This window comes from Lycium barbarum, chromosome 11, assembly GCF_019175385.1.
Source record: "Lycium barbarum isolate Lr01 chromosome 11, ASM1917538v2, whole genome shotgun sequence".
Taxonomy (NCBI): Eukaryota; Viridiplantae; Streptophyta; class Magnoliopsida; order Solanales; family Solanaceae; genus Lycium; species Lycium barbarum.
Window position 1 is genome coordinate 29,053,139 of NC_083347.1, and position 72,089 is coordinate 29,125,227.

At 35.4% G+C, this 72,089-nt stretch overlaps 1 protein-coding gene and 1 long non-coding RNA gene across 5 annotated transcripts; both read left to right on the top strand.

Annotated features, from left to right (window-relative positions):
• Nucleotides 1-11,192: 11,192 nt before the first annotated feature.
• On the top strand, nucleotides 11,193-37,110 carry LOC132619282 (uncharacterized). Of its 4 annotated transcripts, none has more exons than XM_060334231.1 (3): nucleotides 11,193-11,316; nucleotides 33,779-33,849; nucleotides 35,466-37,110. In XM_060334231.1, the coding sequence occupies exon 3, from the start codon at nucleotides 35,636-35,638 to the stop codon at nucleotides 36,392-36,394; it is 759 nt and encodes a 252-aa protein (XP_060190214.1). In that variant the 5' UTR covers nucleotides 11,193-11,316; nucleotides 33,779-33,849; nucleotides 35,466-35,635; the 3' UTR covers nucleotides 36,395-37,110. The 4 variants fall into 4 exon arrangements, with proteins under 4 accessions (XP_060190214.1, XP_060190213.1, XP_060190215.1 ...); XM_060334230.1 differs by having other exon boundaries at nucleotides 33,779-33,844; XM_060334232.1 differs by lacking the exon at nucleotides 33,779-33,849 and having other exon boundaries at nucleotides 11,194-11,316.
• A 9,994-nt stretch (nucleotides 37,111-47,104) lies between these two features.
• On the top strand, nucleotides 47,105-49,985 carry LOC132619065 (uncharacterized). Its single transcript, XR_009574495.1, has 3 exons — nucleotides 47,105-47,439; nucleotides 48,625-48,675; nucleotides 49,739-49,985. It is a non-coding gene; the product is annotated as an uncharacterized LOC132619065 (long non-coding RNA).
• The last annotated feature ends 22,104 nt before the right edge of the window (nucleotides 49,986-72,089 follow it).

Consider the following 72,089-nt stretch of genomic DNA (forward strand, 5'->3'; position numbering starts at 1 on the left):
TATTCTCCCCTCTAAAATCTTAGCATATAAGACACCCACTCAGAATTTTTATCAAAAGAATCCATCCTACTCTCATCTCCGAGTTTTTGGTTGTCTATGCTTTCCTCTCTTTCCATCCACACAAATTCATAAGCTTCATTCTAGGTCCACTCCGTGTGTTTTCCTGGGGTATCCTTCTAATCATCGGGGATACAAATGCTATGATCCATCGAGCCGAAAAATAATCATAGCTCGGCATATGTGGTTTGATGAAAACTCTTTTCCATTTTCACAAATAAATAGTCCATCTTCTACCTCATATGAGTTTTTGGGTGATGATAATTCTCCATTGAGAATCCATTTGTTGCATGACCAGGCCGCTGCTCCTCCCTCGTCGCCTGTCCCGCAAATACCTCCCACCACTCCAGCTGCCCGCCAACTCCCGTCACTGCGAGCAGTCAAGTCACTGCCAGCCTCTCCATCTCCCTCGCTGCCAGCCCCTCACTCGCTGCCATCCCCCCACCATGGCAGCAGCCCCACCCCTGCCAGCCCCTTACCCGCTCCTCGCATGACTACACGTAGTTAATATGGGATATTTAAGCCAAACTTGAAATACCATAATCAAGCCTTAAGTGTCACCAACAATTCCATCTCCCCTATTCCCCGGAATCCAGTTGGTGCGCTTAATGGCCCGAATTGGAAAAATGCTATGCAAGATTAATATAATGCTCTTATTGATAGTAATACTTGGGAGTTGGTCCCTCGTCCCTCAAATGCTAATATTATTCGGTATTTATGGATTTTTCGGCATAAAAAGAAATCTGATGGTTCTTTTGAGAGGTATAAAGCCCGTCTTGTAGGTGATGGCAGGTCTCAACGGGAAGGTGTTGATTGTGACGAGACTTTCAGTCCGGTCGTCAAACCGGCAACTATCCGTGTGGTACTTACTATTGCTTTATCTCACTCTTGGCCCATTCACCAACTTGATGTAAAGAATGCTTTCTTGCATGGCAACTTGAATGAGACCGTCTATATGTATCAGCCCCTGCGATTCCGAGATCCGGCTCGTCCCGATTATGTTTGTCTCTTGCGTAAGTCTCTTTATGGCTTGAAACAGGCACCCCGGGTATGGTATCAGCGTTTTGCTGATTTTGTGGCAACCATTGGTTTCTCACATAGTACGTCTGACAACTCTCTCTTCACTTATTGTCGTGGACAGGATACTGCTTACATTCTGTTATATGTGGATGATATTATTCTAACTGCATCTTCAGACTCTCTCAGACTCAGAATTATGTCCAAGTTAGCTACAGAATTTGCAATGAAAGACTTGGGTCCGTTGAGCTATTTTTTGGGGATTGCCGTCTCCCGGGACAAAAATAGCCTATTCATGTCTCAGAGTTCTTATGCAAAGGATATTCTTGACAGGGCAGGCATGTCACAATGTAAGCCTTTCCCCACACCAGTTGATACAAAAGGGAAACTCAGCGTCAATTCGAGCACCCCATATGAAGATCCTACGAAGTACCGTCGGCTGGCAGGTGATTTGCAATACTTGACATTTACTCGGCCAGACATATCGTTCGCAGTCCAACAGGTTTGCTTGTTTATGCATGATCCCAAAGTCGAGCATATCGAAGCATTAAAACGCATCTTGCGTTACATTCGAGGTACGATTGATTTTGGTACACATTTATACAAAACCTCTCTACAGTCACTACTGTCATATACAGATGCTGATTGGGGTGGATGTCCAGACACTCGACGCTCCACATCGGGTTATTGTGTATATCTTGGGGATAACTTGATTTCTTGGTCTTCAAAGCGCCAACCCGCTCTATCTAAGTCTAGTGCTGAAGCTGAATACAGAGGGGTTGCTAATGTTGTCTCTGAATCTTGTTGGATTCGTAATCTGTTGCTTCAACTCAATTGTCCTATTCGTAAAGCAACTTTGGTCTATTGTGACAATGTGAGTGCCATTTATTTGTTTGGAAATCCGGTACAACATCAATGTACCAAGCATATTGAAATGGACATTCATTTTGTTCGTGAAAAGGTTAGACGTGGAGAGGTTCGTGTCCTACATGTTCCGTCCCGTTATCAGATTGCCGACATTTTCACCAAAGGTCTTCCGCGCGTACTATTTGATGATTTTCGGGACAGTCTATCCGTTCGTAAACCTACCGCTTTGACTGCGGGGGTGTGTTAGACTATGTAAATATTTAGTCAAATATATTTTGTAATCTTCTATTTTAGGATAGTGTATGTTAGAATTATATTAGTCAAATTAGTTCCTAATTTGTAGCCTACAATTATGTTGTAAATGTTGTATATTAACCAATTCAAGGAATGAGAATGATCACGGAAAATATTCTCTTACAACATCCAATCCTTTTAACCTCGACAAACAACATCATACGATCCACATTGATCATTCACGGGAACATTACTTTTTTCTTTCATGTATACTTACATTTTTTGAAGTTTTATTTTAATATTATCGATATTATTTTACAATACTGAATACCACAAAACTCGATACACGTGCAACGGAGGTGCCGATAGACTAGTATTATAAAAATAGAATTGTCGCGTATTCTACTGAAAATTAAAACACATGAAAAACTACAAAAAATAAAAATAAAATAAGATATAAATACCAAAAGTAAAAGAAATAGATGATAAATTTTGAATATCTTTCTCAATTGGTGTTAAAATATCACAATTACCACAACAATAAAAGGATATTATTCGCAATAACTGATTTAGAACTCTCGCATGTTCATACCGTTGCACTTTATAAGTCCTTCTCGTCTTTATTTGACAAATAATAAATTTGAATTGCCGAATTTGAAAAAATTTAGTTTTCAAGGAACAGCCCAGTAACCAAGTGTGCACTCACTATAAGACGCGAGATACTGACTGGTTCGCTTCTTCATTTTGATTTCAAGTTTTCAAGGAAATATCTAAGCGGCCAAGAGGAGACCTTTGAACCAATATAAGAGAAAGGCAATACTATTTTGCTTCTTCACTTAATTCAAGTTTTTAAAGGAATAGATCAACGATTAAGCGGAGACATATAAACAAGACTGAGACGATATCGATTTCCTTCTTCATTTTATGATTGTTATTTTGATTCTATCTAATAAATTGTGCCCACTAAGCATGAATACCACAAAAGAACTGTCTGGACCAACAGTATTCTCCTAGCATAACAAAATTGTATGGCTGTCCAACAAGAGACTTTGGCTATCATTTTATCAATCAATGGTTACCATCACATTATGGACAAGTTTACTTACGTATTTAGATAATGTTAAATCTTTCGAATGATGCTCATATCTTATTAAATCTAACATTAATTCGTTAAAAACAATAAGTGCTTAATTATTTCAGTGAGCCACCTTACTGAATGATAAATATGTGAAAATTTTATCTATATCTTTTTTTGTAATTTGATACTTAAAAGTATTTTTTTGAAAATATTGACCAAGCATACGATACTGACAAAGAAATTTTTGATAAAAAATACTTCTCAAAATTAATTAATTTTGATAATTAACCTAGCCAAACAGATCAGTTATAGCACTTTAATTCTCCTAAATGTCCTTGTCAGCATATCAAACGCACATATTCTTTTGTCTTTTAACAAAATGCTCCACTATTAAACCCTACATTTATTGCTTCATTCTACGTTCCAAAGGAATTTATCAAAAATTAGCACACTCTTGTCTAGCTCCATCCATTTCATTACTTCAATTTATCTCAAAAATTGTTTTTATCATCTATTGTCATGGAGGTAAGAATTTAGAATTCTAGCACTCTTCATAGATTTGTTGATTTCATAAGGATGTAATATATTTTTCTCTTTAAATTTCTTGATTCAAAGCATAAAAACAAAACTAACAATAATCATATGCTAAAGCATAAATAAGAAATTTTTACTTTGTAATTGTCAAAATAAACACAACTCAAAAAATGTAACAAATGAGAGATGAACAGAATTGGGAAAGAATGTTTGCAAATTTGGAATGGAGGTGCATTTTAGGGAAGAAATGGGATCTGATCTATATGTTTGTGTAATATACATTTCCGCCGTATAGGGTTCTAATCTTAGTAAGAGCGCAGCTTGTGATGTGTGGTTAAGGAGCATTAATGAGTGATTCCGATCTTAGTAAGAGTGCGTGCGGCTTGTGATGTGCGGGTTAGGTGCATTAATGAATTCCAAGTCATGTTTACACAATTATGTGAGTTTTTTGACATTTTTCAAGTGACATATTTATTAAATCAACTGTATGAATTTGCATTATAGTTGAGAGTCATTCATAGCTCTTATACGCCCAAATTACACCTTTAAAATAGGAGTAAGCGGTCGTTGTCAAATATAGAACCCAACGAGATTAGGGTCGAATCCCACAGAGAATACAATGAAGAAATAAACTTGTTAAGTGTAATGCTTGACTAATAGTCTATATTTCTAGAGACGGGAATGTACAAAATTTTGGTTTTAATATTTGTCATGACCATTGGTAAGAGAATTCTTGATTTTTTATTAACAATTACTAAAGGCACTAAGGTTGTGGTTCCAATGAAAAGTAATGCAACTGGGTATTGATCCAACTCCTTTATATGTGTGGATGCAATTAAATATGGGACACAAGAGTTTATCAAAATTTTCTCAACCAAATTGATAAAATATCATTACTAAGCTTTCTCAAGCGTTAGAATGTGGAAAATATGAACACCCATTTTATCTCAAGTAACTTTCCAATCTCTAGCTCAAGTTATTAGATGAGGCTTATAAGCCTCAAATCCTTGTTATTTACTCTTTTCCTAACTTTCCTTTTCTTTCTCAAGCAAAGGAAAAGCAACTAGGCACAAATAATGTTGTACATCACTAAATGACATTAAAGGTTGAAGAGTAAATAGAAGAGCATCTTTACACATAAATGGAGGATGAATACAAAACTCAATCATATAACTAACACATTTGGTCCCACAATCTTAGCTAAATGGTTTAGCTATTCATACTCATTAAATAAAAAGTAGTAGCAAAGAGAATATTCATGAGCTTACAATAATGTTAATGGAGATGATGACAAAAAGATGAGAATCTTCTCAAAAGCTTCCACAATAAATGATATTCAAAACTCTCTCTATGCTAAAAGACAACTGAAAAGTGAAAAGTGAGGAATATTCAATAATGTGCACAGAGCAGTAGGTACAAGTATTTATAGAGGGAGGACAAAAAGTCAAATTTCGGGAAAATTTACGACTTGCGACCCAAGTTTGCGGCCGCAACATGAGTTTGCAACCGCAAAACAATCAGCATTTCTTCTCAATCCTTCTTAAGATGCGGCCACAACATGAGTTTGCGGTGCCACATCTGCTTCACAAATTAAGGCATGTAGCTTGGCTCACTGGGTGTTCGGGCCTCCAAGATGTGGCCGCAACTCCGAAGATGCGGCCGCAACTCCGAAGATGCAGCCGCAACTCCGAAGTTGCGGTGCCGCATTCTCATTGCACGTTGAGGATCTTTGTTCAGCGCACTGTCATTTCTCTGGGCAAAAGATGCGGCCGCAAGTCCAACTTGCGGTGCCGCATGTTTGCCACAACTTTATGCTCTTTTGCTCTTTTTGTTCCATTTTGTCCCTCTTTTGTCCTCGACTCACAAAATTTGTAAACACATGAAACACACGAAAACACAAACAAATACTTGAAAAGACTATTCAAAAAGTATAAGTAGTGGATGTAAAAAGTCCTAAAATCCACGACTTATCAAGCTCAACAGCCAAGAGTGCATATATAAGATGTGAGGCTGCTTCGCTTCTTCATTTTAATTTCAAGTTTTCAAGTAAATATCTAAGCAGCCAAGAGGAGACATTTGAACCAATATAAGCAATAGGCGATGCTTTTGCTTCTTCACATAATTCAGGTTTTTATGGGAATAGATCAGCGGCCAAGAGGTTACATATAAATGCGACTTAGACGATATCGACTTGCTTCTTCGTTTTATTCAATTCATTTTTACTCGTTAAGTCTATTACAATGAAGGACTCGGACTGGGTGATGATGAATTTGATTCTATCAAAATCTCACTTTTTTATTTAATTTTATTTCCCCTCTTTTAAATTATATCGCTGAAATATCTAAAAAGAAGAAAAGAAACCAATCAAGCTGAATATATATATTAAAAGATCCGCTATTGTTTGAGCATTATTTTGTTGCATTGAGTTTTATCTTCAGCACAATATATATATATATATATATATATATATATAGTTTCTGGAAACGTGCGTTGCATGTGTGTCCCAATTCAATTAGCATAGATTATAGAATTTATAGAATGATATAAATAATATTATAACATGCGTTTAATATTGAGTAATTGAAAATTTGAAGAAACTACAAGCTGAATTTGCTAAGAATTTTTTATAACAAAATGGATCATATTATAACATGCATGTAATGAGTAATTGAAAATGTGAAAGAAAGAAAGTACACGCTGAATTTGATAAACATTTAGCGGCTTGATTGTTCAATGCAAAATACTATGAATCGTCTAAACCTGCAATGTTGAACTTAGATTTAGTTAGGTAGTTGTGATGTGTAATGAAATAAATTTTGACATAATTAAGTGTCGACATATGATATGATTGTTCCTAACCTAATACTCCCTTATAACAAAATGGATCATATTATAACATGCATGTAATGAGTAATTGAAAATGTGAAAGAAAGAAAGTACACGCTGAATTTGATAAACATTTAGCGGCTTGATTGTTCAATGCAAAATACTATGAATCGTCTAAACCTGCAATGTTGAACTTAGATTTAGTTAGGTAGTTGTGATGTGTAATGAAATAAATTTTGACATAATTAAGTGTCGACATATGATATGATTGTTCCTAACCTAATACTCCCTTATAGACAACACTAGTTATGTGAGGCCCGTGCTAAGCCCGGGCCCAAACTCAAGATATAAAAGTAGATATTTTAATTAAAGAAATATAATTTGTGTTAGTACAAGTGTACAACAACAACAACAACAACAACAACCATATACCCATTGTAATCCCACAAGTGGGTAGTTAGATGAAAAAAAAAAATTCATTCCACTCCTTTAATATTTTAACTTCCATTTTGATGAAATTATTTACTTCAAATCAAATGTGGAGCCAGAATTTGACATTTATAACTTATGTATCCTAATTTTCTGAAGTTATTTAGTTCTAAATAAATAATCTATACATAGTTAATGAACTGTTAAGACAAATACATAATTTAACTTGTGCAGCGGATGTAGCTGCTCCTCTCTTAATTAGGAATTAGGGGTTCGGCCCGGGCCCAAACTCAAGATATAAAAGTAGATATTTTAACTAAAGAAATATAATTTGTGTTAGTATAAGTGTACAACAACAATCATATACCCATTGTAGTCCCACAAGTGGGTAGTTATATGAAAGCAAAATTTTCATTCCACTCCTTTAATATTTTAACTTCCATTTTGATGAAATTATTTACTTCAAATAAAATGTGAAGCCAGAATTTGACATTTATAACTTATGTATCCTAATTTTCTGAAGTTATTTAGTTCTAAATAAATAATCTATACATAATTAATGAACTTTTAAGACAAATACATAATTTAACTTGTGCAGCGGATGGAGCTGCTCCTCTCTTAATTAGGGATTAGGGGTTCGAACATGGATATGGAAAAAATCTTTGGAGGAAGCGCTCCCCCCGAATAGGCGCGATACAGTGCGAATTATCTGGATTAATTGGGCTCAAATGCGGATATCGAGCACCAACCAGAAAACCAAAGAACATGAAAAATGAGGTAAGAGGTTCGATAGCTTTTCAAAAGTAGACCTTAAAAACAAAAATAAAAAAAATTGACTTAAATAAATAAGATTAGGACCTAAAAGTAATTAATTAAATAATTTTACAAAATTTTGGAAATTATTGTGAGGACTACAAAAGTCCCCAGATTCGATAGCTTTTGAAAAGTAGACCTTAAAAACAAAAAACAAAAAACAAAAAACAAAAAAAAAATTGACTTAAATAAATAAGATTAGGACCTAAAAGTAATTAATTAAAATTTTTTTAAAAAATTGGAAAATTATTGTGAGGACTACAAAAGTCCCCACATTTGCTCATATATATAATAGTAATGTGTTATGTATGTTCCACCCCAACGTTCACGAAAGTAAGAGACATGCAGATAGAAACTTCCTTACCTCTGTATTTTCCTACAAAATAATAAAAATATATTCATCCTTTTGTTATTTGTGACAGCAAAAATAGGAAACATACAATTCAAATATACCTAAAATTATTTATGTGTGTTAGATGTAATTGCGTACCTACTGTTCCGCCTTCATTCATTTTTGTGTGTGAGATTTTATTATGTTCCATCAAAAATTCATTTGAAAGTTTGAGCAGACATGAATTAACTGTGATTTTTTATTATTTAATTAACAATGTTTTTTAATTTTTATCTTGTTGTTGATCTTAAAAGATGATAAGTTTATTGTTTACCCCGAATTTGGTAAATCAATTGAATTTGTACGCGGGTATAGGATATGTATTTGAATCTCGATATATTTGATGGATACAAGATTCGTATGGTTAAGATGTGAAGAAAACGATGATGCTTAGAGGACCACTGTGGATTTATACATCTACTAACATATAAGTATTATTTGTTTGAACAAGTAATAGAGATGAACACAATGATTCCGGATCAAAATCTAATATTGAGAGAGAGATTTTTATATATCTTCTAGTACAAAAATGTTGTTGATCCCAGGGAGTCAGCCCTTACAAAGGAGGGGGATGTGCTCTATTTATAGTGTGACCTCCATGGGTCTCATATGATGTGAGCTAATAAAATAATAGCAATAAGGACAACTCTGCACGGATTTGGTGGGATTAGACTGACGACGCCGTCTGACACATGCATGGTGGGTAGTTGACCAGGACAGGACGTTACTGGCGCTTGACCCGCGTGCAACGGCCACCCGGACCAACGGCTACTCGGACCAACGGCCACACGGACCAACGGCCACACGGACCAACGGCTACTCGGACCAACGGCCGCACGGACCAACGGCTGCGAATGCTCGGGTCACCGGGCTTGGTCGTTCCAATGACGAAGAAGGCAGATCAGTCGCCCCCTCGCTCCACCGGTTGCTTTATGCTACTATTTTGGTTTTTTAATAAATGATGGCTGAGCAAATACAATTGGGTCAAGATATACCTCTAACAACATCTTTGATAGGTCAAAATTCTCAATACCATTGATGTGCAAAGGATTATTCCAACTGCAAAGTCCAAAAAAAATTATCAAAACTTTTTATATTACAAAATAACAATATTTGCTCAGTTATTGAACATTAGAGCAGATGAACAAATTAAGCAGATAGTGTAGTATTATTAATCAGATTCCAAAATGAACTTACAGAAAATTATGAGATCTATTTCAAAAGAATGAAATACAACAAAAATGATGGAAAGGAAGCATACCAATATTGTTCCTGACAAAGAAGGGGAAAATGGGCAAAGTGATTAAGGTGATTTGACACTAAGGGGAAAATGGGCAAACTGATTAAGGTGATTTGACACTTTGATGTCATGTTTTATAGGTTATGAATAATCGGTAGAAGCTTAAAGGACTAAACCAATAAAAGTTTGGATATGAAGAGGTTGTATTCGAAGTAGTGGCGGAGTCAGAGTTCTAGCTAAAGGTATTCAAGCTTATAAAGTAATTTTTTTTCAATGAGTGAGTACACCAAAAAACAAAACAAAAAATTGCATTGTAATTTGTCCTTAACGCATAATCCAATCACTAGTTTAAAATATAATTTGTATTTTCGCTGAATATTTCAGTCGAGCAAAGAAAATCACTCCAGAGAGCCCAATAAAAAATTTACTGAGTAGTAATAACTACATGGATGACTTACTAGCTGGCACCATACCATGCTCTTCCGGAAACAAAATCCTATCATCAAAAACATGGTAGTATACCAATTTTACATCCGCAGATAATTCCAACACTCCGTGACGACCCTTGTTAGACTCAGCGATGCTATGCACCTGCCTCATTGTACTTTCCACTATAGCATCACATTGATCTTGATACGCTGCGTTCCAATTCCCAAATAGTCTTGAAATGTCAGGGTAGAATTTATCGCCGGACATGAGAACAGAAGGGGTGAGATAGATAAGATTCAATAGGGTTCTCACTCGATGACAGTGGAGTACTTGTGGTTGTGTTAAACTATATGAAGATGGTATATACCAAGCACCATGTTGAATGTATACAATTTTAAAAGGGGTAAAGAAGAAGATGATTCCTGAGCATTCTCTGATGAATTTTTTGGTGAAAGTTGGTTAACAATGCAGGATAAAACAAATTATGAGAAGTGTAGGTTTACAATGGAAGTACAATGTGCTTCATACAGTAGCGGAGCCAGGATTCCAGCTAAAGGTGTTCAAACTTATAAAGTAATCTTTTTTCAATGAGTGGGTGCACAAAAAAAAAATTAAATCAAAATGACATAATATTTAGCTTTACCATTTTACATTGTAGTTTGTCCTTAACGCATAATCCGATCACTAGTTTGAAATATATGTTGTATTTTCGCTGAATATTTCAGTCGAGCAAAGAAAATCACTCCAGAAAGCCCAATTAAAAAAATCATTAAATACAAATAAAGAGAAAATTTTGAAAGGCAAAAAAAGAGAATTAAAAAAAAAAGAAACAGAAAGTAACGAACCAAGCAATCATCTTTGGTAGTGTCTGATGGGTGGAGACAACGAAGTTTTAAATAGATTTTTGAAGTAACTAATAAAAGTAAATGGAACAGACTTTTTTTAAAATTAAAATTAGTAAAAGCATCAGCTTTGCACGATGAGACATTGATATATATATATATATATAACGGAAAAGGGCCAAAATTACCCCTGAACTTTGAAAAATAGTTCATTCATGCCCTTCGTTATATTTTAGGGCCAATTATACCCTTACCGTTATACTTTGGGCCAAATATACCCTTGAGTATAACGGCGTGCCACGTGTCGGTCTCTCAGTAGCCAACTTATTTCCCCTCTTATTTTTTATCATACGGATCCGACCCAATCCATTTAGTATCCGACCCGTCAATAACATATCATACCCAAATAAACCTAAACCTAACAGATCTAACGTTGCTCTCTCTCTCTCTCTAAAAAAAACGCAGACCTCTATCATCTTCAACCTCCATAGCTGACTTCTCTATTGGAAACCCTAGGTTTTTCATGTTCCGAATTCAGTCCATTTAAAGGCTCAAGAAGGTAGTGATTGTACATATATGTGTTCAACTGGTGCTTGTTATACCCCATTTTACACGGGTTAAATTAGAGTACAACATATTGGAGATTTCTATTTGTTTATTTTAAGGAGTGTTGACACCCAATTTTGTCCCGCCTCTCCTCCGAAATACCTATTTTGCGCTTCTAATATTTTTGGAAAAAATAAAAATATATATATTATGTTTACTATAATTATTAGCCTCTTATCAATACCGCTATTGCATTATTCTATTAATTATTCTTATTACTATTACCGCATTTTATTATTATTATTAGTATTATTATTATTATCATTATTATTTATTACTATTATTATAAATTCATAATTTTTTATCATTTCGGCATTTTACCAGCTTACGCGCACGCATCGCATTTATCTTTGTATAATTAAATAATAGTATTTATCTTACTGTGGATTTTCGGAATATTATTACACGGCTATTACAACGCCATTTTTTATCTGAGCATTAATGTTTGCGCATTTCATGTCGATCAATATTTTAACACAAGTTATTTAAATAGGTCTCTTATTCAAATTTAGAAGCCGAACTATTTCTTGCACTCAGTTCGTGATTTGACTTACCGGACCCCAAATCAAAGTCCGATTAATCTCTAATATTTTTGGACTAGTCCACACCTCTTATCTCAATTTTTAGAATAATTCGTGTTTTAATTTATTAGCCTATTCTCTTAATACCCGGTCTAAAAAGAATTAACCCAGTTCATTTATGGACTGGGTCTGACCCATTTCGCACAAAATAAGGGTTTCCCCTAACTTCTCATCTTCTTCCGCCTCTTCGTTTCCTCTTCTTCCTTCCGCCTCTCTTCCTCTTCCCCCCAAAAAACCCTAGCGCCGCCCCTCCTTTTCCCTCTTCCATCACCGCCATCTACACCATCACACCCCACTACACCCATACCGCTATTTCTTTCTCCAACTCCACCACATCTGTCACCCCACTTCACTGTTCGCACCCATACCTCTGACACCTCCACTACACCACGCTCCTCCACCCCACGCGTCTGACACCTCCACTACCCCACGCCTCTCCCATACCGCTGCCATTTCCACTCACCTTGTCCCCCACCACATCACACCCCCACGCTCCTCTGTCACCCTCACGCCTCTGTCACCCCGCTCCTCTCTTTCCTTCTTCAATACAAAAACCATAAGGACCCTATAAATAGTGGGGGAGTGGAATGGAAAAGGGGAGGATTTTTGGATTCAGGAAACCCCCCAAGGATTGAAACCTTAAAATCGAGAAAACCCCCAAAAGAACGAAATCCTTGATTCTGAAAGTTTCCTCAATAACTGATTTTCGGTTCAAGGAATCCTTTGCAAAGTAATTTCTTTTAGCTGTCACAATATCCCGAAAACATCGAATCAAAAATATTTAAACATTTTTTTTCTACTCTGCGTTTGTCGCGAATTCGAGTCTCGCGACATCGAATTTGAAGTGTTCGAGCATGAATCGAAGGCCCCGTACCCACTTCGCTGCACCCGAAGAAGGTAATACACCTTTTATTTAGTTAATTTTTTAGTTCTGTTTGATCTTTGCCTGTTGTCCTGCTAAGGTTTAGTTGGCTAGTTAATATTAGTAGTGCGAGTAGGATTAGGGTGCATTTAGGAATCGTTTGGTAGTTAAATTAAGTCAGTATGATCACACTTATGTTGTTTAGTTAAAATTACTGCTGAATGTCTATCCAAGATAAGTTTTTGTCTATTAGTAGTGGCTTAAATGTGATAAATGAGCATTTAGTTGCCTTTACTAGTTAATTTCCGAATTGATAATTGCTTAAGCCTGCTCAAATGTGCATCATTTTGTTTAGTTATGATTACTCAGGCCATGTTTAATTATGATTAAGTATGTTGGGTGCTTTGCTAATTGAAATCTGATTCTTAATAACTTAGTATGTGAGTAAGTTTCACTAGTTATCTTATTGAATTAAAAGTAAATTATTGGAGTTTGAAATCAACTTGCTGATCTGATACAATGTTGACTTAATTTGATAACAATATGTGTCTTATTTGCTAACTCAGTCATGTCATTAGTAGTTGTGTGTCCTGTTGACCATGTCAAAAGAGACATTGAATCACCTGTTTGTATTATTTTGAGGCTGCTGTTTGGTACTTGGACAATGATAAAAGCCTATCTTGCATTCTAATGTGTCATCTGTCTTGATCAGTGTTTCTCCTGAGAATGTATATTTCTTGAGTGTATTTTCTCCTTTTGTTCCCTAATGCCCAGTTAAACCTCTTTTCTTTCCAGTTTCAGTTCTGTCCGCGAGAAAAAGATAGAAATGAGGTCAATTTAAAATTGTAAACATAGGCTAGCTAGTCAACTTAACTTGTGCACTAATTACTTGGTTGAATGGGTTCATGTCAAAGGTGTATGTTGAAGTTTGTCTGATATAATCCACCTGAATATCAGTCATGATTAATCACTATTGACCTTGAGAATTCTGTGCATCTACTCCTCTGCACATGGTATGACCTCATTTTCATCATGATTTGGGGTACTTGGTTAATATATATGTCTTCCTTTTGCTTCACTGCATACATGCATTAAATGCTTTCGTATCTGTTTTGTATCCCCATGCCATGCCTTGACTTCACTAGCCTATTTGAGCCCTCATGGTACCTGAAATGTTGTGCCTACTTCTTTTCTATTGTCTGTTGCATTGTATGAATTTCCATGCTATCCTGGGCTCCTATTTTTTTATTTAGATTCCTTTCATATGCTCATTGGCCTAAGTATAATAATAATGTTGGTTTGTTTCAGTATGTTTATCTTCTCCTCTAATTCTTTATTTAAACATCAGTCTCATCTAGTCTCCAATCCCTCTATTGTTGACACTCAGCTAGGACTAGATTATCGCTTGCATGGTTTTGCCTCACTGCTACTGTTGTGGTTGCTGAATCTGAAGATTCTGTCTGCGTTTTAATTACTATCTCAACATAATCATTTATAATCTGGAAAGATTCAACTAGTTTACCATACATCATGGCTGTTTGTTGTTTATTCTGTTAATATTTTGACAAGACAAACACTACACTTTAAAGAGAATTAGTTGCCTACTGGTTGGTTCCTTAAAGAATAGATATTACACCTGAGAGGCCTGCATTACTTATGGATAAAATGGCTGTTATGTTTGGTATGTGCCTGCTGCCCCTATATAATCTGAACAAAACATTCGACACCCTTAACCTGCTTATATATGGTTTCCTTGAGCGTGCTATATATCGGCATCTATTCATCTTCATGTGCTAAGTGTACTTGTATCGATTGTATATATGCGTGTACATAACTGGTATACTTTAGCCTATGCATCTTTATAAATGTATACACCTGGGATACACCAAAATATACATAGTATATACATAATCCCCTGAACTGCTTTAAATCTACATTGTACATGTTCAGTCGTAGTTGTTTGATTTAATACTAATCCCTTTTTTTGTTTTATGCATGATCATCGTATACGAGTCCGAGGGACTCGTTTTCCTCCACATTTGGTTGGGCTAAAAGCCCAACACAACTCAGCTCTCGAGTCAACTCTCTGCCCAGCCCAATCTACAGCAAAAAAAAAAAAAAAAAAATAGAAAACACAAATGCTGGGCCAAAGGCCCAACAAGCAGGAACAGTGCGCAAAAGTGTACAAATGGGCTGAGCCCAACTGCAGCTGTGGATCACAGTGGCCCAAAACGGGCAGGCCCATTTGATATTAGTTGGCCTTTTTATATATTTTTATGCCTTTAACTTGTATTATGTGACTAACTTTATATTTTATTTTATTTTCTTAATTTAGGTGAACCTTAGCAAGTTTAGTGGATTAGTCTTAGTTATGGGTAGTTAACTTAAGAGAGAACTAACAATTAATTTCATAAATTATTCTCTTCTCTCCAAGCTTTTATTTGACATAATCAATTTGCAAAAAATGACGTGAATATATATTTTGCGTAAAAGGAGTCACATTTTATCATAAAACGTTTCAAAACGCCACTAATACGCAATTATAAGTATAATTTATAGATAACCCTCCAGGTTCGAATCAATCATGCATTTAATTAAACATAGTCAACAAAAAATAATTAAAAGAAAACTCACTGTCCTTTTGCTTTCTATTTAAAGAATAGTCTAGAGTTTTCTACATAGTCATATTTATATCACACTATTTTATTCAAAGTTTCAATTTGCGAAATCTTCTCATATGTAAATTATCTTTTACAAGTTTTATTTTAAAATAGTATTAGTATTTAAAATTATATCAACATATTTTTAAGTATTACTCAGCATTTCAAACCTTCTTTGCTGAACGGCATTTAAAATTTTCTTTCTATATAAATTATCATATTTTCTATTCGTCTTATGCTAGCTAATATTTCTCATTTAAAACTTTAGTAATATCTATAAGCATTATTTTAAATAGAATTATTATATTTGTATCCTTTTAAAACCTTAGTAATAATTTACAAAATTATATCCTTAAATATTATTTTCGCATTTAAACTAAATTAATTAACCTAAGTTTGGTCGGATAACCGTAAGTTAACGGATTCTAAAGGATGCCTAACCCCTTCCCTTTAGGATGATATAGAGCCCTTACCTAGAATCACGCTGGTTAAGCAGACTATTAACGGAGGTTTAGTTTTAACTTTACCTTAGCTAATATCTAGGTGTCCTAATTCACCGTTAAATTAATTAGGTGGCGACTCCTTAACACAAATAAACAGGAATCACCAATACGTCATACTCCATAAATCAACCCGGTTAAAAAGGGGTGTGACAGCTTGGCGACTCCGCTGGGGATTTTAGGCTCTTAACCATAACAACTTAGGTTAATAAATCATTTGTTGGATGCTTTGTTTATTTTGCTTTATTTTGTCTATATTGTTGCTTTATATGCTTTTAAGTATTTTTATTCCTTATATGTATTTTCTGTGTAATATGTTATTACTGCTTTCCTTAAACTGGCATTCCGTTCATATTTCCTCCACTTTTGGAAAATTCACACTATCACACGTACACGCGAGGTGTGCTTAGCGCACCCGCAAATTTCTTCGTAGAATCCAAATTTTAAGGGAGTTGGCGCATGCGCGGGGGTGCCCGAATAACGGGGACCGCGTAGCCTTCTCACTCGAGCAGTCCGCTTGGGAACTTTGCGTCTAGTAAACCCATTCTTAGTCTACTTAGGGTAGAGCGAAGCCAAAACCTTGTAAGGACATGCATCATTCTAAACCTAGGAGGCTTAATACCCTTGGTGTATTAAGTTCATTAGTCAACCTTACCAAATGTCCAAAAGAGTCTATGACTCTAAGTGACACTACTCACTATCTATGTGCATTATTTGAAGGACAAATATGTGGAATATGTAGACCTAGTACTCTATAGATAAGTATTTCAAGAAAAACTGACCTTTTGTTGCAGGTTGACGTGGAGCATCTAAATTAATGCTGGAGGTTGAAGACAACCAAAAGAAATTAGTGGAGTTGAAGTATTAGATATCTTAGTTTAACTTTGAGATGTATTATTTATTGGCATGTAATAAATTTTATTTTATTGTAAATTAGTTGTAAGAAGAGTTATGGAATGATACATAAAAGACATGTTTGTCCTTCAATGTTCGTTAGGCCTACCTCTGGCATAAAGAGGTCCCTTGCATTATAAAACGCGATGTATTATGTGCAATAATGTGTTTATATGCAATAATATTATCCTTACCGTATACTGACTCATTTTCCTTTTCTTTTTCTTGTTTTTATCTTTTTTCTTTTTAAACCTATTTTCAAAACGAAGAAGGTTGACTTGTGCTAAAAGGGAACTGGCGGAGCATCCATATTTCACACGGTCTAAAGCCAAGAAATCAGATTCTGACTCATCACTAATCACCTGGTTAACTAAAAGGACTCGTTCTAAAATGGAGCAAAGTTTGATCAATGCAACCACTTCATCTGAGCCATCTCTTAGTTTACCAATCACGAGTGATCCCACATCCTCTAATGAACCAGAAACACATTTGGAGACCATTGCTCGTCTGGAGCGACGAGTTGCCGAACTAAGTCATATGGTACTTCATAACCGGTCATTTTCTCAAACACCGCCACATATGACTCCGTCCCAGGGAGTTCGTCAAACTTTGCCTGTGCCACATCCATTCCCAAATTTGGACGAATTTAACCAAGCAAATTATTTCACCACTTCTCAGCCAGTTCGTTCCGAACACCTCACTCAAAATGCTCCCTTTTTATTTACAACCACCTCTTCAAAAGCTCAATTCATACCGCCAGCACATGACACACATCAAGTTCCGCCGGTGTATACTTATACCACAGCTCCACCCATGACACAGATTCAAGGACAATGTCGCACAGATGTTGATCATTATGTCGAAGTTGAAAATGAGGCACGGTCAGTTAATGATGAAATGATAAATAGAAAGCTCAAAAGTTTGGAAGATGCCATGAGAAGTTTGCGTGGACTTGGTAGTAACCAAAGCGTGAGATATGAAGAATTATGTGCATTTCCTGAGGTAGAATTGCCACCAGGTTACAAGATTCCAAAATTTGAGAAGTTTGATGGGTCGGGGAACCCTTTCTTCCATTTGAAGGTCTATTGTGAAAAGTTGATTGGTGTGGGGAAGAATGAAGGGATAAGAGTCAAACTATTCAATCAGAGTTTGAGTGGAAAAGCCTTGGAGTGGTATTCTAAGCAAGATACAACCAAATGGCGTACTTGGGATGATTTGGCAAATGCTTTTGTGGATCACTACAAGTTTCATGTTGAGATCGCTCCTGACAGAATCTCAATTACAAAGTTGAAGAAGAAGTTCACCGAATCATTTCGAGAATATGCTATACGGTGGAGGGAAGAAGCATCTAGGGTACACCCACCCATGGAGGAGACAGAAATGGTTACTTTCTTCATTCAAGCACTAGAACCGGAATACTATGAACGTTTGGTGACAATGAGTGGAAAAACTTTTGCAGAAGTGATCAAAGCTGGGGACATGATCGAAGATGGCATTAAGACAGGGAGAATAACAAGTCTAGCAGCTTTGCAGTCTACCAGTAGGGCTATACAAACTGGTACTCTCGGAAATGGAAAGAAAAAAGAGAAAGAAGCAGCATCGGTGATGGCCTTGGGAAACACATCATACCGCCATCAACGACCACCGCGATACCAGCCTAACGCTCACCACTCACAATATTTCCAATATTCTCCACATCCCTACGACCAAGCTTTGTCATCTTACCAACCTCAATCACCACAAATATCCTACCCTGTTTACAACACACAACCAGCATATCGAGCTCCACGACCACCAACATATCCAGCTCCACCATCACAACCTCATCATCCAAACAATGCATCCGCACCTCGCCCAAATAAACCGTTTCGCAATTTCACACCATTGGGAGAACCACTGAGCGTTGTTTTCGAAAGACTGCAAGCTTCAGGCTTAGTATATCCCGTGGAAGGTAGAATTCCAGATCCATTACCCAGAAGCTTTGATCCCACTAAAACATGTGCATATCATTCGGGGGTAAAAGGCCATTCCACTGATCGTTGTTACGCATTGAAGCATAAGGTTGAGGATCTTATTGAAGCAAAACAGATCACGGTCAAACCACCAACACCAAATGTGGTTAACAATCCACTCCCGACCCATGATGGGGCCACGATAAATATGATTGGAATAGATGAAAATGTTGACGACCCAGCCGAATTTATAGTGCCTGTGGATCGTGTGGAGGATCATGATTTTGTAGCCGTTGCTTCTCCGGCTGTAGTGATAAGGGGTTGTGTGCCTGTCGAGATATTAGGAGCTTCATCAACGCCTGTGGAAGTAGTTCAAGCACCAAATCAGTTACCAGTGCTCGATACAAAAGCCGTACCCTGGAATTATCAACAAACTGTGATGGAATGTCGAGGAAAGGACACGATCACTGACAAGGTTAAGACATCAGGAATGACAAGGTCTGGAAGATGCTATTCTCCAGAAGAGCTAGTTAGATTGGGGCAAGTTAAGGAAGCCAATGTACCTCCCAAAAGGGTCGTGACTGAAACCGAAGCAGAAGAATTTTTGAGGAAGATCAAGGCTAGTGAGTACTCAGTTGTGGATCAGTTGAAAAAGACCAATGCTCAAATTCCTATTCTCTCTTTGCTTTTGAGTTCAGATATGCACAGGAATGCACTGTTGAGGATTTTGAATGAAGCATATGTTCCAAGCGAAACAACTAGTGAGGCGTTAGCTGGGATGATTGAGCGCGTGCTTGACAGTCATCGAATCAGCTTCGATAATGAAGAATTGCCGCCGGAAGGATGCATGCATAACAAAGCACTCCATATAACTGTCAAGTGTCGTAACATGTTTGTGGCTAAGGTATTAGTTGATGGGGGTTCTGGACTCAACATCTGTCCATTAACAAGTCTGAAGAAGATCGGATATAATGTTAGCGAGCTCAAGACCAGTGATATGAATATTCGAGCATTTGATGGGGCTCCAAGGCGTCCTATTGGGGAAATAGAGTTGAAAGTGTTGATTGGCCCTGTTGAATTCATTATGGACTTTCAAGTACTTGATATTTCCACGTCATACAATATGCTGTTAGGTAGGCCGTGGATTCATCTGGCTGGGGCTGTACCATCTACTTTGCACCAAACTGTCAAATTCGAGTGGGATCAACAACAAATATGTATACATGGAGAAGGAGACACGTCTTTCTATATAGAGCAATCCACTCCATTCATCGAGGCAGAAGGAGGTTTCGACGGAGCAGCTTACCACGCTTGGGAGGTTGTGAATGTCACTAACGAGAGTGAAGTATGTCAAACTCAAGAGTTCAAAAGATCATGCGCCGCAATTATGGTTGCAAAAGAAATGGTGAGAAATGGGTACCAACCTGGATTTGGGCTAGGGAAAACACTAAATGGGCGAGTTGAGCCAGTCGTTCTCCCTACGCAACAGTTTACATTCGGTTTGGGATATGAGCCAACTGAGGAAGAAGTGAAGAAAGCACGAAAGAATAAAAGGAAGGAGTTTGCATTGCCAAAACCTATTCCTACCATTGATCAAACTTTCTCAAAACCTTCAGATCTGATTGTTGAAGTTGCCTATGATGATATCGTGGAGGGAGTCAAGAACCTGTTCGTGGAAGATGAAGATGATCATGCTATGATAATCAAAGACTTTGCTGAAATATTGACTTTATAGGCTGCTGAGCCAGGACCTGAGTTGCAAAATTGAACTTCTATCTTAGCCCCGGTTCGCCGGGAGTTTCAGTATTTTAAGTTTAAATTTCCTTTTGTAGTAGGCCGGAGGCATCAACTAGAACATTTAGTTCCTTTTGTCATGTTGCCTCTATGTTTTGTTACGGCCTTTTTAAATTAAGATTTCTGTCATTTTGTTTGTAACGAACTACGTTTGGCCTGACTTCCTGTTGGATACGTAGGCAGCCCACATCGGGTTCGGCCACTTTTTCAAAATATTTCAGTGTTTTGTTGTATGGGTGGAACTACGTGTGGCCTGATTTCCTTTTGGATACGTAGGCAACCCATATCGGGTTCGGCCCCCCCTTTATTAAAAAACAAAACAAACTCAAAAATCTTTATGTTCATCACGAACTACGTCTGGCCTGATTCCTTTGGGATACGTAGGCAACCCGAGGCGGGTTCGGCCCTTCTATCTTAAAATTTTTATCTTCAGTTTGTTCAAACATTTTGGTTCCTATAAAATATATAAGGATTTTTATACAAAACTTGGTCTTCCCCACCGCTTAAATTCATGTGTCTTAGTATCTTGAAACTGAGACAAATTTTTGAAATCGGTCAAATCACTTTCAAAATTTTCATTACAATTTTCTCACTTTTCGATCGTTTAGAACCAAGCGTTTCCAGGACTTGAAACTGGGACAAATTTCGAAGTCGGTCAAATCACTTTCGAAAACTTTCATTATAAGTTCTTATTTTTCAATTGTCCAGAATCAAGCATCTCTAAGACTGAAACTGTGATAAATTTTTAGAAGTAGCATAAAAGTGGTCTTAAACAAAAGTCCATCCATATTTCTAAAATGTGAATAAATTCAAAAATCGAGTCTTCTTAGTCATGTTACATATTAGAGCCACTAAGTATTTCCTTTCAAAGTCATCCAAATCTCATTACTTTTATTTTCAAAATACATTTTTTTTTATAACTGAAACTCCCCGGCAAAGCAAGATATGTGGTGAGACATCGAAGAACGTGGACGCGACCGAGACAAAGGTCAATTCAAGGGCCAAGTTCCCCGACATGCACAAGTCAACCAATTTTCTTTTAAACTCACAATTTTTCTTTGTTGAGACAGGTCCAATTAACATGAACACGGTGCATGTATTAAATTATGGGCGTGATCAAAAAGTTAACTTTATTCAAAATGCAAACACTCTTCAGCGTGGATGCAAAGGTAGCTTATGCCGAACGGTGGGCGTCGTTCCACTCATCACGAAATTTCAATTGCAACAGTGGACACAAGTTCATCTTCTCAACCAAGGGCTGTAAGTATAATTCTTTCAGACCCAACTATTTATTCTTATCACTAACAATTGTTTTAGCTCGTGACATTCATCGATGGATCGAATACATATAATCATGGACACTGACCTTGATCACCTGTTATCGGTTACAATTCCTCAATTTCGACATCATTTCATACATATTCAAATCATTATCAAATTCTTTTAAAATGAGGTATTTTAATAAGATAGCAAGATCTAAATATTGCATCGTATATCAAATTGTGGGGTTAATTATAGATTTAATTTCCGTCACAACGGGACAGGGATTAAGATGTGGATATCTTTTTACAATACTATTTCTAAAGTGGACGTGGATTTACATTTACATTGTGGATGCGAGCATGGAAGTGAAAATAGAATTATATTACGGAAAATATACCTACAATTGTAGAAAGTGGATAAAGATTTACGTTTTCGAAAGTAAAGTGGATTTATTTTTGCGCCGTATAATACGGATGTGAAAGTAGATATAGGTTTGTTTTGCACCGTATAATACAGGCGTGAAAGTCGACGTGGATTTATATTTTGTACCGTGAAAAATGGGCATGGATTTACATTTTTGCACCATAGGAAGTGGACATGATTAGGCGCCCACCTTAGAATGCGGGTATGTCAATTTTCAATATAGGCGCCCACCTTAGAATGCGGGTATTTCGATTTTTAATTTAGGCGCCCACCTTAGAATGCGGGTATTTCGATTTTTAATTTAGGCACCCACCTTAGAATGCGGGTATTTCAAAATTTAATTTAGGCACCCACCTTAGAATGCGGGTATGTCAATTTTCAATTCAGGCACCCACCTTAGAATGCGGGTATTTCAATGTTCAATTCAGGCACCCACCTTAGAATGCGGGTATTTCAATGTTCAAATTAGGCGCCCACCTTAGAATGCGGGTATGTCAATTTCAATCTAGGCGCCCACCTTAGAATGCGGGTATGTCAATTTCAATCAAGGCACCCACCTTAGAATGCGGGTATGTCAATTTCAATCCAGGCACCCACCTTAGAATGCGGGTATTTCAATGTTCAATTCAGGCACCCACCTTAGAATGCGGGTATTCCAATGTTCAATTCAGGCACCCACCTTAGAATGCGGGTATTTCAATGTTCAAATCAGGCACCCACCTCCGAATGCGGGTATCTTATATTTTAGTTCAGGCACCCACCTCCGAATGCGGGTATTTTATATTTCAGTTCAGGCGCCCACCTCCGAATGCGGGTATTTTATATTCAAGTTCAGGCACCCACCTCCGAATGCGGGTATCTTATATTTCAGTTCAGGCGCCACCTCCGAATGCGGTTATCTTATATTTCAAGTTCAGGCACCCACCTCCGAATGCGGGTATCTTATATTTCAAGTTCAGGCACCCACCTCCGAATGCGGGTATCTTATATTTCAAGTTCAGGCGCCCACCTCCGAATGCGGGTATCTTATATTTCAAGTTCAGGCACCCACCTCCGAATGCGGGTATCTTATATTTCAGTTCAAGCATCCACCTCCGAATGCGGATATCTTACATTTCATTCAGGCACCCACCTCCGAATATGGATTCAACTTTCGAAACAGGGGCTGCAAGTGTAACTTCTCCAACCCTGCCTTATTTACATATATTTCTTTATTGCTAACACTTGGTTTTAGCTGATGGCTTTTGACAATATCAAAGTTGGCATCACACATCAAATCGTGGAACTATTTCTTCGGCAGCGAACTGGGGCAAGTTGTCGGGAAGGATAATCAGACTTCCCGACACGGGTCAAAGATCTACCTCGAACACTCGTCTCTAATTACAAGTATTCTCTTGCGTTCCAACAATTCAATTTTCAGAATTCTCAAGTTTCTATCACAATACCCAGTGTTATCATAATTCAGCACTGAGACAATATTTTGCAAGTTTCGCGCCAATTGGGGTTCAAGTGTCGTAATTGTCCCAGAACTACACTCGACCTGATTCTCGTACAGCCCGAGATATGTAGGCAACTCAGAGACCGGAGTTCGGTCATAACTTTCTCAAGCTTCCTTTAGCCGGGACAAAATAGGCTATCGAGTCAACGTCTTTGCCCGACAACTCTTTTCATCATTACCGGGCAAAGAGGGACAAGTTGTTGACACCCAATTTTGTCCCGCCTCTCCTCCGAAATACCTATTTTGCGCTTCTAATATTTTTGGAAAAAATAAAAATATATATATTATGTTTACTATAATTATTAGCCTCTTATCAATACCGCTATTGCATTATTCTATTAATTATTCTTATTACTATTACCGCATTTTATTATTATTATTAGTATTATTATTATTATCATTATTATTTATTACTATTATTATAAATTCATAATTTTTTATCATTTCGGCATTTTACCAGCTTACGCGCACGCATCGCATTTATCTTTGTATAATTAAATAATAGTATTTATCTTACTGTGGATTTTCGGAATATTATTACACGGCTATTACAACGCCATTTTTTATCTGAGCATTAATGTTTGCGCATTTCATGTCGATCAATATTTTAACACAAGTTATTTAAATAGGTCTCTTATTCAAATTTATAAGCCGAACTATTTCTTGCACTCAGTTCGTGATTTGACTTACCGGACCCCAAATCAAAGTCCGATTAATCTCTAATATTTTTGGACTAGTCCACACCTCTTATCTCAATTTTTAGAATAATTCGTGTTTTAATTTATTAGTCTATTCTCTTAATACCCGGTCTAAAAAGAATTAACCCAGTCCATTTATGGACTGGGTCTGACCCATTTCGCACAAAATAAGGGTTTCCCCTAACTTCTCATCTTCTTCCGCCTCTTCGTTTCCTCTTCTTCCTTCCGCCTCTCTTCCTCTTCCCCCCAAAAAACCCTAGCGCCGCCCCTCCTTTTCCCTCTTCCATCACCGCCATCTACACCATCACACCCCACTACACCCATACCGCTATTTCTTTCTCCAACTCCACCACATCTGTCACCCCACTTCACTGTTCGCACCCATACCTCTGACACCTCCACTACACCACGCTCCTCCACCCCACGCGTCTGACACCTCCACTACCCCACGCCTCTCCCATACCGCTGCCATTTCCACTCACCTTGTCCCCCACCACATCACACCCCCACGCTCCTCTGTCACCCTCACGCCTCTGTCACCCCGCTCCTCTCTTTCCTTCTTCAATACAAAAACCATAAGGACCCTATAAATAGTGGGGGAGTGGAATGGAAAAGGGGAGGATTTTTGGATTCAGGAAACCCCCCAAGGATTGAAACCTTAAAATCGAGAAAACCCCCAAAAGAACGAAATCCTTGATTCTGAAAGTTTCCTCAATAACTGATTTTCGGTTCAAGGAATCCTTTGCAAAGTAATTTCTTTTAGCTGTCACAATATCCCGAAAACATCGAATCAAAAATATTTAAACATTTTTTTTTCTACTCTGCGTTTGTCGCGAATTCGAGTCTCGCGACATCGAATTTGAAGTGTTCGAGCATGAATCGAAGGCCCCGTACCCACTTCGCTGCACCCGAAGAAGGTAATACACCTTTTATTTAGTTAATTTTTAGTTCTGTTTGATCTTTGCCTGTTGTCCTGCTAAGGTTTAGTTGGCTAGTTAATATTAGTAGTGCGAGTAGGATTAGGGTGCATTTAGGAATCGTTTGGTAGTTAAATTAAGTCAGTATGATCACACTTATGTTGTTTAGTTAAAATTACTGCTGAATGTCTATCCAAGATAAGTTTCTGTCTATTAGTAGTGGCTTAAATGTGATAAATGAGCATTTAGTTGCCTTTACTAGTTAATTTCCGAATTGATAATTGCTTAAGCCTGCTCAAATGTGCATCATTTTGTTTAGTTATGATTACTCAGGCCATGTTTAATTATGATTAAGTATGTTGGGTGCTTTGCTAATTGAAATCTGATTCTTAATAACTTAGTATGTGAGTAAGTTTCACTAGTTATCTTATTGAATTAAAAGTAAATTATTGGAGTTTGAAATCAACTTGCTGATCTGATACAATGTTGACTTAATTTGATAACAATATGTGTCTTATTTGCTAACTCAGTCATGTCATTAGTAGTTGTGTGTCCTGTTGACCATGTCAAAAGAGACATTGAATCACCTGTTTGTATTATTTTGAGGCTGCTGTTTGGTACTTGGACAATGATAAAAGCCTATCTTGCATTCTAATGTGTCATCTGTCTTGATCAGTGTTTCTCCTGAGAATGTATATTTCTTGAGTGTATTTTCTCCTTTTGTTCCCTAATGCCCAGTTAAACCTCTTTTCTTTCCAGTTTCAGTTCTGTCCGCGAGAAAAAGATAGAAATGAGGTCAATTTAAAATTGTAAACATAGGCTAGCTAGTCAACTTAACTTGTGCACTAATTACTTGGTTGAATGGGTTCATGTCAAAGGTGTATGTTGAAGTTTGTCTGATATAATCCACCTGAATATCAGTCATGATTAATCACTATTGACCTTGAGAATTCTGTGCATCTACTCCTCTGCACATGGTATGACCTCATTTTCATCATGATTTGGGGTACTTGGTTAATATATATGTCTTCCTTTTGCTTCACTGCATACATGCATTAAATGCTTTCGTATCTGTTTTGTATCCCCATGCCATGCCTTGACTTCACTAGCCTATTTGAGCCCTCATGGTACCTGAAATGTTGTGCCTACTTCTTTTCTATTGTCTGTTGCATTGTATGAATTTCCATGCTATCCTGGGCTCCTATTTTTTTATTTAGATTCCTTTCATATGCTCATTGGCCTAAGTATAATAATAATGTTGGTTTGTTTCAGTATGTTTATCTTCTCCTCTAATTCTTTATTTAAACATCAGTCTCATCTAGTCTCCAATCCCTCTATTGTTGACACTCAGCTAGGACTAGATTATCGCTTGCATGGTTTTGCCTCACTGCTACTGTTGTGGTTGCTGAATCTGAAGATTCTGTCTGCGTTTTAATTACTATCTCAACATAATCATTTATAATCTGGAAAGATTCAACTAGTTTACCATACATCATGGCTGTTTGTTGTTTATTCTGTTAATATTTTGACAAGACAAACACTACACTTTAAAGAGAATTAGTTGCCTACTGGTTGGTTCCTTAAAGAATAGATATTACACCTGAGAGGCCTGCATTACTTATGGATAAAATGGCTGTTATGTTTGGTATGTGCCTGCTGCCCCTATATAATCTGAACAAAACATTCGACACCCTTAACCTGCTTATATATGGTTTCCTTGAGCGTGCTATATATCGGCATCTATTCATCTTCATGTGCTAAGTGTACTTGTATCGATTGTATATATGCGTGTACATAACTGGTATACTTTAGCCTATGCATCTTTATAAATGTATACACCTGGGATACACCAAAATATACATAGTATATACATAATCCCCTGAACTGCTTTAAATCTACATTGTACATGTTCAGTCGTAGTTGTTTGATTTAATACTAATCCCTTTTTTTGTTTTATGCATGATCATCGTATACGAGTCCGAGGGACTCGTTTTCCTCCACATTTGGTTGGGCTAAAAGCCCAACACAACTCAGCTCTCGAGTCAACTCTCTGCCCAGCCCAATCTACAGCAAAAAAAAAAAAAAAAAATAGAAAACACAAATGCTGGGCCAAAGGCCCAACAAGCAGGAACAGTGCGCAAAAGTGTACAAATGGGCTGAGCCCAACTGCAGCTGTGGATCACAGTGGCCCAAAACGGGCAGGCCCATTTGATATTAGTTGGCCTTTTTATATATTTTTATGCCTTTAACTTGTATTATGTGACTAACTTTATATTTTATTTTATTTTCTTAATTTAGGTGAACCTTAGCAAGTTTAGTGGATTAGTCTTAGTTATGGGTAGTTAACTTAAGAGAGAACTAACAATTAATTTCATAAATTATTCTCTTCTCTCCAAGCTTTTATTTGACATAATCAATTTGCAAAAAATGACGTGAATATATATTTTGCGTAAAAGGAGTCACATTTTATCATAAAACGTTTCAAAACGCCACTAATACGCAATTATAAGTATAATTTATAGATAACCCTCCAGGTTCGAATCAATCATGCATTTAATTAAACATAGTCAACAAAAAATAATTAAAAGAAAACTCACTGTCCTTTTGCTTTCTATTTAAAGAATAGTCTAGAGTTTTCTACATAGTCATATTTATATCACACTATTTTATTCAAAGTTCCAATTTGCGAAATCTTCTCATATGTAAATTATCTTTTACAAGTTTTATTTTAAAATAGTATTAGTATTTAAAATTATATCAACATATTTTTAAGTATTACTCAGCATTTCAAACCTTCTTTGCTGAACGGCATTTAAAATTTTCTTTCTATATAAATTATCATATTTTCTATTCGTCTTATGCTAGCTAATATTTCTCATTTAAAACTTTAGTAATATCTATAAGCATTATTTTAAATAGAATTATTATATTTGTATCCTTTTAAAACCTTAGTAATAATTTACAAAATTATATCCTTAAATATTATTTTCGCATTTAAACTAAATTAATTAACCTAAGTTTGGTCGGATAACCGTAAGTTAACGGATTCTAAAGGATGCCTAACCCCTTCCCTTTAGGATGATATAGAGCCCTTACCTAGAATCACGCTGGTTAAGCAGACTATTAACGGAGGTTTAGTTTTAACTTTACCTTAGCTAATATCTAGGTGTCCTAATTCACCGTTAAATTAATTAGGTGGCGACTCCTTAACACAAATAAACAGGAATCACCAATACGTCATACTCCATAAATCAACCCGGTTAAAAAGGGGTGTGACAAGGAGTCGCCACCTAATTAATTTAATGGTGAATTAGGACACCTAATTTATTAACTAAGGCAAAGTTAAACCAAACCTCCGTTAATTGTCTACTTAATTTAGTGATTCTAGGTAAGGGTTCTAATTATCCTAAAGGGAAGGGGTTAGGCATCCTTTAGAATCCGTTAACTACGGTTTACCAGCCAAACTTAGGTTAATTAATTAAGGTTAAATATAGTGCTTAAATTTTAAGAAAATATCTTGTACATATTACTAAGGTTTTAAAGGAAATATAATAATGCCATTTAAACTAACTTGTAGAGAAAATATAGTAATTTGCATAAAGGAAACGCTTTTAAAAATGAGATTTATAAATGCTGTTAAAACTTTGAATGAAAATAGTAATATTACCTTAAAATAATACTTATAGAAAATATAATAATTTGTATGAAAGAAGGCTTTAGATAAAACTTATAAATGTTGCTAAGCTTTAAATAATAATGTTATTTTAAAAATGAGACTTGCAAAATATAATGATTTGCATATAAATAGAAGCTTTTTAAGAGAAAACCTAGCCAATTTAAACTTGGGATAAAATGACATTATATGAGTATAGTGGTGTAGGAAATCTAGACTTGTTATAAATAGAATGCAAAAAGGTTTAAAATAATGTAAATGTAGCTTTAAAATTCAATTGGTTAGATATGCTTACTTAATCTAAACTATTTTATAAATAGAATGCAAAAGGTGATGGACATTCTTTCTCTTTCTTATTAACTTTATTTAACTATGTTTGGCTAAATATATATATCATCGGATTAATCTAAAATGTTCATGAAATGCACTGGGATTAATATTTGCATATTAGGGCGTTTTGAAATTTTAAGGTAGTAGGTATAAATCATGATTCCCTTTAGCTTAAATATATAATTATGCTATTTTGTAAATCAATTATTCTAAGAAAGATAAACATTATAGGTATTATAAATAATTTTAACGTAGAATAAAAGGGAATGAAACTTGGAGAATTAATTGTTAGTCTTCCTAACTACCCATCACTAAAACTGAACCTACTAATTCATCTAAGGTTCATCTAAATTAAGAAAATAAAACAAAATAAAGAGTTAGTCATGCAATACAAATTAAATGCACAAAAAATAAAATAGAAGGGTAATAAGCTAAATGGGCTCAGCCCATTTTTAAGGATTGCTGCTGCTGTTTTTTTTATTGGGTTTTGACCCAGAACTTCATTTTTCTATTCCCTTGGCTGCGGACAGAACTGGACAGAGGAGGAATAATATCTTCGTTGGGCCTTGGCCCAACACCGAATGCGGAAGACGAGTCCCTCGGACTCGTATGCGAAGGTCATGCATAAAAATGAAAGGAAAAGAATTAGTATCTAATCGATGAATAAGGTTAAACATGTGGAATATAAATTCAAAACAGATCAATAGATTGTGTATATTCTGAGTATACCTGGTATACCTGAAAGGTATACGCTAATATACGACCCTTGTATACATCGGGTGCACACTAAGGTTTATATACCATGTATACTTTGAGGTATACCATACCACAAAAATCAGGTAGGGAGGGGACAAGCCCACATGAGCAGATTCGAAAATGCAGAAAGAGGGAAGGAAATTCATGGGCATCTCATATATTCCAAACCACAACAAACATACCAAAGCAAGCCCAAGGCACAGTTACATACATAACCAGTACCCAGGTATCTTAACATGGTTCAGATAGGTAATCAAGTGAACATGCATATTTGGCATTCCCATTCTAACATATTAACCAGACGCAGCAGTTTCACCACTCATACGGGTTTACACGAATATGTCCTAAGGATATATACTCATATGATTCATACAATGCTCACTAGTAAGCTTAAATAGATTCAACTCAGTAGGGAATGATCGTATAGCACACAGTTGGCATGTTTTATCAATAGGGAACCTCAAATACACTTTCAGAATTCAGCAGAGCCCCAACATATATTTAAAGATACCGAAGCCGAATCCAAAATGTTGTTCAACCATATTTAGAGAAAAGAAACAAACATAGAAGACATATGACATGGAAAACTCATACATTTTATCCTAATCTAAGCATGAACTTGATTTTAACTCAGTCACGGAACTGGACAGAACTTAATTTTAGCACCGAATCAATCTATTACAGCAATAGGGAAATAAACTAGAACTCGATATTTAGTAACTACTTGAAAACAAATAAGCAATGCATACGCCCAGAATTATTTGAACTAGAGTAAGATTTGGAGAGCTAACGTTGAACCATTTTGGACCATAACCACAGAGAATCTCCTTGCGACACTGAAGACTGAAGATGAGAATAGATTCAAACTGAAAACTGGAATGTAAAACTAAAACACATATGCATCCGAAGATTAAATCACATTATCCAACAGCCCATACTCTGAGTATCTTCTTAAGCTAAATCATTTTTGAACAGATGGAAAGAATACTAAAAGCTGTAAATGATTCATACTTCTCAATTCGCATACCAAAACTACGTAATACTAAGATTCTTATGAAATCAAATCAACCAAGCCATATTGAACTTTAAACAAGTAGCAAACAAAGCTAAAAAAAATTAATTGAAACTGTCAAGATAGCAACAGAACTGGAAAACAGGCAAGAAATGCAAAACACTACACCAGAATAGGGTTGAACATGCTTAATTCAACCAGATAACTACAAAAAAAAACTAAAATACAACTAAGCAAGCAAATCGCATAAACGGTTTCAAACGCTCAAACAAATACTAAAATAACTTAAAGGAAGGAAATTTACCTTCTTCGGGTGCAGCGAATCTGAGGTGCGGGGGTTCTCGGATCTATACTCGTAACACCACAAATCCCGAATTCGCACACACTCGGACTTGAAATAATTCCGGAGACAAAACGAAAACAAAAAAAAAAAACTGAGAATCTTTTCGATATCAAGAAAGAATCGTGACTGCCAAATAATATTTCTTAGGGGGGGATTTTTTGGGGTTTCCAACTTGTCAATTTTCAGGCGGCTCCAAAACTTGTCCTTGAACGACTCAACTAGCGACTATTTATAGGGTTTAGATTAGGGTTTGGGGGATGGAATTTGAAATCTTGGGCGGGTTTTTCGATCAACGACGTTCAAATTTTTCGTAGGTATCCCAACCCACTAAATCAGAAAAAAAAAAAAAGGGAAATGGACAAAACCCATTAAAACCTTATGCCCGAAAATAAAAGAGCTGATAGAAAAAGATTTCAACTTTCACAAAATGGACGAAATCCATTAAAACAATTTCAGATCGACAGAAGAGAAAGAAGGAAGAAGACAAGGATCGAGAGGAGAGGGGCAGGGGAGGATATGGAGGAGCGGAAGAGAGAGAAGGGGGGGGGGGGGGAGAGGATCTGTTTTCCTTAGGGTTAGGTTGGGTGAAATAAGGGAGTTGGGCCGGGTCGGTTAGCGGGTCGTGGGCTGGGTTGGTTCGGGTCAGTAGGCTTTGGTAGTGGGCTGAATAATATGTGGGCTGGTTGAATGAATTGGCCTCATAAGGATTGGACTGATGAATTAAAATATGGGCTGAATGAAAGAAATAATTTAGGCTTCTAATTTTAAATAAAAGACCTATTTTAATTAACTATATGCTAACGTGTGCCAAAATATTACCTAGTATAAAAGTACGTATTTATTAATGCTCAGATAAAAATAGGAATTACGTCGCAATAGCCATGCAATAATATTTTGAAAGTCAATAGTAAATAAACGCTATTATTTAATTATGCGAAGATAAATGCGATGCGCGTGCATAAGCTGGTAAAAAATGCTGAAGTGATAATAATGCGAATTATGATAATACTGGTAATGATAACAACAACAATAATAATAATAATAATATAAATAATAGTAATAATAATAATAATAAGGATAAGGATAAGTAACAAAAATAATAGCTAGTGACTACAATGGAATAATGAAACGTCGGTAAAATCTAACAATTATAGTAAAATATAAATAGTTATTTCTTAAGTTGCCAAAAATAGATATTTTGAAGGAGAGGCAGGATAAAATTGGGTGTCAACAGTGCTGTTGTTATTGTTTCCCATTTTAAATTCGGGTCCATTTCTTGGTTTGTTTGTTGATTAATATATTCCGATTTCAACTTTTTCGTTAGATTCCTTTTTGTCTTAGTTATTTTTTTGTCTTTGATGTGTTTCCATGTGTTTCCCTTTTGTTGGGTTATACGGAAAGTGCAATAGAATCTTATAAGCATAGTTCTTCTCTGTTGGGTTAGAGTCCCTATGTTTTTTTTAGCTTTACTTTTTTCTGGAAAGGTGTCCTGGCAGTTATTACAAACATAAAGTTTGGTCTTACTTGCTTTTTAGTGAAAATGGTGGACTCCCATAGTTACTTTATACCTCTGTGGTGGACTCACATGTTATAATTATTGTTTTCTTTTGGGGTTTTGTTTTTAGTGGTTTTAGGGTTCTTGTCTGGTCCTGATATTAATGTGGGGTTGGTGGTATAATGAAAGGTGGTACTGCTTTAGGATTTTTATTTTTTTAAAATATTCTTTAGGGTTTGGTCTGTAGAATTTTATATTGCTTAGTTTGGTTCTGTTGTTTATTAGTTTATGGGCTGATTTATGAAAAACAAAATGCTGTCAATGTTGGGGAATTTAGTCAATAAACAATGCCATGTCAAGTGTGTGTTTTGGGATAAACAATTTCATGTTTTTATACTTTCTTCAGAATTTTATACTGGTTAGTGTGATAAACAATTCCATTTGATATATGTTTGGTTGTGTGGTGTCTTGTAGTCTTGTTGTCTCTTAGTATATTAGCTAGTTTTCCCTTATTTTAACTCATTTAGTATTTGCTTTTCTATTTTGGTAATTAGTTTTACATTTATGAAGGGGTCCCCTATTGTTAGATCTTAGATGTGTGGTCCCCGAAGTAGTTGAAATCTTTTTTTCATTTTTATACTATTGTGTCTTGGTTTCAGTTTGTGGTCCCTTATTTTAACTAATTTACTATTTACTTTTCTGTTTTGCTAAATGGTATTTTGTCTACTCATTTACATTAACTTTTACTTACTAATTAATTGCAGCTTATTAAGATGATAAAAGTCAACTTATTCTTCCATCATGGTGGTGATTGGATTCGAGAACCACATGTATTGTATGAAAAGAAATGGGTTCACTATTGGAGAGAGTATGATCCTGATCTCTTATCTTATATTGACATTGTAAATGAGTACACTTTCCAGTTAGGATTTGTAGGTGTCCAACAATTAATTGTTGCTGGACCATCTGGAAAGTACTTTGAATTAGAAGGTGATGAAGGTATTAGGAAATTATTATCATTTGTCTCCGAAGAATACCATGTCATTCATTTCTTTGCTACTGATGAATGTGAAATAATTGTGCATGTTCCAAATATTCTACAAAGTGATGAATCATTTTTCTTAGTGCCTAATTTTGTTAATGAAGTTGGGACAGATGTGCATGTTCCAAATGTTCTACAAAATGATGAATCACTTTTCTTAGTACCTAATTTTGTTACTGAAGTTGGGACAGATTGTAGTGACACTGAGGATGATAATGGTATGGCATTTGATTGTCCAGAATATGATAGTGAGGAATTAGAGAGACTTGCTACCCACAAGAGAAGGGCTATCACTGAAAATTTGAATGATTTTAGGGAGTTAGTTAAGGGTATGACCTTCAAGGACATACCAGAAGCAAGGAATTTCTGTAGACTTTATGCACTGGCAAACAAGAAAGAGTTGGTTGTTGAAAAAGTGATATGCATAGGGTGAGATATTCATGTGATGCTGTAGGATGCCCATTTATATGCCACATATCTGATGATGACACTACTGTTGGGGTGACTGTTAAGACTTTAATTCCTCATAGTGATTGTGGTGTAGTGTATGCTAACCCACTGATCAACTCTAGTATCATAGCTCAATATTTCAAGGGAAAGTTACAAGATGACCCAAAATACAAGGTAAAAGATATGAGGGCTGACTTACATAGAGTTTTTGATTTAAATGTAAGTGAAGGAAAATGTAAAAGAGCCAAAAGAGAGGTCCTGGAAACTCTGGAAGGTTGTTTTACAGATAATTACAAAAAACTAGAGGCCTATGCAAATGAATTGAGAGAATCAAATCCAGGACGTGATGTTGTGATTAATTTGTCCAAGGAGGCGCTAGCTCAAGGTAAAAGGAAATTTCTAAGAATGTATATTTGTTTCAAGGCATTGAAAATGGGTTTTAAGGAAGGGTTAAGACCATTTATTGGGTTAGATGGTACATTCCTTAAAGGAAAAGCCAAGGGTCAAGTATTGGTTGCTATTGGTCAAGACAGTATGAACCAATTTTACCCTCCAGCATGGGCAGTGGTTGATAAAGAGACCAAGAGGACTTGGAGCTGGTTCTTACAGCAGTTGCAACACTCACTTGAACTCCATAATGGCAAAGGAATAACCTTCATATCAGATATGCAGAAGGTAAACTACACTGTTTTTTATCTGTTTTTTAAATCTGTTTTTTTATTAAAACCTGATTTTTTAAAATCTGTTTTTTGATTCTGTTTTTTTTTAAATCTGTTTTTTTATCTATTTTTTAAATCTGTTTTTTGAATCTATTTTTTTTAAATCTATTTTTTTATCTATTTTTTAAATCTGTTTTTTAAATCTGTTTTTTTTTAAATCTATTTTTTTATCTGTTTTTTAAATCTGTTTTATTTTTAAATCTGTGTAAATATTGAGCATTGTTTGTTTCTTATATGTAGGGACTGCTTGATGCAGTAAAGAATGTATTGCTGAAGCACATCAGAGATTTTGTGTAAAGCACATTGAGGCAAATTGGTGCAAAAGGTGGAGTAAAGGTGAGTTGAAGAAGCTTCTGTGGTGGGGTGCATGGTCCTCCTATGCTGAGGAGTTTGGAGACCAACTTGAACAGATGAAGCAGTTGGATGAACCTGCTGCAAAGGACTTAATCAGCAGGTATCCTCCAGAAACATGGTGTAGAGCTTATCTTGATACAGTCTGTAAGAATCAAGGAGTGGACAACAATTTTACTGAGTCATTCAACTCTTGGATACTTGAGGCAAGGTATAAGCCCATCATTGGGATGTTGGATGACATAAGGATTAAGGTGATGAATATGTTGAGAGAAAATGATGAGTTTGTGAATAAGTGGTATAGTTTGGTCAGTCCTAATACAATGAAGTTGTATAATGAATATTTGAAAATAGCCCAAGTGTGCAAGGTCAATGGCAATGAAGACAATGGATATGAGGCAACAGAAGGACATGATAGACATGTGGTGAATTTGAGGCAAAAGCGGTGTACTTGTAGGACATGGGACCTTACTAGAATCCCATGTCCACATGCAATCAAGGCCATGATTCACAAGAAAGTTGACCCTATTTCTGAGATACATTGGTATCATAGCAAAGAGGCATTCAAGCTAGCATACAAACACAAGTTGCAGCCAGTTAGGGGCGTACAGTTTTGGAATGTTGACCCTTCTCAGGCCATGGAACCACCAGCTTTGGTCAAACTTGCCAGCAGACCTAGGATTAAGAGGGATAGAGGGAAAGATGAGGCCCTTAAGAGGCAAGGTGAATGGAAGCTTTCAAGGAAAGGTAGAGTGATGACTTGTAGCAACTGTGGAGAGCCAAATCATAATGTTAGGGGCTGTGGCAAGGTAAATTAACACATCTATTAACTGTTGTGTATATAATATTAGTATAATTAACTGTTTTCTAATGATTTTTTTTTTTTTTTGCCTTTTTGTAGCCAAAGAAAGGCAAGCAACAAGCTAAGAAAAAGCAGCCTGCTAGGGGCAAAAAGAGGCAGACTCGGGGCTTAGTTAATGAAGATGAAAATTCCCAAGTTGAAGAAGAAATCAACTTAACAGCCCCCCAACCAACCCAAGACAGTCAGCCCATGCCTTGTGACTTCATGCCTACTCCAGTGCAGTACGGGCATCCTTCAGTTGAGGAAGATGATGAAGACCCTTTTCTAAGGCCCATAGTGATTTCTGAATTTTCCACAAGACTTCAAATGAGGCAGAAAGCACAAGAACCAACAGGTAGAAGGGCAATAAGCTTTAGAGGTGACCACAATGGTGTTAGTGAGGCAACCAATCTTCCAGTCTCATTAACAAGCTTAACTTGGCAAGGAAATGATGCAGTTACTACCAGCCAGTTGGAGGCTAAAGCTCAAGAGAGGATTGGGAAGTTGAATCCAAGAAGGGGACCTAACAATTGATTTAGCTTTATGAAATGTTATTGTTTTTTGTGAATTATGGTGATGTATTTACTGCTTAAGACAGTACTCTTAATTTGCTAATTATGTAATAGTCAAACTAAATGGATGCCACATTATGACTTGGGGTGTATTAGTTTTTGGGGTTATAGTGTGGCATCCATACAACTATTAGCTTATTTTGTGTTGTGAAATGTGCAGAAACTGTGTTGGTTATGTGCAGAAACTATGTTGAAATGTGCAGAAACTATGTTGAAATGTGCAGAAACTGTGTTGAAATGTGCAAAACTGTGTTGAAATGTGCAGAAACTGTGTTGAAATGTGCAGAAACTGTGTTGGTTATGTGCAGAAACTGTGTTGAAATGTGCAGAAACCGTGTTTTGATCAGCTTCTTTTCTCATTGAGGTAGTGTTTTGTCATAATTCACAAGTCCACAGTAAAGCCAGATTGCAAAACAAGTTTTGTATGAGCCAGATTGCAAAACATATTTAAACACGAGGCAATTACTCATATCTTGATGGCTATGTAAGGATAATATGGTATCCATGCAGTGCTATTACAATGCCTCCCAACAGTTATATGCTGTTATTGTTCAGCAGGTCTGTAAAAACATGGCCATTGTTTTAAATATCCAATTTGCCAAAATCCAATTGCCTTTATCCTGGAAGTTGATGGGTAATGCAGTGGAGAAGGCAAAACAAACAACCAGTAGTCACCTGGTTAAATGGAATAAACCTGAGTTTGGTTGGCTAAAACTAACATTGATGACTGTTGTATAGGGGATCGGGCAAGCTCTGGAGGATGTTGTATCATTAGAGGCAACCTTGGCTACATTGATGGCTGCTCTTTTACAGGGTATGAAACTGTGTGTTAGCATAAGTTCCTTTTATGTGATAGTGGAATCTAATCCCCAGCTGATTATTAACATGATTAACAACAAATCCAACATGTCATTGATCAGATTATTCGCTATAAAAATATGGAAAAAATAGTATAGCCAATTTGAATTACCAAAATATCAGATATTTAAAGCTCTGACACTATTAAAAGAATACATTACAAATGACCTCTCTGGCACTTAGTAAACTACTATTGAGATAGAAACAACACTCACAAGTGCCATAATTTAACAAAGCTCTGCGACAGCACACTTATAGAAAGGCAGATTAATTTTTACATGCAATAGTCGTAATCCCCGCAAGGTAGTAAACTGAAACAATGAAGTAACTCAAAAAAACTTTGATAATCTAGGTTTGATAATGTCTAAATAGGAATCACAAGCCAAAAAGATTCGAACATAATTCTAGGCGTAGCAGACAACAAACTAGCTTACATACCAAGACTTCAACTCCTAAACAAACACTTCTACTCCTAAACATCGTCATCTACCAAACAAGTCTTTCACTTCTATTACTAGACCAAGCATAATTCATCCCAAATTAGCAACAAAAAAATCCAACTAATACGGCCAATGAAATCATAAACAACATCTTCAACTTCAACATCTTCTCTTCCAATTCCCTTGATTTGGTCACTTGAGAGTTATTTATAGCCTCCAAGTTACGCACCTTTTTCTTCAAGTTGTCTCTTTCGAGCTTAACCGCATTCAACGACTCTCTTAAATTGTCCATCTTCACCGTAGCCACTTCCAATTTACCCTTCAAATCACTTATTTCCAATAAAGCATTGTCTAGAAAATTATCTTGCCACTCCCAAAAACCACAATTTTTAGCCTGTCCAAACCAATAAAATACGAAAAAATGATCAACACTTTAATGAAACAACAAAAATAAGACTCTGGATAAATAATTCAATAATAACACTTACCTTAGGTTTAGGATACTTATAGAATATCCTACCAGGATTTGAAGGTGTTTTCGAAGTGAAACAACGAGCAATTTCACCACAGTGACACTTCTTCGTTGAATTACAACTAATTTCGGACATTGTAAGACTTAAATTCACTGAAAATCACGAAAAGGTTGAAGGTGGGGTTAGAGTAACTATTGGGAAAAACCCCAGATTTCAACATACATTAATGTTGGGCAAAACCCCAGATTTCAACATACATTAACGTTGGGCAAAACCCCAGATTTCAAAAAAAAAAAAAAAAAAAAAAACAACCACATACATTAATGTTCAGACCTAACCATCCGCAACAAGCCTTTAAAAAACTGAAAATACAACAGTAGCAATAGCAGATAAACGAAGATTATGGAGTTTATGAAGAACCTTCTTCCAATAAGAACCTTATGAATAACAACAACAGCAAATAAACGCATATATGTACAATATTTGATGAAGTCAGCTATGGAGGTTGAAGATGATAGAGGTCTGCGTTTTTTTTAGAGAGAGAGAGAGCAGCGTTAGATCTGTTAGGTTTAGGTTTATTTGGGTATGATATGTTATTGACGGGTCGGATACTAAATGGATTGGGTCGGATCCGTATGATCATGATCCGGATGATAAAAAATAAGAGGGGAAATAAGTTGGCCACTGAGAGACCGACACGTGGCACGCCGTTATACTCAAGAGTATATTTGGCTCAAAGTATAACGGTAAGGGTATAATTGGCCCTAAAGTATAACGAAGGGCATGGATGAACTATTTTTCAAAGTTCAGGGGTAATTTTGGCCCTTTTCCGTATATAAAATAAAACAGGACAAAGGTTAACTGACATGGCACTCTCCTAAGCCAGAATTTCCATTTATCTTTATTCTCAATTTTTACCTTTTTTCCCTGTTGTTCTGCCTCTTTCCCCTTAGTTTTCAAATCTAAAAAATGTGCTTTTCGGTTATATAATCAAAAGATACGCCCCCTCAGTGCTTCCGTTAAAATTTCAAAAATTGCACTGATTCAGTAATCCTCTTACCGGCAAGACCCCATTCTTTCTATTAATTATCTAATTCATTACTCCTCTTTTCACTACAAAAAAAGGGTAATTTGCGGGGTTTTTAGCCTCCTCAAGCAATTAGTGGAAGTTAAAAACTCCGCGAATTGCAACTTTTAACCTTCGCAAATTACATTTTTTTTGCAGTGTTTATTCTTCTTCTTCTTTGCTTTCTTTTTGAAACAAAACTTTACCATGAAAGATCCTATGCAAAACCAGGGATTTATTTCTTTCACTTACATAGTATCCTCTGTGAACAATCTGCTTAGGCATCAAGATAAGCATGTTTAAACCTTAAAATTATGTGTTTAGATATTTTAGTTTCTTTGTTTACTGCACTTAGAAGATGAGAGGAATTTCTTGATTTATTTATTCCTTTTCATTAAGAATAACATTCTCTTCGAGGTTTAATTCTATATTTATCTACTGCACATGGACCAAATAAATGACACTCATGCGAGACTCGCCCATACCCGAGTATGGAGTAATGACTGTGCCTTGGGCTACATTTTGAAGAGAGAAAAAAAAAGTGGAACTTGCTCAGGCTCGCCTATGACTGACTTTTTTCTTTTATATGGCATTCGTTCGGTTTGTCTTTCTTTTCTCTTAAGATTGTTCTTACTTTTGTGACTTTGGTTTTCATCTCGACCGGTTTGGACCTATGTTTAAACATGAGATTGTTAACTAGGACTGTCATGACCCAATATTGCTAAGTCGCGCAGGCACCTACCTTTCCAACCTCGGTAGGCAAACCCTTATCCAAACAATCTTAAAAACATGAATAAATAAATAAGTAAGCGGAAGAGATAGAAATACGTAAGTCTGACGATAATGATATAAGAAAAATGCAGAAGTAAGGAAATACATCAGGCCACCCCAAAATCTGGTCTAATCATACATGAGCCTCTAACTAGAATCTACAAGTCTGGAAGTAAAAATAATACATCAATAGTCTCAAAATATCAAATAAGACACAAATAAAAGAAGCATCTTCAAGGCGGTGAACGTTTTCGTGCTCATCCTGTAAGACTCTAAACAGCAACCATCGAACTACTATCAGCCATGAGAAGTAGAGATTGAACCCACCTAGAACTCTGCATTTATAAAAGAATGCAGCAAGTCCAGGTCAGCACAAACATCAAGTACCTATAGGTATCACAGGCCGACTAAGACCAACTAACGTATATAAAGATAACAAAGCAAGATAAACACGTAAACCAAAAAGTACAAGTCAACAATAAGCCATATCCACAGTACAAGTCATCACCTATGTTGTAGCATCTAAACCCAACTGTGCCAAGTCTCAGTACAGCAATTTGAATCAGTACATCACAGTAGTATCACAACAATCAACAGAAACCAAGATACAATGCAATGCAATAATGTATGAAGGATGAATGCGATGCATATGGAGCTTTATACAACATGTCCCGGATGGAATGACTCCACATCTCGGCGATCATGACCCATGGGGGACCCGCGAAATTCATGTACCACTTGCTCCAGAATATGACCTCGGATCATGAGCACACTCTCACGATCCTGGCAAGGATCTCGGGCATCAGACATTCCATCGTTCCCGACAAGAAACCTCGGGCAACGAACACTCATCTCTCTTTTACGCTCTCTGGCAGAAACCTCGGAGGCTACTCTCTCTCACATATTATCATCAGTACCAGAACTATGCATATATCAATGTATCATGGAAATGCGTATGCATATGATGAAATGCGATTTCAGCAACCAATGTAATCATTAATATTACCACACATGGCACACAAGTAACATCAACAGTAAGGCTATACAGTAAGCCACAATGAATCACCATTCTCATCTTAGTATCAAACGAGTAAGTACCGCAATATCAAATCCATAATATATCACTAACCACAATTACCAATGTCTCAACGTGTCAACAAACCAACAAGTAAATAAATAAAGATGAGTCAACAACACAATGGAGTGGCTAGCCCCAAATCATACAACAAGGCCCAACCTAAGACAATATTCATCCCAACTTCGTACCCGAAGGCTTACATGCATTTTCCGACAAAATCATCTAAATATACGCTTCGCTAATATCGAAGTCTCACCATAAAGTAAACCGTAACCTACCTGGAAGGCCGAATAGCAAGGTCTCCAACAATCACTCCTTAGTCTACCCTTTCCTTTGAGCCTCGAGAAAATAAAAGTCTGCCATACCCGAATTATGGAATTAAAATCAAGAAGAACATCAATCAAACCCTACTTCTATTCAAGACTCAAATCCCCAACCTATGGAATAAGGTTTATGAAGTAGAAAGGTGAAATTAGGAATCTAAGGGTCTCAACATGAAATTAAAGCTCTGGGTGATCAATTCCCATCAATATCAAGCTAGAAAAACCAACAATTTACTCAAATTCGGATTCTAGGCAAAACCCCCAAATTTGGGTATAAACCCTAACTTCCAATTCCATAATTTAGCCACTAATTAAGAAGGAATCATGCAATAATAGATTCTAATCTTCAATTCCATACTTAATGAAGCTAACTCAATCAATAAATCAAGGTTTAGAAGCCTAGAAAGAAGAACCCATGGAATCCTCTTTTAATCATCAAACACTTAATGAACTATCATGATAAAGGAATTCTAAGGTGATTAAGGACAATGGAATAGTAAAGGAATTAGAAGAACTTACCACTAAGTGTTTCTCCTAAGTATCACCTTGAAAAGCTCTCAAAAACTTTAAAATTGAAATAATAAAGAATGAGGGACTTAGGGCTTTTAATAATCAACCCGATATTGCTTCTGCGGCAGCGAGACCGCTGTTGCTGTCCCGCCTCGACGATCTCTCAGACCGCTGTGGCGGTCAGCCAATATTACACCATGCCGCTGTGGCAGCAACCCCACCGCTATAGTGGTGTCGCTGATGCAGTACTGGTGCCACTATAGCGGGCACCAGAACCAGAATTCCCCAAAATAATCACAATATCAGACCGAAATCTCGACTATCACCCGAGGCCATTTGCTCACATACCACATACACAGACACACATAAAGACCCGCTACGAACGCACTCGTGGCCTCGGAATTTCGAACGGAGGTCTCATTGACCGAGTCAACCCCCGATACCTCAACATCAACTTCCCAACCCAAGCCCCAAAATGCACCCGAGTGCATTGGGAACTGAATCGAATACACGCACAAGTTTCTAAAAGACCATCCGGACCTCTCGAAATTGACAGATTTCTGAAAAAGGTCCGTTTACCCAAATGTCAACTTTGAGTCAACTCTTTTCCGCTTTAAGCCCAAATTCCTCAAAAAGTCTCCCAATTCCTATCTAAATACCTCGGGAAGCATGTCAACGGTCCCCTCAGGTCAAATGTGAGCTAAACAAGCTCGGGAAAGGGTCAAAAGCACTAAAAAGAGTATAACGACGTTACAAGGTCTTAACTTAATCACGTAGAATGACTACTCTAATTTTGTCTTAAAAACGTTTTATCACGTAGTTATGTGTTGAGGAAGGACTACAAAAATAATAGATCCAACTTTTTAACGGACAATATTTGTTCGAGAATCAAAGAAGAATTGTTATTCTCTTATAATATCATAGCAAGTGCACAATTGGATTTCTTTTGTTAAAATGCGACTCTTGAATCGCAACTTGGCAGATTCTACGTTACTATATAAAAAATAAAAACTGAGACGCCACTCTCTTCCTTAGTCTATTTTTTTTTTTCATTTGCCAAATATAAGACTTCTTCTGGGATTAATGATTGTGTATGTGTAATGTGTTTATGTATTCTTTGTAAGATAGCATAGTATGTTATTATTATTTAATCATTTCTTTTCTTATTGATTTGTTGCCGTTTGTAAATGAAAATATTGAGATTAGAGTATTTTTCTTTCACTCTTTCCTCTTGAGTCATTTTTATTGCATTTATGTGTCCTTATTGTATCAACTAATTAATAAAAGAAATTAATTTAATTGTGTCATTTGTAACCCCGCGGGTGAATTTACTAGTATATTTATAAATTAGGTGAGATATTTTCAAGTATATACATATAGAAAATAATATTATGTATCAAAGAAATCACAAATATAAACATCTTTATTAGAAGAGTTTACATTGAACAGCATTTTTCATTATCATATTTTCTGATAAAAACAATTAAAAAATGCACTTTTATATATGTCTCTTATGGGGTTTAATACATAATTTGTATAATTAATTTATTTATATATTTACTTTTCTTCTTTCGCGAGATAGTAAATGTTTAGAGTCTACTCGTATAGTTTGAGATATTCAAGAAGATTTCAGTGAAACCTTTTCAGTAATATGCTATGACTAATATTCAAAAGAACACTTAAAAAGAAAGGAAAAAAATAAAAGAAAGTCAACAGGGTATAAATTTGATTTTGATTTGCATCCTATTTGACGAAGTGTAACACTTGTCAATCAGCGTATCTTTTCAATTTAAAAAGTAAAAAAAAAAAAAAAAAAATCAGTGCAGAATCGAACACGCGAGAGGAGACCCAGTATAAACACACTTTACCACTAAGTGACGCCATTCAGATATACTAAAGGCGTTCAATATATAATATATACAGTACATTAAAATATTTAACCTCTACATCCAATATAATTTGTCAGCGAAAGGTGTTCAACTGACCACCCTTGATATATTGTAACTCTGCCCCTGATTCTAAGTACTAAAGAAAATATGAGCAGGTATGCCTATGAAGTATTAATTACTGACTGATGAACCAATCATCCACCATTTATCCGGTTCAATGCATTTGATTTTCTTCATTTAATTTATTAACTATTAATAAGAGTTTTCTTTTTTTTTCATCTTAAGGTTATGGGGAGAAAGTATGGAGAAGATGAAAGATAGAACCAATAATACTAATAATAGTTAAGGGAATTAAATTGCTATAATTAAAGGTTGTGAAAGAAGTTAGTACGTTGAAGATGAAGCAAACAAAAAAGTATGAATGAAAAATCCCAAAACATAATGAGTGAATTACGTTTTTGGGGAATTAAGTGTGGAGAATTAAATGGAAACTTCTAATTCTATCTTTATGTAATTTAATTAATTACATATTTAGTTAGTTTATGGGCAAAATAATATAACTATTTAGTTAGATATTTAATTTAATTTTAATTTATTGTAGGGGCAAAATAGTAAACTAGCTCTGAAGGTAGAAGCTTCCTACTTTTAATATTATATATATATAGACACACACACACAACAGTACATAATGGACAACAAAAGGATAAATTTAGCCAATAAGGAAATGTCATACTAACTTAATTGATTATGTACGACTACAAACTATAACAGTAATCACCAAAAAAAAAAAAAAAAATACTAAAAGAATATTTTCTTCTCCAAAATTTAAATTTTGGTTGTTCATTTTCGTAGGTTAAGATAACATCTAATTATTTTAATCTCCACAAACAACATCATCATACGATCCACATTTATCATTCACAGGAATGTAATTTTTTTCTTTCATGTATACTTACTTATTCAAAGTTTTATTTAAATATTATTGATATTATTTTACAATACTGAATATCACAAAACTCGACCTAGACGTGCAACGCACGGGCACAGAGACTAATATCATATAAAACAAGATTGTCGCGTATTCTATTCAAAATAAAACACGTGAAAATATGTAAAAATTAAAAATAAAATATAAATGCCAAAAGTGAAAGAAATAAATGATAACTTTTAAGTAACTTTCTCAATTAGTATTAAAATATCACTGTTGCCACAACAATAAAAGGAAATTCATTGTAATAATTGGCTTAAAACACTCGTATGTTCATACCGTTGCACTTTAAAAGTCCTTCCCGTCTTTATTTGACATAATAATTTTGAATTGCCTAAATTGAACAAACGTAATTTTCAAGGAACAACTCAACAACCAAGAATGCACATATAAAACGCGAGACACTGACTGTTTGCTTCTTCATTTTGATTTTCAAGTTTTTATGGAAATATCTAAGCGGCCAACAGAAGACATTTGAACCAATATAAGCGATAGGCGTACTATTTTTCTTCTTTGCTTGATTCAAGTTTTCAAGGGAATAGATCAGCGGCCTAGAGGAGACATATAAACGTGATTGAGACAATATAAATTTGTTTCTTCATTTTATTCAATCCATTTTCGCTCGTTAATTTTCTTACAATGAAGGACTCGGATTGGGTGATGGTGAGTTTGATTATATCCAATTCTCATTTTGTTATTTAATTTTGTTTCCTTCTTTTAAATTATAGTGTTGAAATATCTTTAAAAAAGAAAACAATCAAGCTAAATATATATATATATATATATATATATATATATATATATATATATATATATATATATATATATATATATATTTGTTAAACTATAGAACTACTATTGTTTAAACATTATGTTGTTGAATTGAGTTTTATCTTCAACACAATATTAACAATGTACATACAATAGTATATGATGAAAAACAAAAAGATAAATTTTATCCAAATAAGGAAAGGTCATACTAACTTAATTGATTGTTCATAACTATGTGGTGGGAACGACATAACTTGTGTATGCAAAAGATTCCATTGAAAAAGAAATCTTATTGATTCACTGGTCGGGAAGGCGGAACGAACCACAGATTAATTCATGTATTCTATGATCTGAGAAATCACAAGTCAACCCTACTAATAAAATAGGGATTGAAACTATAACGGTAATCACAACAGAAACAATACTACTAAAATAATATTTCCTTCTCCTAAAATTAAATTTTGGTTGTTCATTTTTGTAGATTAAGATGTATCCAATCATTTTAACCTTGACAAACAACATCATAGGAGCCACACTGATCATTCACATGAATGCTACTTTTTTCTTTCATATGATTATTCAAAAGTTGTTTTTTCTATCTACTCTAGTGCTAGGGTTCTTTCTTTGTTGTTTGTTACTGTTACATCCCGTATTTTTGAACGTCGGATTATTTGTAAGCTGAGGTGGGGCCCACACGTCAAGATTTTTTTTCGGAACATGTGACAAGTTATATGAATCACATATGTAAAGTTAAACACAACTCATGAAGGACCTTTGGGCCAAATCAAAGTGGAAGCCCTCCAAACGAATATTTTTAAGAAAACATTTTCGGGTGACCTGACTTTGAGGGGAAAAAAAGGCATTATAAGTTTGGAATTTGAAAAAATACCAAGAAATAGAAGTTGTAGATAATTGAATTAGCTTTCCAACCATAGGTCGTGGGTTCCGAGGTGACGTCGGTACAAGAAGATATGAACGTTTTAAGGTCGAAAGGTCAGTGGGCTAGGCCCAACTCGGGCCCAACCGGGTTAGGCCCATTACCCACACCCTTTTAAATGAAATTTCAGGTCTTTCTCCTCATTATTCATACAAAGAAGACCAGAAAGTTCTGGAGAGAGAGAGAGAAAAGAGTATTGGAAAGAAGAAAAATCAATTTTGATCAAAATCCGAGCCCCGAATCCCGAAGCCCATGAAGACAAAAGTGTTGTATGTCGCGTTGTCTTCAATTTGAGGTAAAAATCAACCAAGGAGGAGGGTGATAACGTGGTGGTTGAATTCTTAAGGTATGGATAAGGCTCCTTTTCATTGCTAACAAGTTTATTTAAAGTTTTAACGGATTAGAACGGGAAAAATAGCGATATAAATTCGTCAGTTGGTATTGTGAATTATGGAATGAGATTTGAAGAGAATTTTGGATGAAAATAAATGTAGTGAACTTGTAGAATGTGGAGGATGTTGCTATTGATGTTGTTAGTATTAATTTCGACTTCATTACGGAAATAAAAATTATGAAATAGCTATATGTGAATTGTTATGTTGGTTGGTGAATTTAGAAGGATGCTAGTCCATATTAGCATGGAAATTGGTTGTAGGAAATTATGTCATTTTAATGTGATTTTATGACATTATGGAAAGGAAGTTAATAAAGTGTGGATTATTGTTGTTGGATATGAATTTGTAAGTAGAAAATGTGTTGTGATGGTTTTGTTGCATATGTAGGAATTTTGGGTGGAATTGATGGAATTGTTTAACTCCTTGGGTATTGATTGGAGTGTTATTGAATTATGTTTGAACAACCTTGAGTTAGTGAATGAATATGAGAATGGTGATATTAGCTTGATATTGTGAAGTTGAAATGGAAATGAATTAATTTTGTTTAATATGTTAGTTGTGTTGTTGAGATCCTTATAATGCAAATGAAGGTTAAATGGTTTAAGTTGGCATTGAAATGGAATGTAGAAGGTTATGTCATTTTAGAATGATTTTATGATATTATGGAAATGAAGTTGTTAAGGTGCAAATCATGATTATTGTTGATGAAATTGGAAGATGGAAATATGTTATGAATATGTATGTTGAAGATTAGAAGTTTCGGATGAATTATGGTTTTGGTGGAAAATTTGTATATTTTGTATATTTTGTGAATATTTTGTAAAATGATATGAAATGTTTCCGAATTGTATTGGAGTGATCTTGATTAGTAAATGAATATGAGAATGTTGGTACTGAATTGAAAATGTGAAGTTGGAATGAAAGCTATTGCACTATGTTGGAAAGAAGACTAGTTATGCTATATTGTGTTAGGTAATGATTGTTGGTGTTGTTGTTGAATTATTTTGGCCGAGTTAAATTCTCGGGGATGCTATATGTATAGGGGAGATGCTGCCCAAATTTCTGTAGACAAGTATTGGTTAAAATTGAACTCTTAAGCCTTATGATTAATATTTGGTAAATGTGACCAAATGTAGATTTTGGACGAAACGGGATTTGGATTTGGAGAGGCGTAAGGAGCGAATAAGGTATGTAAAGCTATCCCTTTCCTTCTCTTGGCATGTCCTAGGTGTACTAGGATCGGAATTGAGCCTCAGAAAGTATTCTGTTCATCGGAATCCACGTTTGAAAATGTCCCTTTTTCATTCAATAGAATTGAACACAAATTGTACACTTTGTTGAAAGAATTGTGCAAACTTTCTCAAATTGCCTTGAAAGTTAGGGAATGTCCCTAGAACCTCTATAGGTGACTCCACAGACCTAATATACGTAATTGGCGCCCACCACTTCGGTTGTCCCGAGGTGGGCCCACTACTTCCGATTTTTACCCTTTTGTATCTATGATTTGTCTTCGAGCGGTTCTAAAGGAAATGTTTTAACTACTCTTCTAACTACTAAATAAAGATTGTTTTAAATATTCCCTTGAGTCTTACAAGCTAATTTGGAACATGGAAACGATCTCAAAAAGATTATTTCTCTGTAATCCATTATGACAACCGAAACACACGTACTATGATTCTGTCCGATTTCATTATTTCGATTTGTCATTTGATATACCTTATTGAGTCTCTGGAAACATATAGTATTTTATGTTGCATTTAGTTTCTCACTACTCCACTCGTGGATGCCTCAATGTTCCCTTCACTGAGCCCAGGCCAGGATATGTTGTCAAGCGTATTACACTGCATTGTTCGCCGTGCCTCGATGTGAGGGGGCAGGTTTACTTGTACGTGGGTTGTGGAGTATGATGTGCCATGTACACACATTCTGATATGGCCATCCGATATGATATGTTATGTTACGGGGTTATTCCCTATTCTGGAGCATGATGTGTTGTGGCGCCAGTGTTGGGGTGGCGACCACGTTCTGTTCACCGTGTCCCTTAATGGGGGCCGAATATGATATGGCATATGTTTCTGCATATGTTCTTTATGTTTTGGAAATATGCATTTGATAATCTGGATATTACACTCATGTTCTGCAAGTTCTGTTTTGACTATGATTTCATTTCTGTACTTCAGGCTTTACATATTCAGTACATATTCCGTACTGACCCCCTTTCTTCGGGGGCTGCGTTTTCATGCCGCGCAGGTACAGACGATAGATTTGCTGATCCGCCCACTTAGGATCCTATTCTGCTTTCTTGGAGTGCTCCTTCGTCCGAAGCCTATATTTTGGGTACAGACTTTTCTGTTGCACATATGTATGTTATTTAGGGGTATGACGGGGCCCTGTCCCGTCTTATGTTTTTGTTGCTATTCGTAGAGGTCTATAGACATACATGTGGGTTGTGTATATGTTTTGGGTTGCTATGTTCTAAGATAGCCTTATCGGCTTCCGTGCGATATGTCTGTTTGTCTGCGATAATTAGTAAAGCCATTCGACTTCTGTATCTGTATATTCCGCTTATATTCTGGTTTGGGTTATTGGGTACGTATGGGTGTCCAGCACGGACACTAGTCGCGGCCTACGGGGTTGGGTTGTGACAGTTACAATTATTATTATTCAGAATTCTTTTAAGGTAAATCAAAATAAATCTTTCAAGCAGTGTACCTTTATCCCATCTTTATCTGAATAACAAAAGAAATGACAAAAAGGAAATATAAAAAAGTATTCATCTGTATTGGGTTGTAAATTTTAATTTTCACCATATAACATTATTGATATTATTTTACAATACTGAATACCACAAAACTCGACATATACATACAACACACGTGCCGAGAGAGTAGTATCATAAAACACAGGGTTGTCGTGTATTCTACTAAAAATTAAAACACATGAAAATTTACAAAAAGGATGTCATCTTAACCTTGACAAACAACATCATACGATTCACACTGATCATTCACACGAACGTTACTTTTTTCTTTCATGTATACTCACTTACTCAAAATTTTATTTTCTATCTACTATAGTGCTAGGGCTAGGGATCTTCCAGTGTTGTTTGTTACTACTATTATTATTATTCACATTTTTTTCTCTAAGGTAAATCAAAATAATTCTTTCAAGCGGTGTATCTTTATCCCATCTTTATTTGAATTCGCCTCGCCCAAATAACAAAAGAAAAGAAAAAAAGAATTATTAAAAAGGAATCATCTGTATTGGGTAGCAAATTTTAATTTTTACCATACAATATTATTGATATCATTTTACAATATTGAATACCACAGAACTTGACATACACGTGCACGTGCCGAGAGATTAGTATCATATAATTTAAAAAAAAAAAAAACAGAATTGTCGCGTATTTTACTCAAAATTAATACACATGACATTTGCAAAAAAGATGTCTGTCTTAACCTTGACAAACAACATCATACAATCCATTCACAGGAATATTATGTTTTTCTTTCATGTATACTTATTAAAAAAAAAAAAGTTACTTATATATGCGGCCCCACCCAATTACTTTACAGTCACTGTAGCCCACTTTATTTAAAAAAAAAAAAAAACATGGGGCCACAGCCCACCACATTAAGGGGAGTGTTAGCCCACCAATTTAATAAAAAAAATTACCTTCTTCTCCCGAGCCTAAGAGCCCGTTTGGATTGGCTTATAAGTTGGCTTATAAGCTATTTTCAGCTTTTTTGAGTGTTTGGCTGGCCAGCTTAAAGTCATTTTATGCTTAAAATAAGCTCAAAAAAATAATTGGACTCATTTGACTTAGTTTATGTAAAGCAGCTTATAAGCCAAAAAAAATAAGTTGGACTACCCCAACTTATTTTTTTCAGCTTATAAGCTGCAAACAGCTTTAAGCTGTAAGCCAATCCAAACGGGCTCTAAATGTTGAACCCTCTTCATTTTTTTATGATCCATTTTTTAAATCTATATAACATAACGTATAATAGTGTTTATACATTATTATATAATACAGATACACCCTTATACATCATCATACATTATCTATATAGTATTTATAGTGGACATTATATATACTCTCTCCGTCCTAAAAAGATTGTTCTTTTTTGACTTGGCAGAAAGTTTAAGAAATAAAAAAAGACTTTTGAAATGTGTGGTTCAAAACAAACCTTAGATATTTGTGTGGCTATAAATCATCTCATAAATTTAAATTATTTCTAAATATAGAAAGGAGACAATCTTTTTGGGACAAACTAAAAAAGAAAGAAGGACAATTTTTTGAGATAGAGGGAGTACAATATAGTTCATGAATGATGTATATATTTTATATAACCATATATAAACAATGTATCCACAAATGCTATATGCAAAATCAATGGTGAACAAGGTCGGCTTCTTCATCAAATTTTGCAGCTATAAATTTCTAGGGCTAGAATAACCCAAAGCTTCAAGATCCTGATAATAGTAGCCTTCAAATTTCTGAATTCACCCTCAATAATCACCAAATCCAGTTTAATCGAATTCAAAACTCGAAAAAAAAAAAAGGAAAAAAGGAATATGGAAAAAGAAAAGAAACGAGAGATCGCAAGAAGAAGTACAAAAAAATACACCATAAATATAACAAGCAAACAAGAAATCTGTGTTCACCCCCGAAATAGCCAATAAAATTTAAGTTGCCTTATTATTTTTGTGTTTATTTCTCTGTGAACTTTTTGTTGTTGGAAAAGAATAAGAAACTAGGAAATTAATAGAAGCAAGAAGTTTATGGTTTGAATCTGTAGCCTGTAGGGCATGTTGATGCTTAGTCTTTTTATCCGTTAATGAAAGATTAATATAACGAATTAAGAAGTTGAACACTAAGGGCCTGTTTGGAAAGCCACCTGATAATTGGAATTGGTGTAATTACTACCAGCCTAGTAATTACACAATAGTGTAATTACAATGATCTGATTGTTTGTCATAACGTAATTACAATGTAATTACAAGCGTCCTGTTTGGTTGCACAAGTGTAAATTACACAGTTAGTTTAACTTAAAAATAAAATTTAATTATAAAAAAAATTAAAATTAATATTTAAAAAATATTTTCCTTTATAAATGATATTAAATTAGTTATTTAATAACACATTGTTTCTTGAAAATATATTAATTAATAATCATATATTTGTAACTAATATTGTAAAAAATAATTGATATATATATTTCAAATTAATAATATTTAATTTTAATTAATTATAAATCTTAAAAGAAGACCTTTTTTGTGAGAACGAAATGGATTGGATGTTTGACAAAAAAAAATTATAAATATAATGCCATAACTTTATTCAAATGTTTGACACAAAAAATCCATCAAATGTAAGTGAAAAATAAACAATATACAATGTGAAAGCAAATAACTTAAAATTGAAAATATAACCTAATTTCAAATCCAAAAGAAATAAATTCAAATCCAAAAGAAAAAGTTTAACATAATACTCTTATGTCAAATTCCAACATTACATAAGTAAGTTCCAACGTAACTTAAGTCAAAAATTCAAAAGAAAGGAAAAATATAAGTCCACAACCTCAATCACAACGAAATTCTACTTTAATAACATCACTCGTTATATGCCAAGTTTGTTAATGACTCATTCTTTCCAATATTAAGAGGTGTAGTTTCAAAAATTAGAATAATAACACCGTTATGATAAATGAATAAAAAAAAATAAAAAATACGAGCAATACATGGAACCACAAGAAGTAGAGGTTGGGAATGAGAAGAAAGGAAATGAAAAATAAATAATATAAAAAGAAAAATACATTTTAAAAAATAAAAATAAAAAAGAAATTAAAATAATAGAAATCAAAAATAAATTAAAAATCAAAAGAAATTAAAATAATAGAAATCAAAAATAAATTAAAAATCAAAAGAAATTAAAAGAAACAAACTAAAAAATAACCCTGTAATTACAGCGTGTAACTACACTCAATTCTCAACCCCATCTTGAGAATTAGAGAGTGTAATTACACCCTCTCAATTACACTCAATTCCCACATAACTGTGTAATTACTTAGTTCAATAAACAGATCAAACTTTGTAATTACACTTATTTACACCAAATTCCAATTACCTAAGTGGCTTTCCAAACAGGTCCTAATGTTTTCCTGCTTCCACGTGAATGACATTTGAATGGCAATTGTGAAGAATTTCGTGGCACTTCACTCGTTTTAATTATCAAAGAGTTTGGTCACTTCGGTGACTTAGATCACCGAATGGGTATATAGTGAAGCAATTGTTTGGTTAGATTTGGTAAGTTAGATTGCTGAACGGCATTGTGAAGTAAAAAATATATCTACTATATAGTGTTAGAGCTCTTTCATTGTTCTTTGTTACTACTATTATTATTATTCACAATGTTTTTTCTAAAATAATTCTTTCGAGCGCTGTACTTTTTCCCATCTTTATCTGAATTTGCCTTACCCCAATAACAAAAGAAAAGAAAAAAGGAAATATTAAAAAGGATTCATCCGTATTGGCTTGCAAATTTTAGTTTTCACCATATAACATTATTGATGTTATTTTACAACACTGAATACCACAAAACTTGACATACACGTGCAACGCACGTGCCGAGAGAGTAGTATCATAAAAAACAGAATTGTCGCGTATTCTACTCAAAATTGATACACATGAAAATTTAGAAAAAAGATGCTATCTTAACCTTGACAAACAACATCATTCGATCCACGCTGGTCATTTACAGGAACATTATCTTTTCTTTCATGTATACTTATTCAAAGTTTTATTTTCTATCTACTATAGTGCTAGGGTTCTTTAATTGTTATTTGTTACTATTATTATTATTCACAATTTTTCTCTGTATGGTAAATCAATATAATTCTTTCAAAAGATGTACCTTCATCACATCATTATCTGAATTTGCCTCACCCAAATAACAAAAGAAAAGAAAAAAAGGAAATATTAAAAAGGATTCATTTGTATTGGGTTGCAAGTTTTAATTTTCACTGGATGACATTATTGATATTATTTTACAAAGCTGAATACTACAAAACTCGACATATACATGCAACGCCTGTGCCGAGGGAGTAGTATCATAAAAACAGATTGTCATATATTCTACCCAAAATTAATACACGTGAAAATTTACACAAAGGATGTCGTCATAACCTTGACAAGCAACATCATACGATCCATACTGATCATTCACAGGAATATTACTTTTTTCTTTCATGTATACTTACTTATTCAAAGTTTTATTTTCTATCTACTATAGTGTAGCTATGGTTCTTTCATTGCTGTTTGTTACATTTATTACTATTCACAATTTCTTTGCTCTAAGGTAAATCAAAACAATTCTTTCAAGCGGTGTACCTTTATCCATCTTTATTTGAATTTGCCTTACCCAAATAACAAAAGAAAGGAAAAAAAGGAAATATTAAAAAGGATTCATCTGTATTGGGTTGCAAATTTTAATTTTCACCATATAACATTATTGAAATTATTTTACAACACTGAATATCACAGAACTCGACATACACGTGCAACACACTTGCTGAGAGAGTAGTATCCTAAAAAATAGAATTGTCGCGTATTCTAATCAAAATTGACACACATGAAAATCTACAAAAATTGAAAATAAGATATAAATGCCAAAAGTGAAAGAATGAAATGGTAAATTTTAAATAACTTTCTCAATTAGTCTTAAAATATCATTATTTACACAACAATAAAAGGAAATTCTTCACAGCAATTGGTTTAAGACACTCGTATGTTCATATCATTGCACTTTAAAAGTCTTTCTCATCTTTATTTAAAAAATAATAAATTTGAATTGCCGAAATTGAACAAATGTAGTTTTCAAGGGACAGATCAACAATCAAGAGTGCACGTATTAAACGCTAGTCACTGACTGATTTGCTTCTTCATTTTCATTTCAAGTTTTCAAGGAAATATTTAAGCGGCAAAGAGGAAACATTTGAACCAATAGAAGCGATAGGCAATACTAGTTTGCTTCTTCACTTAATTCAAGTTTTTAAGGGAATGGATGGGTGGCCAAGAGGAGACATATTGATTTACTTCTTCATTTTATTCAATCCATTTTCGCTCGTTAGTTCTCTTACAATGAAGGACTCGGACTGGGTGATGGTGCGTTTGATTTTATCCACTTCTCATTTTGTATTTAATTTTGTTTCCCTCTTTTAAATTATAGTGCTGAAATATCTTAAAAAAAAAAGAAGAAGGAAGCAATCAAGCTGAATATATGATATATTAAAAGAACTGCTATTGTTTGAACATGATGTTGTTGCATTGAGTTTTATCTATATATATATATATATATAATGGAAAACAAAAGGATAATTTTTAGTCAAACGAGGAAAGATCATACTAACTTAATTGATTGTGCACAACTAAGTCCTGGGAATGACAGAACTTGTAAATGCAAAAGATTCTATTGAAAAAGAAATCTTATTGATTCACTGGTCAGGATGACGGAACGAACCAGAGGTTAACTCATGCATCCTATGATATGAGAAATCACAAGTTAACCCTACAAATAAAATTGGTATTGAAACTATAACGGTAATGAAAAAACAAAAGAATAATATTAGTAAAAGAATATCTCCTTCTCCTAGATTTAGATTTTGGTTGTTCATTTTTGTACGTTAAGATGACATCCAACCATTTTAACCTCGATAAATAACATCATATGATCGACACTGATCATTCACAAGAACGTTACATTTTTCTTTGATGCATACTGAATACTACAAAACTTGACATACACGTGCCGGAGAATAGTATAATAAAAAAAACAGAATTGTCACGTATTCTACTCAAAATTAAAACACATGGAAACCTACAAAAAAAAAAAAAGATATAAATTCCAAAAGTGAGAGAAATAAATGATAAATTTTAAATAATTATTGCCAAAACAATAAAAGGAAATTCTTCGCAATAATTGATTTAAAACGTTTGTCTGTTCAAACCATTGCACTTTAAAAGTCCTTCTCGTCTTTATTGGAGTAATAATAAATTTGAATTGCCGAAATTAAGCAAAGGTAGATTTCAAGGAACAGATCAACAACCCAAGACAATAAGACGCGAGACACTAACTGATTCTCTCTTCTTCATTTTGATTTCAAGTTTCAGTGAAATATCTAAGTGTCCAAGTGGAGACATTTGAACAAATATAAGTGATAAGTGATACTATTTTGCTTCTTAACTTAATTCAAAATTTCAAGGGCATAGATAAACGGCCAAGAGGAGACACATAAACACGACTGAGACGGTATAGATTTGCTTCTTCATTATATTCTATCCATTCGCTCGTTAATTCTCTTTCAATGAAGAACGCGAACTGGGTGATGTGAGTTTTATTCTATCCATTTCTCATTTTGTTATTTAATTTTGTTTCCCTCTTTAATTATAGTATTGAAATATCTTTAAAAAAAAAAAAGGAAACAATCAAGCTGAATATATGATATATTAGAAGAATTGGTATTTAGCTTCCATAACTGTCCTAGTAGCAAAAGTAGTACCATATACATCTATGTCTGAATCCGCGACTTAAATAGCACACAAAAAAAAGTTGAACCAAACTAGTACCAAAAAAAAAAAAAAAACATAGGTAGTATTCACGCACGAAATTCATGCGTGAAAGGACCAAACTGCAAAAACACAGTTTTGGCCTTTCACGTACGAATTTTGTGCGTGAATGGGGTTAAGGAGCAGACTAGTCTATTCATGCTTCTTTCAAGAGAGTCAGACATAATGATGGGCAGAGAAAAAATGAACATTAGTAGTCACGCACGAATTTTGTGCGTTAATGTTGGGGCTTTTTTTTTTTTTTTTTTTTTTTTTTATGTTACCTTTCCAATCACGTTTTTTTCTATACTTTGGGCAAAGATTAGTCATATTTTAAAATCCCAAAATATCAATATTTTATATAAAACTTAATATCTTTTTTTGCGTACAATAATGTCGGCTCATTACATGAAGTCCACCTAAACGTTTGGATCGTCATTTTAGGGGTTATAAAGTGCCCCGAAGCAAGTTTTGAAACTTGTAATATTTATAGGGTTTTGATTTAAGTGTTTTATTATATCTGAATGTACAAATTTAAATATTTGATTTAATAATAATAATACTTGTAATAATTCTCGTATTGGATGAATTATTATTAAATCAAATATTTAAATTTGTACATTCAGATATAATAAAACACTTAAATCAAAACCCTATAAATATTACAAGTTTCAAAACTTGCTTCGGGGCACTTTAGAACCCCTAAAACGACGATTCAAACGTTTAGGTGGACTTCATGTAATGAGCCGACATTATTGTACGCAAAAAAAGATATTAAGTTTTATATAAAATATTAATATTTTGGGATTTTAAAACATGACTAATCTTTGCCCAAAGTATGAAAAAAACGTGATTGGAAAGATAATGCAAAAAAAAAAAAAGCCTCAACATTAACGCACAAAATTCATGCTGTGACTACTAATGTTCCTTCTTTCCCTGCCCATCATTATGTCTGACTCTCCTGAAAGAAGCATGAATAAAATAGTCTGCACCCCATTCACGCACAAAATTCGTGCGTGAAAGGCCAAAATTGTGTTTTTGCAGTTTGGTCCTTTCACGCACGAATTTCGTGCGTGAATACTACTTATGTTTTTTTTTTTTTTTTTTGTACTAGTTTGGTTCAACTTTTTTTTTGTGCTATTTAAGTCGCGGATTCTCCATGTCTAACTGTATCATAATAAAAGTAGGTGGGGTAGCATAGTTAATCCTAAAAGTAGTACTAGACTGAGTTATAGCTTCCTTTGCCAAAAGATTAGCAGCCACGTTGCATTCTCTGAAGCTATGCCTAACCAGAACTTTCTACAACTTGTGCATCAGCCATCTGCAAGAAGAAAGAAGGGCTTTATCATGAAAAAATCTTTTAGTAGAGCCTGAATTGCTTCAACATTGTCCATCTCGATTTCTAGTGGTTTCAACTACAACTTAGTGGCAATGTGCAGCCCATTTAATAAAGCCAACAATTCTGCATGTATTGGAGAAAGGGCATAACATGAAGCTGAAAACCCAGGGACCCAGTCACCCCTATGATCCCGGATTAGTCCCCCTATTTCGCTAATAATAGAAAGACTTTTAAAAGCCCCATCTACATTCAATTTAAACCAACTCTTAGCTGGTTTCTGCCAACGAACCCTGATGGTTTTTTGTGGAGGACTTGTGATGATATTGTTAGCAAGAAAATGGCACTCAAGTGCATGACTGAGAACTCTCTTTGCCCCAGATACTGTTCGTAGTAGTATTCTGATTATTATGGCTTCGATTAACCCATATATTCCATACAATAAATGGAAAGACATCATACCAGGATTCAATATAATTAGGAAGAGGGGGGTCAGACATGCGAATATAATCTAACCAATAGGTAGAAGGATTATTTGGGAGGGTTATCCCGAAATCCTGCCGGATGTTCTTTGTAATGGGGCACCCTATAAAAATATGGGATATAGTTTCTTCCTCTATTCTGCAGACAAGACAGTCTTTATTAATATTGATCCCTATATAACTAAGATAAGTTCTAGTGGGCAATTTCAGGTGACAACACTACCAGAGAAAAAACTTCATCTTATTGGGACAATGTAGCTCCCAAAATTCCGATCATTTTGGGAAGCTTCTTGGAGGTATTCATAATAGCTGCGAGTCGAGAACTTTGTAACATTGCCTTTGGGGGTCCAAAGGGAAAGTCTACAGTATATATTGGGATAGGTGAAGGTATCTTATTGATAACGTCCAAATTCACTCCTCAAAGAGAAAGTGTACACGGTCGTATGCAATATAATTTACTCAACTAAGAGTCGAGGTCAAACCCACAGAGAACAATATCCTAGGCGATTTAAGCAAGTGAGGAATTATCGCTTTCTACGCTAAGCCAAACACTTGATAAGATTTTTGGTTTTGATTTTGAAACTACCAAAGATAAAACTAACCTAGAAAGCGAGTAAAATGATCAATGACCACAAGTTTGGATACAAAGGAAATTACACTCAAGTAACGATCCAATGTATTTCACGATTTTACAACTAAGAACGGGTTTATGTTAATAGATAATGATTTTTAAAATCTCATTAAAAGTCTTCCAACAAAATCAATGGCTTTCACTTTAAGTTTTTTCCAAGCCTTAGAGTGTGATATTAGGCACAATCAATTTAACCTCAAGTAACTATCGTCTTCCGAGCTCAAGTTATTAGATTGGTTTAATGACCCAAATTCTTGCTATTAACTCTTTTCCTAACCTGTACTTTATTTTCCAAGAAAAGTATGGGTATTTAGGCACAAATAATGTTGTACACCATTGAATGACATTAAAGCTTGAAGAGTTAATAGAGAAACAATAAACCCACTTCATTAGAAATAACAATCATTCAATACATAAGCATAACAAGAGGTTTCATCCAACTTTGCAAATGAATATTTTCATAAACAAGATTAAAGTTATGGAATAAAATTCTACACACTTAGATATACAATACAAAGCAAGGAATTGAAGAAATGAAGTAAATGTTTAAGAAATGCTCAACCAAATCTTCAACCCCAAAGTGTGGTGTAGGAGCCTAGTCTCCAAAACTTGTAAAAAACTGCCAAAGATAATGTTTTACAAACCCTAAAAGAGTATTTATAACATTCAAAAACGGGAACAAATTTTGGACAAAAATGCCCTGCGTGCACAACATGCTGCAGCAAGTGCCACTCGCAGATGCTGCATGCACAACATGCTGCAGCAAGTGCTGCGAGCATGTGCTGCCAGAAAGTGCTGTTTGTTCTATTTTTGCTCTATTTTGCTCCGTTATGCTCTCCGAGCATCTTATCCTACAAAACGACATAAATACACAAAAAGTAACAACAAAAGTGCTTGAAGAGTTACAAAAGCTTAAGAAATTAGCATCGAATATCCCGTAATTTCACGGCACATCAACACCCCCAACTTAAAGTCTTTGCTTGTCCTCAAGCAAATCAAAACAAAAATCTCAATGAGGATCCACTTTAAGCACAAAAACATGACTTTGGTTGGTACCAACAATTAGGCTACAAGCATGTGAAACTTCAACCAAATAACTCCCTCATTTCAAAATACAATTTCAAGAATGCAATAGAGATTTAAAACAATCAAGCAACAACACTCAAGCCTCAATAAGTGACTCAAAACCACTAGCTTACTAGATATGCTCATTTGACTTAACTTGGAATTTTTTTTTTCAACATCGCCGATCTATCGTAATCCACATGCCCTCACAAGAAAGAAAGTCCCAAAATCACTATATTCACGACAACAACACAAGGGACATATACACAAAGTCACTCACACTCAACAAAGAAATTCTAGTGCTAACAAATATCACACCATAAGCTTGCCCTTATTTTCAATCATCACTAACTCAAGAACATTCGGTTGGAGATCACATAGGGACTTTTTAAGCTTGTAATGTAGGCTTAGGGAAGGGTAGGATAAGTATTTGGGATACAAGTGACTACGCCCTCCTCGAACACTACACAATACCTTTTGTCCACTTTCCTCTTCATTTCAAGACATCACTCCTTCCTTTGCATACTAGTTTCCCCAATTATTCCAACTTCTTTTTGTGCAACCATTTTCTTGATTTCTAATGTTTTTTTTAAATTCCTTTTTCACAAAGATACATTTTTTTTTCACAAAAGGTTTGCAACCTTTTTGTATTTTTTAAATTTTCTTCCTTTCTTTTGACTTTTCCACGACACCAACCTTCACCGCTTCTCAAGCAGCACTAACACCCCCAACTGAGGCTTTTGGCCTCAAATTCACAATTTCATGTTCAAGGAGGGAAAGGTTCAAAAGAGAGAATTTTCATCAAAAAGGATAAAAGCTTGTGATGTGGCAATCAATGAAAAGGTCATAGGCTCAAATGGGGTTACTAGTAATATTATTTATGCAATGGTAGGCTGGAAAGGCTAAAAAGGCTTTTTCAAAAATCACAAAGATAGCTCAAGGTCATCTCTCCAACCAATATCATCAAACTTAACATTGAAAGACTAACCAGACAAGTTCTAGATGATAAAAGTAAACACAAGAATTATTCAACAAACACTCACCACACATGGCATATGAACTAGTCAAGATGGATCAATTTTATTTCCTAAGCAAGAACAACTAGAGCAATATCTCATAATCCAAAGTAAACACAACTAGTAGGTATAGAGTCACCAAATGAGCCAAAAAGTTGTCACAAAGATCATTCTTTCCTATGCACCTTGCTTTTTAACTAACGCAAAACAATTTGGAGGGGTATTTGCATTTCAACATTTCACATGCAAGAGACTAACTCTATTAGTACCAAACAAGCCAAGAGTTTCCACATTTTTCCTCAAAGGAGCACCTACACCTAAACTACAAGACTAATGAAAGAAGTTAAGAAAGAAAATAAAATAATAAGAGTGACTAATCCACAACATGTCAAAAGAATGAAATTTTTAAAAATTTGAGCAAGTTCCAAAATATAATGTGCTACCACATGCCACCCCCAACTACAAACATTGCAGAGTCCTCGCTGCACATAATTAAAACAAAATATAAAACAATTTGAGGGCAAATAAGAATTTTTTTTACTGGCACGACCTGCGAATAGTACCTGCGACTCGCAGGTATGACATGCGATTCGTAGGTGATGTCACCTGATTTTTTTTTTGGCACTTGGAAACATATTTCAGCAGCAGCTACTAGTTTGTGGCTGCTCTGTAAACCCGACCTGCTCAAAAAAATTTCAAAAATTCTGAAACTTTGCAGATTAGTCAAAAACAATAAAATAAACTATTCTAAAAAATAAAATTTCAAAGATGATTTAAATTTTTTAAAACTATGGGTTGCCTCCCACCAAGCGCTTAAGTTAACGTCGCGGCACGACAGTTACCTTTACCACTTTTCCCTCCACTTGGAGGATATGAATTTTCGCCCCAACTTTGAATTAAGATTATGATGACGCTCAAGGGGCGGTGGTAGAAAAGCAAAGAGGCCAACTCTCGGGTGTCGCATTTTTCACTTCTTGGCCCGTAAGTGAGGCATGCCATTTTGTCTTCTTGGCATAGCAAACTTCAAAATGAAAACGCTTTGATCTTCATCTCCAAAATTCTCCATAGGCTTGGTTGATTCAACTTCCATATCATTCACCATGCACAACGTTGAAAAATGGCTAGAATGAGGTCCAACGCGCTCAAATTCCAAATTTGCATGAATTTTGACATCCTCACCCAAAAATGAACTAGAGTCTTCAAAAATTATTTTATGAACTTTTTTATGCAACTCTAGTATCATTTCTTCAACTTCGGCATCATTCACTATTTTTGGATTGGTTGGCTGGCAATTTACCATTAGCTCATGAAAATCAATCTTGACCTCTTCTTCATTGGAAACCAACTCAAAACTACAATCCATGGCCCTTTGATATTGAGCATCACATGCCTCAATCTTTGCATTCAATTCGGCCTCCAATTTTTGGATAGCAATTTCAAGTAGCTCCGCTTCTTGACTTTGCTCAACATGCATTTTTAGAAATTCTTCCATCATCCGTGAAATGCCTTCGCGGTGATCTCCATAAGCTTCAAGTTGTTGATCTTGATTTATTAGCCAATCTTGGCTCAAAATTTCCATTTTGTCAAGTTTTTCTTCATTGTGAGAGTCGTCCAACTCTTGTAAAAATCCATCCATGGTGAGATATACCTTTTGGATAGTTTCATCATCTTCATGTTGAACATCTTCCCACAATTTGGTCAAGACTTGCCCATATTTTTCATTCCTCCCCATTATGCTTTTCAAAATTTCCTCAACTTCTTCTTTTTGAGAATTGGAGATTTCTTCTTCAAGAATTTGCTCTTCTTCTTCAAGTTGAACCACTTTTTCAATTTCACAACTTTCGTTGTGGTCACAAGAAATTTGGGGCTCATCTTTTAAACTTGAAATCTCTTCTTCAACAATTTCATTTTGAGGAGTCGACACTTCCATGACAATTGAGGAATTGACATCCTCAAATGAATCATTGATTTTTTTCATAGCTTCTCCATTTTCTAAAATAGATTGTTGGACGAGTTTTCGCTCTTCCTCCATCTTAGCTTCCCGATATAAGTATGTTTGGAGCATTGCCATGATGCCTTCAAATCCGGCACTTTGTCTTTCACTTGCCATATCATTGTCCCTATCAAACTCAAAAGCACAACTTGCATTTTCGTTAGAACAACTTAGGGCAGGGGGAGCAAAATAATTGGGACAACCACCCCAATGTCCACCTTGACCACCACATATATTACAAATATTCCCATCATAGAATTGAGATGGTGCACACATCTCTCTCGCGGGAGCATTTTCACAATCTTTCCAAAAGTGGGGTCCTCCACAATATGGACATGGGTCATCAAAATATGGATTGCAACCATCAAACCCATTTTCATTCCAAGATGCCATAAAGACAAAAGTAAAAATAAAATACAAACTAAACACAAAACACAACAAAAAAAAAATCACAGACACATTTTCACAAATATTCACAAGTTTGGACCAAAGCAAGTAAGCTAAAATCCCAAACTAACCCAAATACGTCAAATTGTTCCCCGGCAACGGCGCCAAAATTGATAACGTCCAAATCCACTCCTCAAAGAGAAAGTGTATACGGTTGTATGTAATATAATTTACCCAACTAAGAGTTGGGGTCGAACCCACATAGAACAATATCCTAGGCTATTTAAGCAAGTGAGGAATTATCACTTTCTACGCTAAGCCAAACACTTGATATGATTTTTGGTTTTTTATTTTGAAACTACCAAAGATAAAACTAACCTAGAAAGCGATTAAAATGATCAATGGCCACAAGTTTGGATACAAAGGAAATTACACTCAAGTAACGATCCAATGTATTTCACGATTTTACAACTAACAACGGGTTTATGTTTAATAGATAATGATTTTTAAAATCTCATTAAAAGTCTTCCAACAAAATCAATGGCTTTCACTTTAAGTTTTTCCAAGCCTTAGAGTGTGATATTAGGCACAATCAATTTAACCTCAAGTAACTATCGTCTTCCGAGCTCAAGTTATTAGATTGGTTTAATGACCCAAATTCTTGCTATTAACTCTTTTCCTAACCTGTACTTTATTTTCCAAGAAAAGTATGGGTATTTAGGCACAAATAATGTTGTACACCATTGAATGACATTAAAGCTTGAAGAGTTAATAGAGAAACAATAAACCCACTTCATTAGAAATAACAATCATTCAATACATAAGCATAACAAGAGGTTTCATCCAACTTTGCAAATGAATATTTTCATAAACAAGATTAAAGTTATGGAATAAAATTCTACACACTTAGATATACAATACAAAGCAAGGAATTGAAGAAATGAAGTAAATGTTTAAGAAATGCTCAACCAAATATTCAACCCCAAAGTGTAGTGTAGGAGCCTAGTCTCCAAAACTTGTAAAAAACTGCCAAAGATAATGTTTTACAAACCCTAAAAGAGTATTTATAACATTAAAAAACGGGAACAAATTTTGGACAAAAATGTCCTGCGTGCACAACATGCTGCAGCAAGTGCTACTCGCATGCACAACATACTGCAGCAAGTACCACTCGCAGATGCTGCATGCACAACATGCTGCAGCAAGTGCCACTCGCAGATACTACATGCTGCAGCAAGTGCTGCTCGCATGCACAATATGCTGCAACAAGTGTTGCTAGCATGTGCTGCCAGAAAGTGCTGCTTTTTCTATTTTTGCTCTATTTTGCTCCATTTTGCTCCGTTATGCTCTTCGGGCATCTTATCCTACAAAACGACATAAATACATAAAAAGTAACTAAAAAAGTGCTTGAAGAGTTACAAAAGCTTAAGAAATTAGTATCGAATATCCCGTAATTTCACGGCACATCATTTATGTAGCATATCAATGATGCTTTGAGGTAGGGTAAAGGATATTTTAGAAAGGTCCCATACACCATTGGATAGAATATTACCAATTGTTAATTTATCCTCATTTTTAGAAAGGGGCCCTTCCATAGAGGTCTTAAGAGGTCGATTAATTGGGGTCCACTTACTATGCCATAAATTTACAACGAGTTCTGTCGAGAAATCGAGGTAATATTTTGAGCACATATGTCCCATTCCCTAAGAATAGCTTTCCAAATATGAGAGGTTGTAATACTAGTATTTGTACCAGCATATGCGGTAATAATAGTGGAAGCCCATAAAGATGTAGGATTATGGTACAGTCTCTATGCAATATTACAAATGGATGATATATTTGTAACGACCCGTTTAGTCGTTATAGTCCTTTCGGTACTTTTGACCCTTCCCCGAGCTTGGTTAGCTCACATTTGACCTGAGGTGACCGTTAACATGATTCTCGAGGTGTTTGGATATGATTTGGGTGACTTTTAGGAAATCTCAGCTTAAGTAAAAAAGAGTTGACTCAAAGTTGATTTTTGGATAAACCGATCTTTTTTTCGGGAATCCCTCGATTCGGAGAGGTCCGGATGGTCTTTTAGAACTCGTGCGTATATTTAATTTGGTTTGCATTTTGGGACTTAGGTTGGGAAGTTGGATTTGAGGTATCCGGGGTTGACTCAGTCAATGGGACCTCCGTTGGGAATTCTGAGGCCACGAGCGCGTTCGTAGAGTGTTTTTATGTATGTCTACATATATGGTATGTGAGCAGATGGCCTTGGGTCATAGTCGGGATTTCGGGTTGAGATTGTGAAACTTGGGGATTTCTGGTGTCTGGTGCCCACTGTGGCGGCACCAGTACCGCAATGGCGGCACCGCTATAACGGTGGCCATGCCACCAAAGCGGCCTAGTGTTGTCACTAGTTGACAGCCGCAGCGGTCTGAGGGAACGCTAAAGCGATACCGCTGCAGTGGTATCATTGTCGCAGGAGCGGGTATCGGGCAGATATATTCATTAAATGAGTGTTAAAAGCCCTAAGTTCCCCATTCATTAACTATTCCAAAACTGAGTTAGTGGGAGCATTTCAAGGCGGTTCTTGGGGGAAATTATTTGTGGTAAGTCCCTTTACTTTCTTTTCCATTCCATGATTACATTATCACCTTAGAAATCCATTATTATGCTAGTTCTTTAAGAGTTTGATGATTAAAAGAGGGTTCAATGGGTTTTTCATTCTATGCTTTTGAATCTTGATTTATTGATTGAGTTAGCTTCATTAAGCATGGAATTGATGATTAGAATCTATTATTGCATGATTCCTTCCTAATTAGTGGCTAATTTATGGGATTGGAAGTTAGGGTTCATATCCAAATTTGGGGGGTTTTTCCTAGAATCTGAATTTAAGTATTTGTTAGTTCTCCTAGCTTATTATTGATGGGAATTGATCACCTAGAACATTAATGAGGCCTATAAATTCCTAATTTCGTCCTTCTAGTTCATAGAACCCATTCCATAGGTTGGGGATTTGGGTCTTGAATAGCAGGAGGGTTTGAATGATGTTCTTCTTGATTCTAATTTCATGATTTGGATATGTTTAGACTTTCATTATCTCGAGGCTCAACGGAAGGGGAAAAATAAGGTTTAATTTGGAGACCTTGTTGTTCGGCTCTCCGGGTAGGTTATGGCTTACCTTATGGTGAGACTTTGATTAGCGAAGCGTATGTTTAGATGATATTGTCGGAGAATGCATGTAAACCTTCAAGTATGAAGCTGAGTTGGATGTTGTCTTAGGTTGGGCCTTGTTGTATGATTTGGGGGCTAACCACCCTGTTGTGTTGATCTACTTATCTTGTTCTATTTATTTATTGGCTCGTTGCCACGTTGAGACATTGGGAAATTTTGACTAGTGTTATATCATGACTATGATATTGCAATACTTTACTTTATTCAGTATTAAGATTAGATTGGGATTTCATTGTGGCTTATTGTGTAGCCTTATTATTGATATTACTTATGTGCCCTGGGTGGTACTGTTGGATTGAATTAATACATTGATATTACATTGCATCTATGATTCATTGATACTGCATGGCTTTGGTACTGATGATGGAAGTGAGGGAGTGTAGCCTCCGAGGTTTCTGCCAGAGAGCATAAAACAAATATGAAAGTCCGTGATCCAAGGTCATTTATCGGAGCGGACTGAGTGTATGTTGCCCGAGGTTTCTTGCCGGGAACGATTGAGTGTCCATGCCCGATGGGTTGTGTTGCCGAGTGAGAGTCATACATGGACTTCGCAGGTCCCCCATGGGTTGTGCTGCCGAGATGTGATGTTCCACCATCGGAGTACATGTGTACGGTGCATATGCATTGTATTCATCACATATACATCTGTTGTATTGCATTGTACCTTTGATTCTGATGGCTTGTTGTGACACTATTGTGATATACTGATTCAGATTGATTATACTGAGACTTGGCACAGTTGGGTTTAGATGCTATAACATAGGTGATGACTTGTACTTTGGATACAGATTAGTGTTAACTTGTACTTGTTGGTTTATGTGTTTAACTTGCTTTGTTATCTTTATATACGTTTGCTAGTCTTAGTCGGCCTATGATACCTACCAGTACTTGTTTGTACTGACCTGCATTTGTTGCATTCTTTTATGAATGTAGAGTTCCAGGTGAGATCGACCTCTACCCCTCGTGGCTGATAGTAGACGAAGATTGCTGTTACGAGTCTTACAAGGTGAGCACGAGGATGTTCGCCGCCTTGAAGACTCTTCTTTTATTATGTCTTTATTTCCATCCCGAGACATGATTTTGAGACAATTGATGTATTACTATTATTCAAACTTTTAGTATTTAGTTAGATGCTCTTGTATGATCAGACCAGATACTGGGGTGTATTTTGTTACTTCCGCATCTTCTTATATCATTATCGTAAGACTTACGTTATTTTATCTTCTTTGCTTATTTATTTATTTATTTATTTATTTATTGATGTTTTTATGGTGGTTGGGATAAAGGTTCGCTTACCGAGGTGAAAAAGGTAGGTCCCGCGCGACTTAGTGAAATTGGGTCATGACAATATTCTTATGTTTTGCTTTCTTAAGGCCAAGACCTCCCTCATGTTTACCTTTGGTCATTGTATTCCAATTAATGAGATGCAGCTTCTTCTTATTATCAGTAGTAACCCACAAAAAAGTCCTTTGAATTTTATCAATTTGGTTCGGTATTTTCATAGGTAATAATGAAAACTACATGCAATGGCTAGGTATAGCATTCAAAGTAGATTGTATAAGTGTTGCTCTCCCTGCAATATTTAGGAAATGTATTTTCCAATTCGCTAGCCTAGATCTCATGTTATCTAGAATGAAATGGTAATCTGCTGCTCGAGGGTTTTGAGTAGGCATTGGAAAGCCTAAGTATCTACCAAGGGACTGTCTGATCTCAATTCCAAAAAGTTGAGTAGAATTCTTTGCAGTATGAGATGGGCAATTTTTAGAGAAAAGTATTTTTGACTTAGCTAAATGAACCTTTTGCCCAAAAAGTTCACAAAAATAATTTAGACAGCTAAGTGTAGTAGAATAACTCTTATCATTCACTTTGGAGACCAGTGTGAGGTCATCCACAAAAAAAAAAAAAGAGAGATAGAAGGTCCTCTAGGATGAAGTTTTATGGGGTCCCAATTCCTAATATCTACCTAGTAATGTATTAATTTAGAAAAAAAGTTCAAGGCGTAGAATGAAAATATATGGTGAAAGGCTCGCCTTAACTAATTCCTCTACTAGGGCTGAAATAATTAGTAGTGGTACCTTTAACAATGATTGCTATGCTACTAGTTGTAAGGCAACTCAGAATAAGCTTGGTAATATTTGGAGGAAATTTAAAATAGCGAAGAGCAGAAAAACAAAATGATAAATTTTAGCCAAATGAGGAAAAATTGATTTACAAAAACATCTTTCAAAAAATTGAGTGACATTTTTACCCCCTTTTTTGGTAACTAATCATTTACATTAATCACTAATTGTCACAACCCAAATCACGAGTCATGCGGGCACCCACACCAACCCTCCAGGTAGGCAAACCCTTTCCACACCAAATACTCAATTTACACAATTTACAGAGAATAATAAACTAGTCAATTTCAACAATCATTTTTAATAGAAAAGATCAACGGAAGGAAATGCATTCATTGATTAAACTGTTTCCCAAAACCAAGACTGGACTCGTAAAAGAGCTTCTAATATACATGAATTGAAATCGATTACAACCACAACTGAATACAATCTCTGTTTTGGAATAAGAACTAAATATAACGGTTAGAATGAACTCCGTGAGGTCCTCGGAAGCTAACCGAATCTCGAACATCAACTTGTAACAACTCGACACCCCAAAAAGGGTGTAGCAGGAGTAGTATCAGTACAACACATGTACTGGTAAGCATCATAGGTCGACAACGATTAGAAAAACATATATAACCAGCGGAAATCATCATATAAGGATGATAAGAATTCAAACTCAGAAATAAACACATCAACACAATAGTTCACAACTCGCGATATAGGAAGTCTTCCCATATTCAGATCGTAACCTAAAGTCATACTTCTAATCCTCAATGTGTTCATCTCACCAAGTAAATCCCACACTACCAAATTATCATTCAAGCAGTCCACAACCAAGGAATAGATATCATAAAGGAATAAAACAATGATGCGAAGTACAAAGCGGATTAAGGGGGTGTGAATGCAATGCAATGGCCAATGCCTCAAACCTGTACACAAATGCTACGAACGGAAACCTTCATGTCTCGATAGACATGACCCATAAGGGACCCGCGAAATCCATATACACCCTTGTCCCAACAAGAAACCTCGGGCAGCCAGTACAATACGTTCCGCTCCGGTATCAACCTCGAATCACAGATTTTCATTTCGTTCATCAATATTACCTTATGTTTTTCACAATTAGTACCATGCCTCTTTGTCAATCCGTTCCAAATCACACCAAGTTACCATGAGAAATGCATATGAAGTGTCGTGCATGAATGTCAACATAATATAAACAAACATACAGCAGGTAATACACCCAAGGGTCCAGGAAACACTACTAATGTCCGGATATCAACAGAAATATATAAAATCAAGTGCAACATAATACCATGGCACTCGATACTCGAGTCACAATCATAGATGGAACTTATAATCCCAAGCCTACCAGGTCACTAATTTCATCTTGGTCACCGCCCACAAATATTTACGGAGGTTCGCAAGTCAAGATTATAGTACCATTCAATGATATGAAAAGGGTAAATAACATGCGACAAGACAAACAACACGCCAAACAAGACAACCTGAAGTACACACAACCTCTAGTCATAAATAAATACAGCGTCAAGCCGTAACATCACTAACATGGACACAAGCCCAGTCATCACAAATAAGGCAACAAGCCAACGTCACAATAAGTAATTACCAACCTAATCGGAATCCATCCCGACACCATGTCCGAAGACCTAAGCATGATTTCTCCGTCCACATCCACTAATTATATAAGAAATCCAAATCGAACTCTAACTCACTTAAGTTGTAACCTACCTCGAGGCGAACAGGTGCCACGAATATACATCTCGAGCTTCGTTTTCCTTCTTCGGAGAGCGTCTGGATACGGTAAGGTCTAACAAGGTAAGAAAATCATATGAGTAAAGGGTGTTGACACCCAATTTTGTCCCTCCTTTATTTCAATTTATTTCCTGGAGCTTCTAAATTTATTGACGAGCTAAACACTTTATTTTCACTATTATTTTTATTGCTACTACTATTAATATCGTTACTTTCATTTCAATATTTTACTATCAACAGTACTGGCATTACTTTATCACAAATTTCGAAAGGGTTCGTCATCATTTTATTTTCAGATTTTGTACTCGTTAAATTAATTATACTTTATCAAGTCCTTTATTTTCTACATATTAATCACTAATTATTATATATTGTACTAGTTATTAAATTAGAAGCCCAAAAATAATTTAAATAAAGGAGGAATGATCCATATTTTCATCCAAATAAATGGCCAAAACGACTGAGCCCAAATCAGCCCACATATTAAATTCAACAGCCAACCCATTTCGTCCAAATTACCGATCCAGCCCATTACCATTTTCTTACCCGACCAACCCACATTATTCCCCTACCCGGTCCAGCCCAACCAAAATTCACCCGACCCGGCCCATGTACTAAACATTATTCATCATCCTCCAACCTAAACCTAAATGAACCCTTCAACAGCGCCGCAACCTTCTCTCCTTTCCCTTTCCTCTCTCCCTCTTCTTCCTCCATTTTTAGCAAAGCTTAGTCTCCCTTTAGCCATGGAAGATTCGAACTGGCCCATTTTCATGCATACCCCTCTGGTCTCTCCTCCCTCTTCCTCTCTCCTCCATTTTCAGTGAAAACCCAAACCCCCTTTCACCCTCACAGATTTTGCCACCTCCATTTTCGGATTAAAGCAGCCACGCTTCTCCTCTTTCCTCTTCCAAACAAGAAACCTTTTTTGTTTTAACCATGGCATATTTTACCTTGCCCCTTTTTATACATGATCTGGTCA

Coding starts and splice junctions, on each gene's coding strand:
- LOC132619282 (XM_060334229.1), top strand. CDS start 34,477: ATGCATAGGGTGAGATATTCATGTGATGCTGTAGGATGCCCATTTATA. Junction 35,182..35,465: donor TCATATCAGATATGCAGAAG/GTAAACTACACT, acceptor TCTTATATGTAG/GGACTGCTTGATGCAGTAAA.